The sequence below is a fragment of the Lissotriton helveticus genome, chromosome 1_2 (assembly GCF_964261635.1).
Source record: "Lissotriton helveticus chromosome 1_2, aLisHel1.1, whole genome shotgun sequence".
NCBI classification, from domain to species: Eukaryota; Metazoa; Chordata; class Amphibia; order Caudata; family Salamandridae; genus Lissotriton; species Lissotriton helveticus.
In genome coordinates, this window is record NC_136058.1 from 331,306,109 (window position 1) to 331,378,197 (window position 72,089).

At 47.0% G+C, this 72,089-nt stretch overlaps 1 protein-coding gene across 2 annotated transcripts; it reads right to left on the reverse strand.

The window, feature by feature from the left end:
* Positions 1 to 5,749: 5,749 nt before the first annotated feature.
* On the reverse strand, positions 5,750 to 39,818 carry LOC144803163 (uncharacterized). Of its 2 annotated transcripts, XM_078671849.1 has the most exons (3): positions 39,653 to 39,818; positions 14,109 to 14,168; positions 5,750 to 9,241 (listed from the first exon to the last, which is right to left on the reverse strand). In XM_078671849.1, exon 3 carries the CDS (start codon positions 8,045 to 8,047, stop codon positions 6,893 to 6,895), a length of 1,155 nt encoding a protein of 384 aa, XP_078527975.1. In that variant the 5' UTR covers positions 8,048 to 9,241; positions 14,109 to 14,168; positions 39,653 to 39,818; the 3' UTR covers positions 5,750 to 6,892. The 2 variants fall into 2 exon arrangements, with proteins under 2 accessions (XP_078527975.1, XP_078527976.1); XM_078671850.1 differs by lacking the exon at positions 39,653 to 39,818 and having other exon boundaries at positions 5,750 to 9,187; positions 14,109 to 14,126.
* Between the last annotated feature and the right edge of the window lie 32,271 nt (positions 39,819 to 72,089).

A 72,089-nucleotide genomic window follows, 5' to 3' on the forward strand; every position in this document is an offset into this window, starting at 1 on the left:
GTTTCCTGGGTCTGTGCAATCCCCCTTCTTGTAAATCGGGATGATCTCAGCACCCTTCCATGTATCTGGTATGGGTGAGCCTTTTGCTATGGCATTGGCAAGGGACTGAATGTAGATTGCCCACACTCCCCTATTATATAAGAACAGGTCAGCTGGTACACAGTCCAACCCGGGCGCTCTACCCTTTGGGACCGTGTTAAGCGCTCTTTCGACCTGCAACTTGGTAAAATGTAGGGGTATGATGTCTTTGGGGATATTAGGGAGATCAGGGCACAGCTCTAAATCCTGACTTGGGGGGGCGGACTAGGTCGTGAAGTGCGATACCCACAGCTCTGGTGGTACATGGTTAGATGGTTGTTCCCTAGGATACCCCTTCCCCCATTTAACCAAATCCCAAAATGCTACCATGTTCCTGTCTCTGCTAGCATGATACAGCTCCATCCAGTGCTGCTCATCCCATGCCCGTTTGGCATCATATTGCGCTTTCTTGTATGCCACCCTAGCATTTTTAATCCTGTCCCTATATTTGGTTCTTATAGCCCTAGCCAGTGCTTTGTAAGCATCCCTGCATGATTTCCCATACCATGTTTCCGCCCTGGAATTGAACCTATTCTTCAGGTTTTGTATGTTTGTTATAAAAAAAGCCTTTAAGCTTGTTAAAAAAATCATTGTGGATGGGAATAACTTTAGACGCCAAACCCTGCTCTGTGACACATTTTTGCAGGTCTGCTGTGGCGTCAATGGCCAACTCACTCATCGCAGCGAAGTTATCATCTTTAAGGAGGCAGTTCAACCATTTTACTCTCCTTGTGTCGTTGGTGAGGAAAGTATCAATGCCCACGGGGTAAGCTTCTGAGGGATAACTTCCTAACAGCTGAAAAGACAATACAAGCGGATTGTGATCACTTTCCACCCTCTCCAATACGACCATATCCTTAATAGAGAGCCAGTTTTCCTTATTGAAAAGGATGCAGTCTATGAGGCTACTACGCAATCCGTTGTTAAAAGTGGGAGCTCCCTGCTTATCGGATTCTGTTCTTCCATTCACAGCCCTTAACCCCTGTTCCAGGCATAGTAATTGTAGCTGCAATGCAGCCTCTGTCCCCTTCTTGATTGGGGGTAGGGACAATTGCGGAATGTCCCAAGAACAATCGTCCTCCAAGGTGAGGCCTATATCATTGCTATCAAGCGGTTCAAAGCAGCAATTGAAGTCACCTGTACTAAGATGTTCCCCTTTCCATTATAAAGATCGAGGTACGAATCTAGCAAGGCAATAGTGTCCAAGGCTTTACCCCGGGCTTCCCCCTTGCATAGATATTAAAAATGAAAAGGTCCTTAGCATCCGGAGTTTGCATTTTGATTATTAGGATGTCACCACTCTCGGAGTCCATCCGTTTAACTTGGTACCTGTCATCCTGTCTCACCCAGATGATTAAACCCCCCATCGGTCTACCCCGCAGACTGGGGGCAGCGGGCTTGAAGAAGTTTACATACCCTTGTCTATACTTTGATTCAACTGCCCATGTTTCCTGAAATATTATAACATCATTTGTTTCTATGAACTTAAGCCAGTCATGTGATATTAATTTCCTTTTTAACCCTGCGATATTCCATGAGACCAAAGACAATTGTACACAGCCACCCCTTAGATTACTGCATTGGTTGTGCCTGCTTGCACCAGGGGTTGCACTGGAAATAGCTTTGCCTAGCCCTGGACGTACTACAGCCTTTAAGACCTTGTTTATACTATTGTTCACTCCTATGTGATCGATAGTCGATGACATTGTGGCCCCTTGGCTCTGGTTATTCCTTATAGCTCTATTCTCACTAGGGCCCTGGGTTATACACACACCATTTATTTTACGGTCTATTTTAAGAGGCAGTCAATCATTTTCGTCCAGTGTGCTAGGCACCTCAAATCTATTGGCCATCGAGACTGGACAATTGGTGAATCCGGGCCAGTTCCAGGTTGGCCTCGCCCTTGCTACCCTGGGGTGTCCATCAGATCTTTAAAAGTACCCCAGTGGGAGAAGGCTGATTGCCTCAGTACTAATCCGAAGGGGGGCTGCCCGTTCTAGGATGCATCGAACCATTTTCGGGGACCTGAAGCTTAGGACTCCACAGTCCCCATCCGAACCTTTTTGTGAGTAGCCTACCCAAGCAACCCTTCTCACCATCTTAAACTAGTTAAAGAGATGGTTCCCGAGCCCTATCTTGGTGTTTAAGTAGTGGAGGGCCTTATTCTTGAGTGTGGACCAATGCTCCTCTTCTTGATGATGTAATTTCGGAACATTTGCTAAGATAATGGTGTATGGGGTTGCCTCGGGTGGAAGGTGTAAAGATGCTCCTACAAGCGATGCACTTCTCAAGCCCTGTAAATTCCCTACTGGGCCCTTTGGCCCTTCCCTGCCTTTTGGTTCGTGTAATATAGGCGGATTCAGGGAGGTTACCATAGAGGAGGATGGAGGGCAGGGCATATTGGAACATGGTGATCTAGATAGAGTTCTCATCTCACTAACGGCTGAGTCTTCGACTTGTCTGTTCCCAGGCTTGGCAGGCTTAGATATATGCTGCTCAATCTTGCTCAGTCTTTTGTCGATTTCTCCTAGTTATCATTATTACAGGGTTAATCAGCGCTGAAAGTTTTTCTTCCAGCTGTTTTATAGGGTCTGACTGGGCCTTTGGGGAGTTATGATGACCAGTCACCAATACGGATGGATTGTAGCTAACTTCGACCCTCTTGATGCTATCTAAATCAGTGGGTACTGCCGTAAGCCCTCCCGGCCCATAAGCTGCATTCCTGTTCCTTGCCTGCTTTGAGATCTGGTAGCTAGCTTTGGGGGAATTACGTGCTTTCCTTTTCTTAGGCTGATTGTTAGCTTTAGGGGCATGTGATCACCTTGGGTGCCTAGTGCGAGTATTTGGAGGGGAAAAAGGTGTTGAACTGGATGAATTGACCATTTGTGAAGATTGGGGGATACCCTGCTGTGAGCTAGGTGTAATACTTAGAGAACTTTGGGAGCTCATGGCTACAGCGACATTGGTCTCTGGCGCTGGAGCTTGCTTAGCAAGTGTATTAAGTGGGTCTAATCAGATCCTCCGTTCAGTGAGTTCAATCTTGTGTATTAACACGGATTCCACCCGCGTGAGGAAGGCATCTAGGGTCCCCGCCACTCCTGCCCCTGCCCCCCCCTTGCGTGCATTTTTACTCATGTGATCGGGTAAACTTGACCGAGATACAATTAAGGGGGTTAAGCGAGGTAACACAACTAAATAACACAACTTGGTCCTTCAACAAGGACTCTCCTTTCGACACAAAATAGAACAGGGAATACCCCCTCAAAACCAAAGTCAGAGTCAATTTGCACAGGCTTACTTCAATTCCAGGAAAGATGTTGGGAAGGGGTGGCCCAGCCACGCCTCTTCCTGCCGCGGACGGGAGCAGGAAGGGCCCGCCCTTGGCCCGCGTGCGTCCCGCGCTGCGGGCGGCGCGATAAGATTTTAAACGCCTCCGGGCGCTTTCACGTGACGCGGGTGACTTGCGCCACTCAAGTGTGCTGGGAATTGTTGTTCCTGGAGCCCGGGAGAGCCTGCAGTGCAGCCGTCGAAAGAAAGAGGATTTTGGTCAGCAGTGCGACTCCCAAAGGGCGGTGGCACGTAGGTCCAGTCCTGGGCAGTAAAGCGGAATAGCCAGCAAGGTTCAAATAATCAACATGCGTCCCGCGATGCGGGCGGCGCAATACGATTTTAAACGCCTCCGGGCGCTTTCACGTGACGCGGGTGACCTGCGCCACTCAAGGATGACGGGAATTGCAGCCCCTAAAGCCCGGGAGAGCCCGCAGAGCAGCCGTCGAAAGAGGGAGGACCCTGGTCAGCAGTGCAACTCACAAATGGCGGCGGCAGGTAAGTCCAGACCTGGGCAGTAAAGCGGAATAGCCAGCAAGGTTCAAATGACTACATTGTATCTGTACAATGAGGCTAAAATGTTTTAATCGTTTAAAATGTGTACAAGGAATAAGAGTACAGCAGAAGCCATTAACAGCAATGTTTCTTTAGCTCCTACATGGTGGTAAACACAACAAAATCATGTAAAAGAAGGAGAAGAGAAAATAGGGTTAAGGACATGGATGAAATGAATGAACCTAACAATCAATCAATCAAATTATTGTTAAGTGCAGCTACTCACCCGGAAGAGTCTCAAGGTGATGGGGGCAGTGGTGGGGTGGGGGGCGGAGGCACAGCTCCTTAGCACTCGTGGAGTATCAAACAATTGGTAGTGGTGTTCCCTAAAAGGGAGTAACCGCACAATCAAATATGTCTAAGTATAAGCAAAATTATTAGTCAAGGCACAAAATATCACAATTACTGTAAGTACAGTCGGAGTGCTAGGGAGACCACTTTCACCCACTACTCAGGGTGACTAGAGCAAGTCAAAATGACCTACCGGCACAGAAATTTGAAAGGGACAATACAGCACTATCCTGATTACAATATTGGGAATGACTTATTGGTCTCAAAATTCTTTCAAAAATACAGTTACTATATACATAATGTATCAAAACATTGTTCTTGGGACAAGATGATCAAAACGAAGACTTTATGCATGTGATTTTCTTTTTATTCGTGTATTCAAATTCAAAGGTCAATAGCAGCCAGCCATAAACGAATAAAAAGAAAATCACATGCACAAAGTCTTCGTTTTGATCATCTTGTCCCAAGAACAATGTTTTGATACGTTATGTAGATAGTAACTGTACTTTTGAAAGAATTTTGAGACCAATAAGTCATTCCCAATATTGTAATCTGGATAGTGCTGTATTGACCCTTTCAAATTTCACTCGCGGAGTATCAGCGAGAGCTAGGGGGTTCAGACATTTACTATGACCTATCAGTGTACGTGGAGTGCCGGATAATTATGGTGATTCGTGGAAGAGCCAGGTCTTGAGCTCCTTTAGGAACTTGGAGAGAAATGGTGTCTGGTGGAGGTGGAGAGGGAGGGTGTTCCATGTCTTGGTTGCGAGGAAGGAGAAGGAACGACCTCCCGTTCTGGTCTTATTGATGCGTGGTACCGTGGCAAGGGAAAGCTGGGCTGAGCGGAGGGATCTTTGGGGTGTGTGGAACAAGAGGCGGTGGTTGATGTAGGCGGGGCCGGTATTGTGGAGGGCTTTATGGGCATAGGTGAGAAGCTTGAAGGGGGATTCTCTTCTCGACGGGGAGCCAGTGTAGTGCCCGCAGGTGTTGGGTGATGTGGCAGTGTAATATCAAATAGTTGAGACAGGAGTCCCTTTATAATGTAGCAAGTACAGAAATATTACATCAAGTAATACGGTGCCGCTCCTCAGTCAAACAAAAGCTGGGACAAGCGCTCTGGTGTTATAGCAGGATCTTCCAATTTGCTCCAATAGCAGTCCATGTTCCTGCATCCACTTCAGATTTACCACTCCTGTCAAGTTGGATACCTTGGAAGCTATTTGCAACAGTAACTTACACCCATGAGTAATTTACACATACAAGATTACTCAAACACTTTTGAGTAACTTTGCTACTTTTGGGTATTCACCATTTACAGATGTAAAGTTATTTAAAAGTTGAGATTTGTATAACTCCACTCTTTGAAACTAGGTGCAGCCAAATGTACGAATGTAAGTTACTACCACCAAAAAGGAGCAGTAATAAGTCCAGCAACACACATGGCCAACCATTCATACTGCAACATCCTCTCATAGAATATAATGCAGACAAGGAAATAATATTATAGTCATTTATTTCACATTTTTAAAGATACATATAAATTCAATAGAATATTAAAACAGTACATGTGTTTACAATAATTATTTTATGGTAAAATATTTTAACAACCTTTAATTTAAAAACCATTGCAACAAATTTGTATCAATTTCAATTAATTCTGTACTTAACGTTTTGTAAGTTTGAGTTCATATACCTGTTCAATAAATCCAAATATTTTCCTTTTTTTTTTAATCTTATTTTTATTTATTTTTTATTTATGATAGTTCGTTGATCTCCACGACCAGTCCAGTTGCCAGTGACAGTCCTACTTCCAGCCCAGACCTGGAAAGCAGCAGATTTTCGCCATTATTGATAGCCTCGTGGAATGTGGCAGGCTGGACAAGAAAATGACTTAAAATATAACTCAACTAATTATTAAGTAATTAGACTAATTAAAGCATTCTCATCTCTCAGTGTGTGCTTTTCTCAGTAGACAGTAAGACCATCAATGGATTGATGTCACTGCTGCTGCTTCATGGGAAGGTTTTGCAATGCTGAAACCTCCTCCCCAGGGTTCGCATTGGGCACCTTTTATTCTCCCACATTGTCTCTCCCATGTAGAGACGTTACATTTACAACTGAAGTTTCTGTCACATTGAGAACACTAATATATTTTTTTATGGTTGAGGGTTCTCTTATGTTTAATCAAACTGAATCTCTGACTGACGTTTTTCTGGTATTTAGTACAATGGTAAGGTTTTTACCCACTGTGGATTTTCACATGATGAATGAGACCGGCTTTCAGACTAAAGCGTTTCTAGCTTTCAGAGCGCTCTTAAGGTTTTTGCTCAGTGTCAGTTCTCTTATGTCTAGTGAAAGTTATTTTACAACTAAAGCTTTTCTGGAATTCAGAGAACTGATAGGGTTTGAGCCCAGTATGGATTTTCTCATGTTGAATTAAACTGGATTTCAGAAAGAATAGTTGTTTCCATGGAGAGCACTGATAATCTCTTTCCCCAGTGTGAGCTCTCTCGTGTTTAATGAGGTTTAATTTCTGAATAAAGTTTTTTTTCGGCATTCAGAGCGCTGATATGGTTTATGTCCAGGATGGATGCTTTCATGTTTAATTAAACTGGATCTGACACTGAATCTTTTATAGCATTCATTGCATTGATGAGGTTTTTTCCCCCGTGTGAGTTCTCTCATGATAAGTGAGACTTGTTTTATCATAATAGCAGTTCTGGCATTCAGAACACTGATACGGTTTGAGCCCAGTATGGTTTTTCTTATGTCGATTAAAACATCTTTTGTCAGCGAAACCTTTTTGGCATTCAGAGCACTGATACGGTTTGAGCCCAGTATGATTTTTCTTATGTTGATTTAAACTTCTTTTGTCAGAGAAACCTTTTTGGAATTCAGAGCACTGATACGGTTTATGCCCAGTGTGGGTTCTTTCATGCACTGTAAGGTTAGATTTCTGCCTGAAGCTTTTCCAGCAATCAGAGCACCGATACGGTTTATGCCCAGTGTGGGTTCTTTCATGCAGAGTAAGGGTAGATTTCTGACTGAAGCTTTTACAGCATTCAGAGCACTCATAAGGTTTATGCCCAGTGTGAGTTCTCTCATGTTCAATGAGACGGTATTTTTGGTTAAAGCTTTTCTGGCATTCAGAACACTGATAAGGTTTTTGACAAGTGTGGATACTCGTGTGTCGCGTGAGATTGCCCTGACTCCTGAAGCTTTTCTGGCACTCAGAGCACTGATATGGTTTTTGTCCAGTGTGGATTCTCTTGTGTCGAGTGAAACTGCCCAAAAAACTGAAGCTTTTTTGGCACTCGGAGCACTGATATGGTTTTTCACCAGTGTGGATTCTCACATGTCGCATGAGAGAGGATTTGTGACTGAAACCTTTCTGGCATTCAGGGCACTGATGAGGGTGTTGTCCAGTATGAGTTCCCTCATGTCGAATGAGGCGGCATTTCTCACTGAAGCTTTTATGACATTCAGGGCACTGATAAGGTTTTTGTCCAGTGTGGATTCTCTTGTGCTGAGTGAGAAGGGTCTGAACACTGTAGCTTTTTTGACACTCGGAGCACTGATATGGTTTTTCTCCAGTGTGGATTCTCACATGATTAATGAGAGTGTGTTTGTAACTGAAACCTTTCTGGCACTCGGGGCACTGATAAGGTTTTTGTCCAGTGTGAATTATCTCGTATTTAGTGAGGTCGAATTGATAACTAAATCTGTTCTCACATTCATTGCTCTTATTCGAAATGTATGTATCTCCGTGTTGTATTTGTTCCTGCATACATGCCATCTTAGGACTGAATCTGATTCCAGAGTCTGTACTTGTTTATATTACACTCAGCTTTAACTTCTAAAATTAACTGAAGATGCTCTGACTAACATATTTATTGAACTAATTCTAGCTTTTATCTGGAGATCAATTTCCTACTTTTAAAGGCAGCCTATCTAACTTGTCTTATACACTTTGACCGTGAAGCCCCCTGTAATTATTAAGATGTATCTCATTGATTTATTTTATCCAAATTATGTCCAGGTGATTTTGTGACTCCAGTTTTTCACATTTGATTTTGGATTTTAAAAACCCTGATAAGGTCTTTGGGGTTTAGTGTTTGCCTGTTAAGTATATTTGTTCACAGAAATAATGACAGGTGAATAGGCATTACAGGGTGGTTTATTAATTATCAATAGCAAAGCACTGGCCCGTTTTAATTTTTTTGTGCCAGTAAATGCTTTTTTAGCTCAACGGCCAAGGCAGCTCCATGATCACTTTGGAGGTCCAGGACACCTTGAAACCATTCAGATCCTCCCAACAGACAGAGTTGGTGGGAAAAATCTTTTTATATGGGAAATGATAATACAGCGTATTTGTGGTAATGACATGTGAGAAAGAGCATTTTTTTTAAACCATGTTTTCTCTCCTCTGAATCACAGGAAATGGAGACAAAAGCTTGCTGTTTTAAACTGAGGTCATTAGTCTTCATGGCAGTTCTGTCACATCACATGTACTGCTCTGTTGGGAAGGAGTTTGGGTCTCCAAGGCATTTCTCATAAAACCATCAGCCAGGATTTGCAACTGTGTTTATTCTCAAGTGCACTGAGTGGGCATCAATTGTTGCCAATGTTCTTTGTTCTACCAATCTTGAAAAGTTTCCATTAAGTGAAAATATTATAGATGCAGTCTTTCAATTTGCACTTGCGTTTCATTTATATTTCGAAGGCTACTCATTATCAGTAATGGATTCTCGGTAAACATCCTTTACAGATTTTGACAACTTTCACATTAAGCAGTTTCTTCCGCTCCACGTTCCTCACCATTCATGCCACTTAGAATGTGTTTCTTCCCTAGAGCTCCCGAATGTTTTAACTTAATTGTTTCTGTTGATGTTTCACTAAATTAAAACCTTCTTTTTTCTGTTGATGTTTCAGTGACCTGTAGAAATAGAGTTAGAGTAGTGAATGAACATGAAGAAAACATACTTATGACCTTTTACTTTGCTGAAAGAAACATTTACAGAAACAAGATAGGTAATCGTTTTGAGTCGAATTTCTGATAGTGGTGAAACAGCTCTTGGACACTGTGTACATCAGTAGCTTGGGAACACTGGAACTCGAGATTGTGAGAGCAAAAGAAGTGAAAATTTAAGAAGGAAACCCAAGTTACACATATATTGTGACTCAGGTTCTCACTCAGCAGCCAAAACCATTAGTTTACACTTTTTGTGTCAATGGCTGGCATCAAAGTGATTTATTTGTTCATTAGGGACATCTAGGTTTGCCTGTTGGGTTACGTTGTGCGTACACATTACTTCTTCTACTAGACCCTCTGATATATTTGTTAAATGTTTATAGGGAACCTATCGGAGCTTGGTCTTATAAATTCCCTCTGGTCCTAATCAATTGTTTTTGCTTAATTTTAGAAAATAGACAGGAGATGGCAGTGTTGGACAATACATAATCCATTAAACCTATTATTACTTTGAGATAAAATCTCAGCAGTGTTTCTCGCATGAACTTTCCGTTCTGTTTCCAAATCAGTTTTGCATTTAATTAATCTTTATAACCTCGTGTTGGCAAAAAAACATAGCTCATAGCTGAAATAGATGGATTAGATGTTGCCGGCAACGAGATTGACACTTAATTTCTGCATTAGTGGAATGGGGGTCTGTGAGAAGTTGGCCTGATATGCAGTGCTCACTATTCTAGTGATCACTATGTATCAGTCCAAAACAACCCTTATTGATGATTGGTTGTAAGTCAACCTTATAGACCAGCTATCCTAGTAGCATGGATACGAGCAGTCTAAGGCTAAGACTCTAGAGGGCGTGTTAAGCCAGCTGTTTTACCATCACATTACCCCTTGAACACCCAGTGAAAGGACACCACACAAGTTGTTATGAAAATAAACAGTGTATTTATTTATAACAAGACTACCCTGGCTCTTTATGAGACAGGGAGCTAAGCACACAACAAAACTCTTATAAAAATACTTCAAGTCGCACAATTTACACAAATGCCCGAGGGGCACGAAAAACCATATACTACAAAAGTGGAATGCGAATTACTAGCAGGTAAGTAACGATTCTCAGAGGCTTTGGGATCACTAGGGCTGGACTACTGAACCTTTAGATTACTAGCAGGAGGCCTAGGGAACTCGGGTGCAGAGTGTGCACTCTCACGCGGGATGCGGGACAAAGTCTATGGAAACTAGAATTCACAAAGTTAGTGTTCTCGGGCGAACCCGACTAGGTAGGTCAAAGACGAAAGTGGATCTGGACCCTTGGATAGTGAGGCTATGCTGAGGCACCGAAATGCCGAAGTTACCTAGCCCAGGGGCTGCAGCTGCATAGGTCTGAAAAGACGTCGGGATTCTCCGTTGACGAACCAGGAGCCTGAAGGAAAGGAGTTGCTGGCAGGCGACCAGTGAAGATTGTTCGGGTGATCCAAGCCTGGATCGAAGATAGATGACACCTGAAAGCAGAGGGGACCAAGTTCGTGACTACTAGCCAGTAGTCAGGTGGCACCAGGAGGCCACCGGATGGTAGTCACCTCGACTAGGTGAGTGGGCGACGCTGGGCTCTGTAGTCTCACGGACCAGGAGGCGTTGTCGGCGACCAGGATGGAGGTACGAGCTGTCCCACGATGGATGATGCTCTCGACGTCGCTGGACCCAGGATTGGGGCAACAAGTCTTGGCAAATTCAAGCCCACGCGGTGGACCTAAAATGGCGTCTGGAGTGGACCAGGAGGGTCCGGGGTGCTCCTCTCTTGGAAGGGAGCAAGGGCCAGTCTGGAGCAACCAGACCAGCAACAGTGATGTCGTCGGGCGTCGTTAAGAAGGCCACAAGCCAGCGGGCTAGTAGCCAAACAACGCGGTGAGCAGCAAAAAGCAGAAGGGCCCCACGCAGATCGTGGAGATGCTGGGAGGCTGAACTTCGGTGCTGGGGCTGCTCAGGGTCGGGGCTTCTCGGACCCCAAAGCACTCACCAGAGGATCCCTCGGCGGTCGTGCTGGAAAGAAGTCGTGTAGTCTTGAAGATGGCCGGTCCCTCGAGGTCTCGTCGCACCCACGGTTCTCAGCTTAGCTGTAGAGGTGGGTAGAGGTCAGAGGTGCCAGGGAAGCTGGTTCTCGTCGAGCTGGGCAGTCAGATTCCGGAGGAAGGACTTGCAGCAGACCGCAGTGTTCTTAAGATGGTGCCTGCGGATGCAGGGTGACTACTCCTTAGTCACAAGGGAGAATCTTGAAGAAGAAATCTTGATGTCCTTTCGTAGAAAGTCGTGTCTTGATCCCAAAGATGATCTGATTTGGAAGGGGGCCAGTTCCTACCTTTATCCTGTAAAAAGGGGCTGGCACGCGACTAAGTCCTGCCCTATGGGTGGGACTAGGAGGAGGGTGGTTACACCCCTCTCCTTTGGCGGGCTTTCCCCAGGCCAGAGGCTGGAGTGCCCCTGGAACTGGTTTCAGCCGGCCTATGCACAGTGAGCACCGGGGTGCCACTTGCAGTCACCTTCCTCTAAAGCCCTGCCTACCTAGAATACACAAAATCCTGTCTGGGACGGTGCTGGCACCGCCCCTGGCAGGAAACCCTGTGTCCTTGCCTCCTGGGCTGGGAGGACTCCCAGCAGCAGGAGGGCAGACTTGTGTCTCGGTGGCAGCATCCATTTTGTGGAGCTAAGGCTCTGTCTAACTTTAACCGGGGTTACAGGTTACATACATGTCGTGTCCCTCTGGAAGGGTGGAATGCTAACCCCGTCGCCAGAATTGGCGAGGGGTTAGTATTCCAATTCGTATGACACCTTACTCGACATGTTTTGATAAAGCGATACCAGAGTTGGCACATAACCGCGAGGATTATAATGCACTTAAGAGTATATGGTATGTGATATCATGGAAACGGCTAAGGGATGGATCCCGAAAGCCGCAGACAGGCTCAGCTCATGCCAGAGCACTATCTCACACGATTCCAAGCACTCTGCCTTCAGGATTGTCAAGGCCTGCCATAGGAGTGACTGATAGGAGATCTGTGTGCCCATTTTAGGGTTAGATATAGGTATACTATATCTAAAGCAAGGGGTGATTACACCACCTTGCCCCAGCTGTCAAGCAGCCAGTTGTGTCAGTTTTGGATGGCCAGGCAGGGGTGGCATAATACATGCTTCAGCCCCTGGTAGGCCCTGGGTACACCTAGGCCCTGGGCACCTAAGGTACTCTGTACAGGGACTGATAAGGTGACTCAGTATCCAATTAGATATGTACCTAAGGTACATGGAATCCATTTTACAGAGAGAGCAGTAGGCCTGGGGTCCTGAATAGCAGGGCCCCAGGTCAACTAAGTCAGAAAACCAGCAAAACACCAGGCAAAAAAGTTGGGGGCAACCATAGTCAGGGATCTACCTTCCTTCAGGGTCCTTTTGCATTATAAAGAAGAAACCAGAAAGAAACAGGCAAAACATTATCTTGTGAACGTTTAACTGTCACTATGCAAAGTAACATTTTAAAACAAGTATGATGTAGCCGCTAAAATTTGTGAACATGTTAGGTTTACCAAGGGCTTTGAAGCCTTGTCTGATTGCTTGAGGTCTAAATGTTTGGACTGTGAGGCCTGCCATTGGCATAACATTCTCTATATGGATATGCAGAACATAAGATAATGCCTCAAATCAACTAATGCAATACATTTAATTACTGATATAAACACAGAAAGAACATGTAGAGGCCATTACACCTTCTAACAAGCATTTGCAATGCAATAGGTTTTGCATTTACGCAAGTAATTTACAAAGCCAATAGCTTAAACTTGCGTAATTTCGAGACCAATTGCATTGCAAACGGTTGTTTAAACTGGAGTTAATTAGCTCGACCCTGGCAAAAACTAGCTTTTGTAGGAAAACACGCTCAAAGCTGCTAGCAAGCAATCAAAGAAGAGGACTAAATAAAAGTTACGTATTGTTTTATTTTATTTAAGAAGCTGAAGAGATACAAAAAAAACAGACAGAGAGTTTGAGACACAGAGAGAGACTAGAGAAGGAATAAGAGAAAATGAAATAGGGGTAATGGTTCAGTTCAGTTCAAGAAACTTTATTCGATTGAATTTACAATCATAAAAGTACATTGTAGAAAAATATTTACAACGATTTATAAAAAAGTTTCCAGGAAAGCAGAATTGACTAAGTAGTACAATAAACATTAGATCAATCTTTAAAAAAGTCGACTATACAATGGTACCCTAAATAACAGTAAGAAAAGAGTTATATGCACAGAGACGGAAGAAAAAATTTACTATGCAGAAGCTGCTATCTGAGAACGAATTTTCATGCAAGTCTTTAAAAAGCAAGCCACTGATTTGGCAACAAAAGGGAAGTCTAAACGCTGTAGTACCAAGAGAGCAGGTCTGCATCTTCTCAGTCCTATTTGTCTTAGCAGTGGGACCAACCAACGTTTACGTGGGGTCTCGTAAAAAGTACAAAATAAAATTACATGCAATGTAGACTGAGAGGAACAATTGTCGCAAGGACATTTACTCAATTCGTGGGACCAGTCAGAGGGCTCAGGGAACGAGACAAGACGATAAAATGAGTCGAAACGAAATCTAGTTAAAACATACCTATCGTAGTTTGACAAATAAAAAGACAGATAGGGTTGAATGCCGTATGAGGATTGAATCATCACTAGGTGTGTGGTTGTCTGTTTGCCAATTTCAGAACACATGCGTAGGTCTCTTAGATGGGACACACATAGGTTCTTTAAAGACTTTCTGGGTATGGCCATTAGTGAGGCAGGATTGGTAAAAAACACTGATCTATTCAAATCATTCAAAAAGTTAAAAACATAAAAAAGGGTAATGGAAAACCTTACCGAACAGTTATTTTGTTTGTTCCACTGGGGATGGCAGCCGCACCACCTGGTCCATCCTACCTGAAAGCAAGTAAAGAGACGCTTCAACCACGAGCTTATTTGCATCAAACCTGAATCCCACTTGTTCCCATCTTCCAAACAACCTTCCTTAACTTACAAAGCAAAAGGAACTTTGTTCTCTGTTAACTATTAAAAAGCACCTTTGGCGTATGAAAATAGATTTTTTAAACCTTTTTATTGGACTGTTATATACGATGAAACCCACAACACACATCTTCCTCTAATTCATAACCTTGCGCTACAATGAACACACTATGAACCCTTGTTGAACAAGGTCTGAGTGAATATACAGCGCAACCACAGGCTGAACAAGGTCTGTGTGAACATACAGCGCACCCACAGCGCACCCACAGGCTGAACAAGGTTCGAATTAATACACAGCGCATCCAGAGGCTGAACAAGGTCTGTGTGAACAGACAGCGCACCCACAGGCTGACCAAGGTCCGAATGAACACACAGCGCATCCACAGGCAGAACAAGGTCTGTGTGAACATACAGCGCATCCACAGGCTGAACAAGGTCGGAATGAACACACAGCGCATCCACAGGCAGAACAAGGTCTGTGTGAACATACAGCGCACCCACAGCGCACCCACAGGCTGAACAGGGTCCGAATTAATACACAGCGCACCCACAGGCTGAACAAGGTCTGTGTGAACAGACAGAGTACCCACAGGCTGAACAAGGTCCGAATGAACACACAGCGCACCCACAGGCAGAACAAGGTCTGTGTGAACATACAGCGCACCCACAGGCTGAACAAGGTCCGAATGAACACACAGCGCATCCACAGGCAGAACAAGGTCTGTGTGAACATACAGCGCACTCACAGGCTGAACAAGGTCTGAGTGAATATACAGCGCACCCACAGGCTGAACAAGGTCTGAATGAACACACAGTGCATCCACAGGCTGAACAAGGTCTATGTGAACATACAGCGCACCCACAGGCTGAACAAGGTCCGAATGAACACACAGCGCATCCACAGGCAGAACAAGGTCTGTGCGAACATACAGCACACCAACAGGCTGAACAAGGTCCGAATGAACACACAGCGCATCCACAGGCAGAACAAGGTCTGTGCGAACATACAGCGCATCCACAGGCTGAACAAGGTCCGAATGAACACACAGCGCATCCACAGGCTGCACAAGGTCTCAAAAACCAGCCTGAGCACCTTCAGGATGAACCATGTCTGAGTCAACCAACAGTGGAGGTACGGGCTGAACAAGGTCTGAGTGAACATAGAGCACAGCTGCAGCTTAGATAGCAGACCCTAAAATCCCAGCCAACTTCTTCATAGCCCCATCTTTCCATTTAGAGCCTATGAAACATGCAAATTAACACAATCTGGGTGACAAAAAGCATGTTAAAGTCCTTGTACATAATTCAGTCAAACCTCCAAAAATCAATCAACCACTCTTAGTGCTACAGGAAACATGCTCTCTGAACAGCAGCGATTCAAGTTCAAGCTGATGTAGCGTGAAGCAAAGGCTGAGAAATGGCAGCAACAAGGCAGCAATGGAAATCCAATCTCAATTCTTAAGGTGAATCAGAAGTGGAAGGCAGGCAACCACCTCAAAGGACACTGAAGACAGGTTGAGGCAGCAGGGGACACGTCATCTACAACATGTCAGTCAAATGGCTGGGTGGTTATGTTGGAGTCAGCAAGTCAGATGAAGGATATTCAAATGGCAGGTCCCGTAAGCACTCCACTGCGAAAGGGAATTTTGCGGTCCGTTAGAAAGTGAAAAGGACGCAGATTAGATGACGATGTGCAATCAGTGACCAATGCTCCGGAAGGGCAAGGAGTGATGCAATGCCTTGTATGATTGGTGGTCACCCCTTCCATGGCTGCAACAGTGAATGGAGGGCAGCACGACTTCCGAGCACAGGGCCAGGCCGGTATAGGAGCGGACAGGGAATCTGAACAAGGACACACGGTCACGCCAATGTGGATGAATGTATGTATGTGTATGCTGTTATTACAGCACTAACCCAGCCAGAAGGCAATGGAGCACTGTACATGGTCAAAGACAAGCATAAAGTGAATGAGTGATAGGAGGGGTAATTAGTTTGTGGACGGTTAATGCACTTGTGATATAGGGTTCTTTAAAGAAGTGCATCTTGACCTCTTTCACAAATATGAGCAGCTTTGGGGCGGCGGTTCTGATGGATACAGGGATGTTGTTCAAATGCGTATTGGTCACCTCTCATCCTTTGGAGCCCCTGATGAAGGCGCAGATATGAACCTGCCGAAACCATTGGAGAGTAACTTATTTTTTTGAAGGAGTGAAGTTTGTTTGGAGGGTGATGTCATTGATGTGGCAACCGTGTGTTGGCGTTCCCCTCAGAAAAGGGGATGAGAGCCTGATGGTGTAGATTAGAGCACTCTAGGGCAGATAAGTGGGATTGGAGATCAGGGGGCTCCTGGCATACGGGCAGGTGAGGTCAGTTAATGTACCTGAGTGCATTGATTCTGTGCAGCTGCAGCATCAAGGGCATTGCACCCCATGGAGTGACTAACAGGAAGTGTTCAGTGATCCTCCAGCAGGGAAGGTCTTATTCTGTCTGTAGGTTCGCTTGACAGGTGAGCATGTAATAGCTGGCAGGATCTGGGGAACTGTGTGGTGGAGGTGGTGGGGATTGACGGGGAGGGGTGCATCGTTGAGGGGGTAGGACGCAACACTGGTTTCATATGGACTGAAGGAGGTGCAAAAAGAGTAACATTTCAAGGAAGTATTACAATACAGTAATTCATGCACAGTCCGTGTTTTTCCTTTTTTCGGCCAGGTATCGGGTATTAGGTACCAAGTGGTGTCAAAGAGATTATAATTTTCCCTACAAGGGTCATCTGCTTTACAAAGAATCTCAATGCGAGGAGTAACTCTAAAAAGCAGCGGGGCCTGTGGTCAGAGGAGAGAATGCAGAGCATTACTAACCTTATGCAGAATCACACAATTGTAGGGCCAACATACATGCAAAGGGGACACCTGAAATGAGTTCTACACCTTACTGAACCCAAAACAAAACCACCTTCGCAAACAGACCAAACATCCTGGGGGTGTGCGGGGGAGTGCGAGGTGACAAGGAAAGCCTCTAGCCATAAAACACAACACAAATATACAAGAAAGAGCTGGTAGTTATTCTGCCACTGGCGTTTGGTGTCTCGTAATGTGTACCAGTCTACTTTAGTTAGTAGTGTCATGGACTGGTTCTGGGGACAGTAGTCCCCTACCACAAGCCCCTACTGCTCCACGGCTAAAAAAAAAGTTCCCTATCTACTTCTGACCTTTTTCACTACACATAAGCATTGGTGGGGAGGCGCTTAAAATAGGCTGAATACAGCTAGCAAATGCTGTAAAAAAAAGTCAAAAAACGCCTCAAAAAGGGTGGGCAATTCATTGGTGTGTGCAGACACCACCGCTAGACGTTACATCTAATCCCGGCTTTACCACTTTACCAAAATATGCTGGAAATAAACACCAAATGTTAGATCTCTGCAGGGCCTCTATACAGGTCATTATCCTGGGATTGTGGTCCCTCAGCCTCTCCATCACATTCTCTGCCATCCCATGTGTGGTTTACTGCACTGGGAAACTACAACCAGGAGACTGTGTTTAACCCGGACCTACCAATTTGTCTGATAGTGCGCTTGAGGAATCACTGATTACATTTATGGCTCTACTCCTATTTATGTCCAAGATCGTGGGTATTTACAATCATCCAAGTATTGATAGTAAAACTGTGCTTTTAAAAATGGGCCTAGACTGTGGTGACGCGTCTTTAACTCAAGATTCCGTTCCTGTGGCTCCTGGAGTGTTGATGATGGATTGCCAGGAGTGTCCAGGCATCTGTGTTCCAGGTGCAGTTGGGTGAGTGGTGAATACACCTTATTCTTAACCTACTTAAGATACCACATAGACATTGGCTCTTGGGAGGGTGGGTACACAGTGTCCACTCTCATGGACTATTCCCTAGAATATAACATGGTCTAGTAATAACCTATGGAACAAGTAGTTCTGCGTTCATCGGATTGGTAACTTACCAAACTGTTTAGTACTAGGCGAATCCTACTTTTTCTGTGCCACTGTCTACTGATCGGACAATGTGTGCACCTCGATGGAGGCTGGATGGAAGAAATAAACAGCAAAGGCACATTCCCAACATATGCGCCCAGCATGGAATTAATTCACTCGTTCAGAGCTGTTTCACTGCAGGTCTCCCTACTACATATCAGCATCTCTAGAGGCAATGGTGTCCTTGAGGCTGCAATGTGCAGGATCCCTCCTGCCTCCCAGCATCAAACAAGCAGGACTTTAATAGCTGAGATGTTTGCTTCCTGCTGGGCTGTTGCAGTTGTACTCGTGTCGGAGAGCTGCACTAGATGAGTACAGGCAATGGGGCAGACCACTCTAAAGTGGGACAATCCTGAAGGTTCCTGGTGACACAGAGTAATTCTTTGTGAGACTACTGTAAGGGTGTTACCAGCACTTCTGGAATTAATTCTTTTAATATAGACCTATAAAACAGGTTTACACGAGGTACAGTATGATTGCTATTACTATTACTAAAAATGTAACATTTGATAGCACAGTAAACCTTTACACAATCAATCTTTTTGCAAAGTTTGTGACCGCTGATCTTATACTCTGTACAGCCATCCTATGTTATGTTAATGGGTTCTTGACTTATTTAAAGATGTTTTACCCTAATCTAAATTATGGCAACATTTATTTTGGTATCGAAATGTTTACTTTTATGGCTGACTTTTAGCTGAATTAAGTTTGGTGTTCCTGGGTTCGTGATAAAACGCAGTCACTCAGCCTTGAAGGGACATCTCGGCCTGAGACTGGCAAATAGGTCAAAAGTCAGCTGATCATAAAGCTTTAAATAAGTGTCAAGATTGGAGAAAGCCCGGCCGCCATATGACGTTGGAATACCCAGAGGACATAAAAGAAGTTGATTTTTAGATCTTAGATTTCTGTCAGGGTGGTGGAGAATGAGTCTGTCCAGTAGGTATTTTGGGCCTATGCCTGACAAAGATTTGTAGGTCAGGCAGAGCAATTTGAACAATGCTCTCTTTCTAATGGGGAGCCAACGAAGGGCTCTGAGCGTGGGGGCTGACGGAGTCCGTGGAGGCATTTGTTTTACCAATTCGGGCAGCAGTGTTTTGAACCACCTGCATTTTTGATAAAAAGGGATTCATTTGATTCTAGAATTAGGGCATTGCCATAATCTAGGTGAATGATGATTAACAAATGATGATTAATGCCTCGGTGAGAGTCAAGGAGCCTAAATGAAGCCACCTAAAGATTCTCTTAAGAGGCCGCAATATGCCAAAGCAAGTGCCGCAGGTGGAGGCAATCTGGTCTTTCATAGATAGCTTATCATCTAAGAGTATACCCAGGTTCCTGTCTGTTCCATTGGGCGATGAGGCAGAGCCAAGCTCAGCCGTCCATGAGTTGTCCGTTCAGTGAAACTCAGCTCTGCCAAACATGAACATTTCTGCTTTGTCCCTATTTAATTAGAGACATTTGACGGATGTCCTTATGGTGATTTTCCTCAGGCAGGCGACAAATTGCTGTTTGACGTTCTTAGTGTCCTGCCCAAATGAGATGACCAGGTGGGTGTTGTATGCATAAGAAAGTATTTCCAACCTGACTTGACTAACTGGGTCAGGTGGGATGCATAAATGTTAAAAAGCGTAGGGCTCAAAGAGGATCCCTCAGGGGCCTCCTCGTCCAGGAGATTGGTTTTGGAATGCTACGTGCCGATGGACACTGTTTGGACCCTATCTTTGAGGAAATCTTTGAACCATTCGAGGGCAGTGCCCTATATACATATCTGGTACATACGTTGAATCAATATGGAGTTTGAGAGGGTTTGAAATGCCACCGCCATGGCAAGCAGGACCAGCATGGTGGGATTTCCTGGGCGCACGATAACCTGATTGTATCTTCTACTGATAGTAAGGCAGTTTCGGTGCTTTGGGAAGGTCCGATGCCCGACTAGGAGGCATCTAGCAAACAAACGATTCTCCATGTAGGAGGAGAGCTGTCTGTTGACGTAGGACTCCAGAACTTTGCCCAACACAGGGAGAGAGATATGAGTCATTAGTTAGTTGGTTCCATGGGATCTCAATTGGATTTAATAGAATAGGTGTGACATGTGCTGCTTTCCATAATCATGGAATGGTGGCCAGGGTCAGAGACTGATTCCACAGGGATGTAATAGCAGGCGCAAGAAGAGTAGATAGGGTGGCAATTTAATGAGGAGGACAGAGATTGGCAGGGGACCCGGCTTTGACTTTAGCTAAGAGTTGAGAATCTGAGATTGGGACATTGGCTCGAACCTTGTAAATACCACATAAGTAATATTTAGTATGGCATATTTTATCCTGTTATAATTCTTTGATTAAACAATTGGCTTCCTTATTCAAAGTGCTGTCTCACACAGGTAGGGAACATCATAGCAGGGTAAATATACAAGTCACTATTCCCTAGTGCACCAACCAGGAATGAAGTTAGCAACCCTCCAGTTTGGCACAAAGACATCAGAAATTATAACATTGACCAACTGACCATTTCATACAGAATAGTTTCACTTGCATTTACTCTTCATTTCATGTGTTTACATTATATTAAAATTCCTCCCACTCGGACCTCATTGACACAACCTTCATCCTTTTCCGCTCAAAGTTCAGCTGCAGTATATTATGAATTTACAAACAAAGGCTAAAATAAATAAATGTAAATATCAGAGGCCATTTATTTTAGTTTAAGGCAAAAATATAGACGGGTTGGGCCCTGTTTGTTCACTCTATCCCCTACCTTGGCTAAGGCCCATGTACCATTGCCTTGAGAGATGGAGCTGTAAGTGAATATGGTATCCTGATTATATTTTGGCCTCAGCACACACAACATCTTGCGTGCACACTGCATGTGTAGGCTTAAAATTGACAAGGAGGCCAGAGCGTGGCTCTGGCCACAGAAGTGTGGCGGAGTCACAACTTCCTTTCAAAAAGTCTATGTGACCTTTTCAGCAGAAGATTGCTGAATGGTCTTTAACCACTTCCATGCTAATGACAAGGTCAGCTCGTCATGCAGTACACTGGAGCTGTGCTTATGACGAGCTGACCTTGTCATGAACAATGGGAAATGAAGGTCTTCAGCACCCAGCGGGAATTGCCTTAGCATCCAAGGTGTTAATTAGCTCCCTGGTATGGTTAAATATGGGGAATCTGGAGTGTCTGCAGAGACAAACGATAGTGAAATAGAGGTTTCTGGGAAGAGCTGGGGGGCATATTATCAACAACTAGCGATATTTATCGCTAAAGAAGCTTAGCGGCATTTTATTTATCGCCAAGCATTGCCGGATTTTATAGCAGGGATAACGTGTTATTAGCAACGTTTATCTCCAATGCGATAAAATATCCGGAGAAAGCGGCTAAATGCTTGAATATCGCTGGGAATCCAGCGATATTCGGGCATTATCACTAATAGGATCTTAACCTGAATATCCATCTCCCATTTGATATACAGGTTAAGAACTGGTCTGAGCAGGCATTAGTTTTCAGCGATATTCGCGCGTAGCGCCAAAAATTTTTATCGCTACGCCTGCGTTGCTAATAGGCGATAAGGGCGTTAGCGACTGCTTTCAGTTGCTAACTGGTTGGGTACGCCCACTTTGCATGCCATTAGTGATAAATATTGCTGACATGCAAAGCGGGCCCCAAATCGCACACCTTAAAGCTTGCTATCACCGCAAAAGCGGCGATAATTTCATTTCGCCTGCCTTGATAATATGCCCCTGGATTCTTTGTTAACTTATGTGTGGCCCGTCTAGGATTATTGTTTTGTTGCTGCAGTTATTTATATCACCATCCCCATGAGGTTCTCGCCTCTTAAAATCAGACACATGCAGCCTCAGCTCTGGGGATGAACACACTGTATTATTGTAAGAGGCTTCTAATCAGCTTCCTAAAGGTTATCTTTTTTTCTAGGAAAAAGGCATCAATTCTGCCTCTAGAATCCTATGAATCTTGCCTTCAGCCCATCACTCATGCATCACATCCCGCAGACATCAAGAAAGCGGTCTCTACACAGACTATTGCACATTACTCATCCTTACAAGGTTCAAAGCTACTCGTGACATGACCCCATGTTGTGTATCTGCCCTGATGGAACCGCACGCTCCTCTCTGAGAAGATAATCTCCACTCACGAGTTGTGCCCAGGCCTGTTTTTTCAGATGCTTAGATTGCTAGTTTGGAACAATCTCCCCACTCAGATAGGAGGTACCCAGTGATTACCAAATTAAGAAAGATCTCTTAACTGAACTCTGAAGTTCTGTCACCTGAACATCTCAACTCTCTAGCCACCTCCGGCGTGGCCACAGTGGCTATAAACTGTAAACCCGTCCCTTTATAGAGATGTGTTTTCTTCTTAGTTTTAGTATTTAAAGGTGTCACCCCAGTATGCTATGCCTAACCTGGAGATGCCCGGCCTAAGGGTCCATTGCTATTATAAAGAAAGGGGAACAGTTGGCATTTTAGCTCAGTGTCCCTGGTGATCTGAATGGTGTCTGAGTTGAGCCCATTTACACAAACTCCGGCTGTAGACTGGCTATGCAGCAGCGTCGTAAATGATCTCAAACTCCCTGACATACCAAGGGCACCGAAGTCTCTCGATTAAGAAAGGCTATTCCAGGGAGTCATCAGCCGCCTTCGTGTCTGGTTTTAGGTGATGCAGCACTGCAAACACTGTCTATAGATTAATAGCTGTGGATCTACGCAGGATCAATCCCGACTGTACTGGGGGGGACTATTCTCTAGTGGGAGGGATAGCCGAGTCGCATCACCTCAGGCAGAAATTTATTATCACAGTTAAGCAGAGACAGAGGGCTATGAGAGGTACACTTAGGCGGGTCTTTCCCAGGCTTTGGGTGCACTGATCTGATTGCTTCACATATAGACGGTAACAACACACCGCCATTGAATGCCACGGCATACACCTCCAGCAGATGAGGGGTTTGTATATGTTTTAAAGCTTTGTATAACTCTACATCAGACATTCAGATCCTGGTGCCCTTCCTCCTGCAAGAGCTACTGAACTGATGGAATGGGATTGGTGGAGCTCCCAACGACACTGGGCAGCACTCTTGTGCCCGTGAGGCTTTGGTCCCAAACACCACCATTTCAGTTATTTCACTGTTGAGCACAGGAGTTTGAGGTTGTCCAATATGCGACTTCCTGGGGGTAGCACCTGAAGTTACTGGCTATCTTACCTGTATTTTCTTCTAATGTAATGATTTGAGCAGAGATGATATTGAAAGACTCAATAAGGCAGGACAAGTGGGCCATGTAAAGATTGAAAAAATTGTGCCTCAAAATCAGCCCTGGAGAGGGGGCTCCTGTAGTGATCGTCTGCGGGGTTGATCTGAAGTTAGCTACTGCCACCGCTTGGGACAGATTTTCAAAAAGGATAAGAACCAAGCAAGAACTTACCCCCAATCTCTGTAGTAAAGTGGAGTGAGATATGATGTCACAGGCTGCTGACAGATCTCATAAAATCAGAGGCCTCACCTCCACAACCCCCATATATAATGTCTCTAATATCCTACTGGGCGTTAGCCGGCCCTGTCTCTGTAGCGAGACCATTTCGGAGCTCTGGTTGGTCTTAGTGCAGAAGTTAGACTCAAGGTAGTTGGTTAGCTGCTTCTTCACTGTGGCCTCCTTTAGTTTGGTGAACATCGGGTGCAGAGAGACAGGCCCATCCGTAGAGTTGAAACAAGAGTTAGAGCGGGGAATCCAACTCTCTAGACAACCCTCAAGCAAAAGAAGTACAGCACAGAAAGCGCGTTAATGGACAACATACTTTCCAGCGCATTAGTGAGCAGGATACTAGTTGAAGTGCTTCCTGCACATTACAAAATAAAGCTTAGAAAAGGGCTTCAAAAGTCAGCAATACAAGTATCAGAACAGGTGCGAGTACTTACGGGTGCAGGCGCATTGCTGCCAAGGTTTCAGATTGCTACGTGTGACATTTTCATAATTTCAGTGCAATTATGAGTGACATTTCAACGAATATGAGTGACACTTTTTCATGAGGAAAATCAAGCAATGAAGACGAGGCAAACATATAAATAACAGAAATTATAGCCATTTGAGAAACTGGTGCTAGGCACCGGAAACGGAAGGGCACTAACCAACATAACAGATAGAGAGCCCTGCCCGGAACAGGCCACTTGTTACTAGTAGGAAGTCTTATCTTCCACTCTGGCAGCGATACCAGAGTGTTTTTTGAAAACGTTAAATGAAAGTGTAGAGAAACACCACTAAGAGCAGGGCAGCTCTGCAGCCAGCCAGCCAGCACTTGACTGTATGGGTCTCATTTAACAATACACAACATTCTGAATGACATAATATTGCATATGTAAAACAAAATAGAAAATAAAAGATAACGTTCATTTTCTTCTAATTCTTCTATGTAGAAAGGTGGATGTGACGAAAACAATATTTCGTAATGAAAAAGGTCAAGGGTTCATACTGTAAAAAATGTATTTCCTATTGATTATTTAAATTGCACTTGTATTTTATTTTAAGGTGTGTGTTCTGTTATATTATATGCAGTTTAAAATTAACTCTGCCTGCACCTTACACTCAGATGCTTCGCACACCAATGCGGACCAGACATGATGGCCAGGACAGGCTGTCAGGCATAGCCCGGGGATAGCATCAAATGTGTCTTCTAAGTGGGAAGTGGGTTGTCACTAGTGCAAACGATTTTCGATGCAGGTGCCGAGCTGCTGCCTCTGCCCCACAGTCGCAGCTTGAGTACACTCAGCCCATCACGGTCAAACTGTCAGAGTGGAACTACAGGCTCTGAGGCCACAGGTTCAGCTGCTGAAACTTTACTTTGCTCATTATAAGAGACGCACTAAAAATAGTTGGAGAGGGATTGTAAATGTACCAGTGACACAGACACTTACTAATACTTTGTAGCAAGCAGCGCCATCTGCGGAAAGGGCCAGCTCGCCACAACGACTCACCACGCATGGGCTCCTGGCAGCGTCTGCAGTGCAGGACTCAATCACTCGCTCCGTCTAGTCTGTAGTGCAACACCACTCCAGCTGCAGTCTGGGTCCGGTCGCAGCAGGTCCTCACATCATTAGGCTACGCGGCCCACATCGCGGGGTGCGATGCAGTTAACTTCACTGTCTGCAGTCTGCTCACACAGCATGTGGCCCATTTATTGGTTAAACTCATCACTGAGTCAAGTTGTGACGTCAGTGGATGCTGCGGCGGGTGAGAATGTTGCTACATTGTTTTTGCAATGAACTGCCTAAGAAGACATGAGCTGAGCCCACCCCCAAGCCTGTTACAAGCAGCACAGAGCCAGCCAGCTTTCAATCAGTGGTGCTAAAAGCGCTCCGGCTTCACAGCTGAGGAGGCACTAGGTGATATTATGCGTGCATTTCAGTGCAGTGATGTGGATCACCACACTGACATGCGTGGTACTTGGTGGGACGGTAGGTAAAGGGGATTTGCAGTTACACTCACTTAACGCGTTTGGTAGGTTGAGGCGTGGCAACATGCGGTCTGAGCACAGTGGCTGAGAGGTGTCCTTCAATACAAACTGACTATTGCTATTACTATGGACTGACCATGATCTTTTATAATTCTGTATGCCCATTAATGCCTGTAAGAATCCTGGACTGAATAAAACCACTTTGGTTCAGCCCTGGCGTAAATTAACACCAGATACCTTCTCCGCCCATTTCAAACCACAGCAGATATGCCATACCGACACTGTGGAACAGGCTGCAATTATTTTAGAAGACTCAATCATATACGCATTGGACACGGTTGCCCATTTAGCCAGGGTTAAAATAAAAAGAAAAGCTTCGCCCTGGTTTACGACAACACTAAGAACTGATAAACAAATTTGTAGAACAGCTGAACGGCAGTGGAGGAAAACCAAAACTGGCGAAGATCGTAGGAACTATAGACACTTTCACCTTAATTACATAAAAAACATTAAACTGGCAAAAAAGCCATACTTAACTCAGCGGATAAACAATGCAGCGCACTCCAGCAAGGAACTATATACAATACTGAAAGAGTTTACATCCCCTCAGGTTGAGCAGTCTTCCATCCTTCCAATCCAAGAATGGATAGATTCAGTATCTTCCTTTTCTGATAATAAAATCAGAACCATTTATTAATCTTTCCCCCAATACGACACAGATTATCATCAGCAAATTAGTAGCATGTCCATGTCACCTCCACTGTCGGAAATAAAGGATGTGCCCCTGCTGTTGGAATTTGAACCCCCAACCGTCACTGAAGTGTTGGGAGGCCTAACTAAGATCAAATCAGGTTCCCCGGTTGACCCCCTTCCGCCCGCTCTTGTTCAAAAATGATGCCCAACTTGCAAGTACACTAACTGCAATCTTCAAGCCAAAGTTCCCCCTAGATGGAAACATGCCCAAGTCAAGACTATTCTCAAAAAACCTTTGGCTGACCCTGATCTACCAGTTAATTATCGTCCCATCTCTCTGTTACTTTACTTTGGGAAGGTGTTAGAACATCTAGTCAACAAACGCCTCACTGCCCATCTTGAGAACCATGGACTCCTGGATCCCTCACAATCGTGTTTCAGCGCAGCACATAGCATGGAAACTGGGGTTGTTGAGATCACTGATAACATCAGGCTTGCACTGGATAAAAGAGAAGCAGTTGTGTTGGTTCTCTTGGACTTGTCCGCAGCCTTTGATACCATCTCCCACAGTATCTTGAAACATCGACTATGGGAGTTGGGAATCAGAGGGAAGGCCCTGGATTGGTTTGAGAACTATTTAGCTGACCGATCTACCACCGTTCTCTTAGACTCGTGTAGTCGACAAGTCAGTGTAGGTGTCCCACAGGGCTCCATTCTTAGCCCCATGTTGTTTAATCTCTATTTAACACGTTTAGCTGGTATCATCAGATCATACAGTTTTGAAACCGTGTTGTATGCCGACGACACTAAACTGCTTGTCACCTTTGGACCTGACTACATCGACACACGATCCCGTTAAAACAACTTTATGGTCCAGGTAAACGATTGGATTGGTAGAAATAAATTACAACTTAATGGTAGCAAGAGTGAGATCATCCTGTTTGGCAGAGCAGAGGAATTCTGGACACAAGATTGGTGACCGATCTAATTGGGCCCATGTCCTTCCCCCAAGCTAGCAGTACACAGCCTTGGAATTACCATCGACAGTTCATTGTCCATGAAAACCCACGTGAACTAGGTACTCGATGCCTGCTATGGGATCATGCGTAATCTTCGCAAGCTACCCATTGTAGCCAGGAAACCTCTGGCGCACGGTCTTGTTATCAGCTAACTGGATTATGGGAATGCTTTGCTGGTGGCACTAAATGAGGATCTGCTTTCCAAGCTTCAGATTCTTCAGAACACTGCTGCCAGACTCATTCTCAATCTCCCTTCCAGATCCCCTTCCGCCCCTACCCTTAAAACACTTCATTGGCTTCCGATGTGGCAAAGAGGCCATTTCAAAATCCTATGTCTTACACACAGGACAATGTATGACACCGGCCCTGGATATCTAGCAAAAAAGACTTCAATGGTACACGCTTGGAAGATCTTTAAGGTCCGGTACCAAATCGTACCTTGTTCAGCCTCGCATTCGAACTTCTCGAAATGTTGGCTGATCATTCTCCTACAAGGCCGCAATGTTATGGAATAAGCAACACCTATCATCCATAGTTGACCATAGAAGCTTTCGTAGAGAACTAAAATCTTGCCTTTTTCCCTAGTAAGCCTGCTTTCACTGTTCTTGCTGCCGTCAATAGTGCTGTTGTGGTTGCCAGTGCCATGAGACCTTCTCGGTGATATGTGCGCTTAACAAGAACATCTGACATTGACAATACAGAGCGTTTGCTCTGAAGTCACAAGACAGGGAGCTTTACCTTTCTGCACAAAACATGAAACAAGGCTTCCTGGTGCGGGCATCTGAACGGAGACGAAGCAACATCGGGTTCACCAACCCGGTTCTAAATAGCAAAAGACCTGTAATTCCAACACGACCTTCTGTGTGCTGGCGTTCATCAGGAAAAGGCAAAGACTAGACTGCTCACTGTGCAGCGAGCCGACATGCTCCCTTCCAGCAAATGGCCGAAAGGAGACAAACGGCCATATTAGTAGGTCCCACACACAATTACACCACATTCACCCTTTCGCTACAAACCGGAGGAGGCTAAACAGGGCGATATTGGTTTTGAGACCCAGAACCATGATAGGGACTATGGGACTTTTCACTCTCCATTGCAGAACCAGGCAAGGACCAGGCTGCACAGCATCATTGTGACCACATATGGTTTAACAGTCAGATCTCACCTTATGATTACTTGGCACATTGTAGCCGTGCATGGTTCAAGACTAGATAAGTATCATGCATGCCAGCACCTGTCCACATGCATGATTTATCTAGTTCACAGGTACACAGTGTATCGATGAGCCTGAAGGAGCACAACATTCTCAAGGAATGCAAATAAAGAATATATTTCCCATGTTTAAATGCCTTTGATATTGTATGCTTTTTCTGTCTTACAGATACTCACCTCGAAGGGTCCGTAGGTAACACAAACCTACCACACTCCCAGCGCACTTTAGGATGTGTGCTGATATGTTCACTTTTAGTGGCTGTTCCACTTTTTAGCCACTTCATATTTTGGTCCTGAAGAAAGCCTCACAAATAATGTAGAAGGCTGAAACTAGTCGACTGATACGTTGAAGGGATATTGAGGCACAATTTTCAACCTCCAGTGTATCCCGCCCATGTTTTTAACTATGTCCTAAGACCCTTTATATTAAACCCACCACGAGGCCATTTCTTGGAGACATTTTTAACATTTAATCACATCTCACATAGCACTTCACTCCATTTAAAAAAAAAACTGCTACGCAGTAAACCAGGCGTTGTAGCACAGCTGTGCTGCATTCAGCAATCCAGCTGGGACCCCAATGATGAAGTATGCCACCAACTAGGAAGGTGGGCGAGGGGTCTTCTAAAACAACCACTGGTTGTCAGTGCTCCTGTGTAAAGTTGTATAGGTCACTAACAGTGATCATACCTCTCTACGGGTATGCCCATGTTGTTTATTGAATAGAAGTTACTGAACACTTCTCTCCCACAATGCACAGGTAGATACCAAATATTTTCGTATAGCGACCCAACCCTCTCCCCCCCACCCCGGAATATTCATGCTAATACTTACATTTAAGTGCATTCTGGGAGTTATAATCTTCGTTGCTTCATTGAAAATAGTGGTTTGTAAATATAAACTCCATAATTGAACAAGGTGTGTTCCTTTGTCATGAACCATCTGGGGCCCTATGGTGACTCCCAAAAAATTTTCAACAAGAATTTGCAATGCTATAGGTCTTGCATTTACGCGAGTTTAAGCTATTGGCATTGTAAATGACGATGCCTTTTATTTATGTTTTAAAAACAAAAATGAGGGCATTGTCATTTACAATGCCAATAGCTCAAACTCACGTAAATGCGAGAACTATTGCATTGCAAATGCTTGTTAATAATATGCACGTCTATTTCCGAGAACAAACCCTATGCATACAGTATTAACCCCTTCAGTGCTAATGACAAGGGTAACTCGTCATGGAGTTTCCATTGATTTCAATGGAAAGTCAATGGGAAGAGGGGGATGTACCTTAGCAGCCAAGTGGTTAAGTTACTTCCTGCAATTGTGCAGCGCTTAGAATTTCCATGTCATCGCACTTACACAGTCATATTCTGTGGTTGTTTTTTGAGTACGACGTAACACCAGTTGCCTACTCTTTTTATAATGCCTAATGAAACAGATGCATGATAAGTAAATGCTTACATGACAAAATGTCATATTGGTTTAGAGAAATGGAATGATGTTGAGCATGAGCCCGAATCAGTGTTCAGAGGAAACACTAAAAGAGATAACACGACAGGCCTCACCTCTGCAAACCCAGAACAGGCCTTACATCCTCTGCACTCCCCTGGACAGGCCTCACCTGCTCTGCAACCCCCCTGGCCAGGCCTCACCTCCTCTGCAACCCCCCTGGACAGGCCTAACCTCTTCTGCACCCCCCAGCAGTGGACAGGCCTCATCACCTCTGCATCCCCCTGAACAGGCCTGACCGCCCCTGCACCCCCCTGGACAGGCCTCACCTCCTCTGCATCTGCCAGCAGAGGACAGGCTTCACTCCCCTGCACCCCCCTGGACAGGCCTCACCTCCCCTGCACCCCCCTGGACAGGCCTCACCTCCCCTGCACCCCCTGGACAGGCCTCACATCCTCTACACCCCCCTGGACAGGCCTTACCTCCTCTACACCCCCATGGACAGGCCTCACATCCTCTGCATCCCCCTGAACAGGCCTGACCTCCCCTGCACCCCCCTGGACAGGCCTCACATTCTCTGCACTCCCCTGGACAGGCCTTGCCTCCTCTGCAACCCCCAGCAGAGGACAGGCCTCACCTCCTCTGCACCCGCCAACAGAGGACAGGCCTCACTCCTCTGCACCCCCCTGGACAGGCCTCACCTCCCCTGCACCCCCCTGGACAGGCCTCACCTCCTCTGCACCCCCCTGGACAGGCCTCACATACTCTGCAATCCCCTGGACAGGCCTCACATCCTCTGCACCCTCCTCTGAACAGGCCTCACCTCCTCGGCATCCCTCTGGACAGGCCTCAACTCCACTGCACCGCCTGGACAGGCCTCACCTCCTCTGCACCCCTGGACAGGCCTCACCTCCTCTGCACTCCCCTTGCCAGGACTCACCTCCTCTCTACACCACCTGGACAGGCCTGGGATCCTCTACACCCCCCTGGACAGGCCTTACCTCCTCTGCAACCTCTCTGGACAGGCCTCACATCCTCTGCACCCTCCTCTGAACAGGCCTCACCTCCTCGGCATCCCTCTGGACAGTACTCACCTCCTCGGCATCCCTCTGGACAGACCTCAACTCCACTGCACCCCCTGGACAGGCCTCTCCTCCTCTGCACCCCTGGACAGGCCTCACCTCCTCTGCACTCCCCTTGCCAGGACTCACCTCCTCTCTACACCACCTGGACAGACCGCACCCCCTGGACAGGCATCACATCCTCTGCCCCCCCTGGACAGGTCTTACCTCCTCTGGAACCCCCCTGAACAGGCCTCACATCCTCGGCACCCTCCTCTGAACAGGACTCACCTCCTCGGCATCCCTCTGGACAGGCCTCAACTCCACTGCACCCCCTGAACAGGCCTCACCTCCTCTGCACTCCCCTTGCCAGGACTTACCTCCTCTCTACACCACCTGGACAGGCCTGGGATCCTCTACACCCCCCTGGACAGGCATCACACCACTACACAACTCAAGGCATTGGAATGGGATTAGGCGTCGGAGGCAAGATGGCCGCTGGCAGGCTGTAGGGAGAGGACGTGTCCCTTCACCCTCCTGGCTTTGGGAGAAATGGAATAGAAATGAAGACCGTTACTTCAGGATCTGAACTCCCCTAATATACAAGGACATGCTGTATGGGTTTGGACAGAAGGACGCTAAAAACCTGATTACAGCTTCATGCTCTCCAGCAGAATACAAGCTATTTTTACCTGGGAGGAATTCGCTTATCTGGAGTGCTAGGGCGGCGCTAGAGTGGACGCTGGCTCGGTCAGCACAGCTGATAGTTGAGCTCACTGGCTGGGGTCGTCTTTACTATCGGAGGACACTCTCATCGTGTTATCGCTGGGATACAATGGCTCCGAAGCTACTGAGGAATCTAAGGGAAGAAAAGGAGAAGGCTGCTTGTAGCAACTCAGATGTTCCGGCAGCTAACCTAAGGGCAAAGAAAGTGACGCGGAACCAGGAGGAGCACGACAATCTCCGTCCTAACGATCAAGATAAGAATGCTGCTACGAATACTGGGACCATCAGCACGACTGAAAAGAAGAACAAAAAGGAGAACAGCAAGGAGAAGACGGCGTCTAGCAAAAAATGTACTACAGGGGCTAAAACGGTTGAGCAGGCAACTATGAGGCAGCCCACAGTTTACGAGGCATTCTTACCTGTTAATGCCCGCGTGATACCAGCAAACTCGGCGGCTCCCAGAGAGTGTGCACCGGACATGGCTCAACCCCAGCCCCCGACTCAAAACCCTCGATCCGTTGCAGCGTTGCAACAAAATCAGTCTAATGGCGAGGACCCAGCTGTAGCAGTGTTACCGGCAGGTTTGGAAGTAGCAGAAACATCAAACGAGCAGGGGGCGGGGCAAGTTACTCCAAAGCAGCCGGGGGAGGAATCGACATTACTGACGGGGGACGCTAGAAGGGAAGAGAGCATAATGCCGGAGGGGAAAGGGCAAGATGGATTGACAACATCAGTGACCCCTGTGAATCCAGTGACTCCAGGAACCCCATTGACCCCGGCAATATTATGTCTCGAGCTAGAACAAGAGCAGGGGATATTAAGTAAGGCTAATACTGCGGGTGAAGAGGGAGCAACAACCATGGACATGGACACGGAGTCAACAGCGGAAGTAAGAGCTGAAGTTCAGGATGTGGAGGGGGATTTGGATGTGGACAAAATTGATAATGACTTAGGTGTAAATGACGATGCCTTTTATTTATGTTTTAAAAACAAAAATGAGGGCATTGTCATTTACAATGCCAATAGCTCAAACTCACGTAAATGCGAGAACTATTGCATTGCAAATGCTTGTTAATAATATGCACGTCTATTTCCGAGAACAAACCCTATGCATACAGTATTAAGTTACTTCCTGCAATTGTACAGCGCTTAGAATTTCCATGTCATCGCACTTACACAGTCGTATTCTGTGGTTGTTTTTTGAGTACGACGTAACACCAGTTGCCTACTCTTTTTATAATGCCTAATGAAACAGATGCATGATAAGTAAATGCTTACATGACAAAATGTCATATTGGTTTAGAGAAATGGAATGATGTTGAGCATGAGCCCGAATCAGCGTTCAGAGGAAACACTAAAAGAGATAACACGACTGGCCTCACCTCTGCAAACCCAGAACAGGCCTTACATCCTCTGCACTCCCCTGGACAGGCCTCATCTCCTCTGCAACCCCCCTGGCCAGGCCTCACCTCCTCTGCAACCCCCCTGGACAGGCCTAACCTCTTCTGCACCCCCCAGCAGTGGACAGGCCTCATCACCTCTGCATCCCCCTGAACAGGCCTGACCGCCCCTGCACCCCCCTGGACAGGCCTCACCTCCTCTGCATCCGCCAGCAGAGGACAGGCTTCACTCCCCTGCACCCCCCTGGACAGGCTTCACCTCCCCTGCACCCCCCTGGACAGGCCTCACCTCCCCTGCACCCCCTGGACAGGCCTCACATCCTCTACACCCCCCTGGACAGGCCTTACCTCCTCTGCAACCCCCATGGACAGGCCTCACATCCTCTGCATCCCCCTGAACAGGCCTGACCTCCCCTGCACCCCCCCTGGACAGGCCTCACATTCTCTGCACTCCCCTGGACAGGCCTTGCCTCCTCTGCAACCCCCAGCAGAGGACAGGCCTCACCTCCTCTGCACCCGCCAACAGAGGACAGGCCTCACTCCTCTGCACCCCCCTGGACAGGCCTCAACTCCCCTGCACCCCCCTGGACAGGCCTCACCTCCTCTGCACCCCCCTGGACAGGCCTCACATACTCTGCACCCCCCTGGACAGGCCTCACATCCTCTGCACCCTCCTCTGAACAGGCCTCACCTCCTCGGCATCCCTCTGGACAGGCCTCAACTCCACTGCACCGCCTGGACAGGCCTCACCTCCTCTGCACCCCTGGACAGGCCTCACCTCCTCTGCACTCCCCTTGCCAGGACTCACCTCCTCTCTACACCACCTGGACAGGCCTGGGATCCTCTACACCCCCCTGGACAGGCCTTACCTCCTCTGCAACCCCTCTGGACAGGCCTCACATCCTCTGCACCCTCCTCTGAACAGGCCTCACCTCCTCGGCATCCCTCTGGACAGTACTCACCTCCTCGGCATCCCTCTGGACAGACCTCAACTCCACTGCACCCCCTGGACAGGCCTCACCTCCTCTGCACCCCTGGACAGGCCTCACCTCCTCTGCACTCCCCTTGCCAGGACTCACCTCCTCTCTACACCACCTGGACAGACCTCACCTCCTCTGCACCCCCTGGACAGGCATCACATCCTCTGCCCCCCCTGGAGAGGTCGTACCTCCTCTGGAACCCCCCTGAACAGGCCTCACATCCTCGGCACCCTCCTCTGAACAGGACTCACCTCCTCGGCATCCCTCTGGACAGGCCTCAACTCCACTGCACCCCCTGAACAGGCCTCACCTCCTCTGCACTCCCCTTGCCAGGACTTACCTCCTCTCTACACCACCTGGACAGGCCTGGGATCCTCTACACCCCCCTGGACAGGCATCACACCAGTACACAACTCAAGTGCATAGGACAGGACACACCTTCTCTGCACATCCCTGGACAGATCTCATCTCATCTGCACCCCCAGCACAGGGCAGATATCGTCGCTCTCTACCTGCTGTACGGGCCTCACCACATCTGGACTCGCCTTCTCTGCAGCACCATGGACCGGCCTCAACTCTCCCCCCCCCCCCCGGACAGGCCTCACATCCTCTGCACCCCCATGGACAGGCCTCACCTCTGCAACCCCCCTGGACAGCGGCTCCTCTGTACCCCAACTGGGCAGATCTCCCCTCATCTGCACCCTCTAGACAGTCCTTACCTCCTCTGCACCCCGTGAACAACCCTTACCTCCTCTGCACTCCCTGCACAGGACGTGCCCCACTCGGACAGGCCTCACCTACTCCACTACTCTGAACAGGCCACACCTCGTCTCCACCCCCTCTGGTCAGGACATGCCTCACCTCCTCTGCATCCCCGGGCAAGGCCTCACCTCCTCAGCACCCCACGGTCTACCTGCCCTGCACTCCCTGGACAGGCATCCACTCCTTTGTACCTCCCCCTGGACAGGAATACCTCCTCTGTGTCACACTGGAGAGGTATCATGCCCCCTCTGCACTCCCTAGACAGGCCTCATGCCTTCTCTGCACCCCGTGGACAGGTCTCATACCTGAAGCCACACCTCCTCCGCAGCCGCATGGACAAGCTTCACCTCGTACCAGCCTGGACAGGCCTCACCTCATATGCACCAATAAACACAGGACAGGTTTCACCTCCTCTGCATCGCTCTGGAGAGGACTCCTATCCTCTGTACCCCCCTGGACAGGCCTCATCTCCTCTGCACCCCCTGGATAGGTCTCTCCTCTTTTGTACCCCATCCAGACAGGCCTCACCTACTCCACCCCTCTGGACAGGCCTCCGCTGCTCTGCACCCACTGGACAGGCCTCACCTCCTCTGCACCCCCAGAAATGCCTCACCTCCTCTCCACACCCTTTGGTAAGGACAGGCCTCACCTCCTCAGCACCCCGTGGACAGGCCTCATCTGCTCTGCACCCCTTGGACAGGCCTCACCTCCTAAGTACCCCCCTGGACAGGCTTCACCTCTTCTGCACCCCCGAGCACAGGACAGGCCTCACCTCCTCTGTTCCACTGGACAGGCCTCACCTCCTGTGCCCCCCTCCCCCCCAGCAAAGGCTTCACCTCCTCTGCACCCCCACCACGGGACAGGCCTCACCTCCTTTGCACCTCATGTACAGGTCTCAACTCCTCTGTACTCACCTAGACAGGCCTCTCCTCTTGAGCACCGCTCTGGGGAGGCCTGTCAAAAACCCCTGACAGTCTTTCTGCCTCCTCAGCACTCCATGGACAGGCCTTACCTCCGTTACACCCCCATGGATGAGCCACACCTCCCTTCCACACCCTAGCCAGTCACTGCCCCCTCTGCATCCGCCTGGACAGGCCTCACCTCCCTTGAACCCACCTTGACAGGCTTCACCTCTTCTGCACCCCCCTGGACAGGCCTCATCTCCTCTGCATCCCCTTGACAGGCCTCACCTCCCTTGCACCCACCTGGAGAGACCTCACCTCCTCTGCACCTATCTGGACAGGCCTCACCTCCCTTGCACGCCCCTGGACAGGCCTTACCTCCTCTGCACCCCCCTGGACAGGCAGCACCTCCTCTGCACCCACCTGGACTGGCCTCACCACCTCTGCACCCACCTGGACAGGCCTCACCTCCACTGCACCCACCTGGACAGGCTTCACCTCCTCTGCACCCCTGGACAGGCCTCACCTCCTCTGCACCCCCTGGACAGGCCTCGCCTCCTCTGCACCCCCTGGACAGGCCTCCCCTCCCTTGCACCCCCCTGGACAGACCTCACCTCCTCTGCACTCCCTGGACAGGCCTCACTGCCCTTGCACCCCCCTGGACAGACCTCACCTCCTCTGCATGCCCCTGGACAGGCCTCACCTCCTCTGCACTCACCTGGACAGGCCTCACCTCCTCTGCATCCCCGAGACAGGCCTCACAACCCTTGCACCCACCTGGACAGGCCTCACCTCCTTTGCACCCCCCTGGACAGGCCTTACCATTACTTCAGCTAACCCTATTTTCATGCCTGAGATACTCAACGTAGCCCCGTCGCAGGACACTTCCCACTTATTGTGTTCCTTCCCACCTCTCTGCCCTAAAGAAGTGGAAACCCTATTAGATAAAACCAAATCAGGCTCCCCGTTGGATATTATACCTGCCAAAATTGTTGCTAAATTTGCTGAACAGCTTGCTCCTCCTATTTGTGCCATTCTTAACAAATCCCTCATCAATGGTTATCTCCCAGCCTCATGGAAAGATGTGCAAATCATTCCTTTACGCAAGAATCTCAAAGCCCCTATCACAGACCTTGGCAATTATCGTCCCATCTCGTTGCTCCCCTTACAGACCAAACTAATTGAGAAACATATTAATAGACACCTTTCAGAATATTTAGAATCTACACAACAGCTTGATGCTTCCCAATCAGGGTTCAGAGTTAAACATAGTACTGAATCTGCCCTCATTGAAGTCACGGACAATATTCGGATGGCTCTGGATAAAGATCAGGCAGCACTCCTTGTGCTGCTTGATCTTTCAGCAGCTTTGATACGGTCTCCCATCAGATCCTATTGGAGAGACTAGAGAGGATAGGTGTTAGAGGATTGGCATTACAATGGCTCACTAGCTTCCTGACAAACAGGACACAGCCCGTTACTATGGGCACATTTAAATCAACCACGACTAAAGTCACCAAAGGGGTTCCACAGGGCTCCTGCCTGAGCCCGACCCTTTTTAATATTTATGTTTCTCCTTTAGCCAGACTGATGAGTGATTTAGGCTTCACCCCTATCTCGTACGCAGACGATACTCAGCTCCTCCTGACCTTTGACAAAAACAACCCCAACATCCAACCTAGATTTTCGGATGGCATGAAAGCCATTGCTGCTTGGGTGCAGACCAACTTTCTGCAACTTAATGCAGGGAAGTCAGAGATAATGGTGTTCGAAGGAGCTGAAATATGCTGGACACCCACCTGGTGGCCTGATGAATTAGGCACCGCCCCCATCCCCAAGGAGGCGGTTAAAAATCTGGGGGTCAGAATTGATCGGAAACTGACTTTGGAGACACATGCAAACACCACGGCGGGGTTGTGCTATTACATTCTGGGTCTCCTACGTAGGATTTTTCCCCTTCTGCCCACCTCTACTAAGAAAACCCTGATGTAGGCCTTGGTACTCAGCAGGATAGATTACTGTAATGCCCTTTTGTTCTCAGCAAACACTTCGGCCATTAAGAGATTACAGGTTGTACAAAACACCGCTGCTCGCCTTACAGTTGATGCACCGGCTAGAACACCTTCAGCACCTCTCCTGAATCAGCTACATTGGCTCCCTATTATAAAAAGAATACAGTTTAAAATAGGATGTATCATCCACAAGGCCCTTAGAGGGATAGGACCTATGTATCTGACCTGTAAATTGACATCTTATTCTCCTATGCGTTCTCTTAGATCTAGGTCAGAGCTACTGATTACTGTTCCTAGGATAAAAAAAGCACGTAGTGGAGCCAAATCATTTTCCTATCTGGCCCCTATGTTTTGGAACCACCTGCCTTTACATTTACGTGCTTGTTCCAATCTGATCCTATTTAGAAAAATGTTAAAAACATATCTTTTTTAATTATTCATTGGTACTGCTATGATGTTTAGTCCCAAGCGCCGAGATACCCTCATGGGTGATTCAGCGCTATACAAACCAATAAACATAAACATACCTCCTCTGCACCCCCCTGGACAGGCATCACCTCCTCTGCACTCCCCTGGACAGGCCTCACCTCCTCTGCACCCACCTGGACAGGCCTCACCTCCTCTGCATCTCCGGGACAGGCCTCACACCCCTTGCACCCACCTGGACAGGCCTCACCTCCTCTGCACCCATCTGGACAGGCCTCACCACCCTTGCACCCCCCTGGACCGACCTCACCTCCTCTGCACCCATCTGGACAGGCCTCACCTCCCTTGCATCTCCCTGGACAGACCTCATGTCCTCTGCATGCCCCTGGACAGGCCTCACCTCCCTTGCACCCCACTGGACAGACCTCACCTCCCTTGCACCCACCTGGACGGGCCTCACCTCCTCTGCACCCCCTGGACAGGCCTCACCCCCCCCTTGCACCCACCTGGACAGGCCTCCTCACCTCCTCTGCACCCCCTGGACAGGCCTCACCTCTCTTGCACCCTTGGACAGGCCTCACCTCTCTTGCACCCCCTGGACAGGCCTCTCCTCCTCTGCCCCCCTGGACAGGCCTCACCTCCCTTGCACCCCCTGGACAGGCCTCACCTCTCTTGCACCCCCTGGACAGGCCTCTCCTTCTCTGCCCCACTGGACAGGCCTCACCTCACTTGCACCCCCTGGACAGGCCTCACCTCCTCTGCACCCCCTGGACAGGCCTCACCTCTCTTGCACCCTTGGACAGGCCTCACCTCTCTTGCACCCCCTGGACAGGCCTCTCCTCCTCTGCCCCCCTGGACAGGCCTCACCTCCCTTGCACCCCGTGGACAGGCCTCACCTCTCTTGCACCCCCTGGACAGGCCTCTCCTTCTCTGCCCCACTGGACAGGCCTCACCTCACTTGCACCCCCTGGACAGGCCTCACCTCCTCTGCACCCCCTGGACAGGCCTCACCTCTCTTGCACCCCCTGGACAGGCCTCACCTCTATTGCACCCTCTGGACAGGCCTCACCTCTTCTGGACAGGCCTCACCTCCTCTGCCCCTCCTCTGGACAGGCCTCTCCTCCTAGGCTCCCCAGGGCAGGCCTCACCTCTCTTGCACCCCTGGACAGGCCTCACCTCTCTTGCACCCCTGGACAGGCCTCACCTCTCTTGCTCCCCTGGACAGGCCTCACCTCTCTTGCTCCCCTGGACAGGCCTCACCTCCTCTGCACCCCCTGGACAGACCTCACCTCTCTTGCTCCCCTGGACAGGCCTCTCCTCCTCTGCCCCTCCTCTGGACAGGCCTCTCCTTGGTGCTGCAGTGACGTCTTACAGGAACCCTCGGTGACGCAGTTTCCTGGTCAGAGGAGCCCAGAGTTCATCACACTCCATCCAGCGCCTCTGACTCTTCTCTGAGCCTCGGGGCGCTACGCACAGGCTTGGAAGAGAGACACTGCTCCCCTGGACCTGCGCCGGATGCAGGACAGTGGCTCGGACCCTAGAGCGCTTCAATACCACACAGCAGATACGAGGCGCTACAAGCGAGAGACGTCTTAATCACTGCGAATAAGGAAATGACAGAAATGTCCTGCTCCACGTTGCATCTTTCAGTCCTGGTACCCGGTTCCGTTGATGCAGTCACTCCCATCAATGATCCCTCTCCAAAAAAGTGACCTTTAACCCAGAAAGTGACCTCTCTTGGAGGAAGCAGATCTCTCCGTGGAAGAGGTGTGGCGCCGCAGCCAGGGCGACTGACGCTGGAATCTGGGGACCACGGTTCGATCCCCGGCTCCGGCGGCAGGTTAGCCCAGCACCATGTGACTCTGGGCAATAGCTCGCTTAATCTTCCCGACGGCCCCCCAGCGCCTAGAGACCCTTACGGGTGATTGTGGACTTTACTTTTACTTTACTCCGGAATAGTTTTGACTTCTTTGGTGATCGAGTCTTTTGCAGCTGAGATTGTACCCCACTACTAATGTCTGCACCCCAAGGGGGTCTTATACTGTGTACGTCTCTTCTTCTTGTACATAATTAATGATGATAAATGTTTAATGCGAGGCACCCCGACTCCCCCAGGCCTCTTCACTCTTTGTAAACATCCTAAAATAATGTATTTATTTATTTATGCGTTTTTATATAGCGCGAACTTTACTCGAAGGTGTCAGAGCGCTTCACAAAAGGAACAGAACTAGTACATGAGAACATTACAAGTGAACAAATTACAAAAGCAAAAGTTACATTACATGGGGCAAAAGTGACAATCGTGAGCAAACAAAATACAAGAGGGAACAAACGGTGCATTACAGGAGGAAAAAGTGACATGTGTAGGTTACAAAAGAGTACAAAGTACAAGTAGAGGCATAATAGTGCAATAAATGGAGGACACTCAAACACAAGAGCAAACATTACTTAGGCAATGGTGGCACTTGTACAAGTATCGAAAGCAAACAAAAAGTAAGAGGTAGCAAACAGTGTGTTACAAGAGAAAAGTGACGTGTGCATGTTGCAAAAGAGCACCAAACACAGGTAAAGGGTAGTACTGCAATAAATGGCAGTCTCTCAAACCACAGGAACACACTGGGAAGGCACTTCCATAGTCATGGAGAATAGAAATTTTCTATATTAAAAGGTCTTCCTTCAGATAATAGAGAGGGCATGAATTAACTTTGGAAGTGTCTTTGAAGGAGGAGAACTTTGAGGTCCGTTTTAAAGGCCTGAGAGGAGGTGGTGGTCCGGAGCTGAGGCGGAAGTGAGTTCCAGATTCTCACTGCGTTGCCTGAAAAGGATTGGGCCATCGATCTTTCCTTCTTGAAAGTGGGATGTTCAAGCAGTAGATTTTCCGCATTTCGTGATGGTCTAGAGCATGGGTACTCACAAACTTTCTCTCGGGGGCCAAATTTACAGTGTGGTTTGAGTCCGAGGGCCGCACCGGTGGGGGCGGGGTCAGGGGGGGAGGGGGCGGGGCTAGAGCAACAAAAAAAAACGTGACCATGAGGTTGAACACAGGTCCCTGCAGCAGATGCCTTCGTCCACTGAGCTACAAGACCCGGCATACACACCACTCTCTCTCTCCCTCTCCCTCCCTCTATATCTCTCTCTCTGCCTCCCTCCCTCCATCCCTCTATCTCCCTCTCTCCCTCCCCGGTCTCCCTCTGTCTCACTCACTCTGACTGTATCACTCCCTCTCCCTCTCTCCTTCCCTCTACCTCCCTCTACCTCCCTCTCCCTCCCTCCCTCTCCCTTCCTCTCCCTTCCTCTCCCTTCCTCTCCCTTCCTCTCCCTCACCCTCACTCCCCTTCCCCCTATTCCCTCTCCCTCACCCCCCTTCCCTCACCCTACTTCCTCTCCTCTCTCCCTCCCTCACTCCCCTTCCCTCTCTCCCTCCCTCCCCTTCCCTCCCTCCCTCCCTCCCTCCCTCCCTCCCCTTCCCTCCCCTTCCCTCACTCCCTCCCCTTCCCTCACTCCCCTTCCCTCCCCTCACTCCCCCTTCCTCACCCCCTCCCCTCCCCCCTCCCCTCACTCCCTCCCCTCACTCCTTTCCCTCACTCCCTTCCCTCCCTCACTCCCCCTTCCCTCACTCCCTCCCCTTCCCTCACTCCCTTTCCCCTTCCCTCACTCCCCTTTCCTCATTCCCTTCCCTCACTCCCCTTCCCTCACTTTCCTTCCTTCACTCCCTCCCCTTCCCTCACTCCCTTCCCTCACCCCCCTCCCGTCCCTCCCCTTCCCCCCCTCCCATCATGGCCCCCCCCCCCAGTATCTCCCCTCCTCCCCTTTCCCTCACTCCCCTTCCCTCACCCCCTCCCTCACTCCTCCCTCACTCCACCCTAACTCCCTTCCCTCCCTCCCATCCCTCCGCTCCCCTCCCCCTTCCCTCCCTCCTTCCCCTCCTCCATCCCTTCCCTCACTCCCCTCCCTCCCCCTCCCCTCACTCCCCCCCTTCCCTCCCCTCACTCCCTCCCCTCACTCCCTCCCCTCACTCCCTTCCCTCACTCCCTTCCCTCCCTCCATCCCCTTCCCTCACTCCTTCCCCCCTCCCTCCCCTTCCCTCACTCCCTCCCCTTCCCTCCCTTCACCCCCTCCCCCCCTCCCCTCACTCCCTTCCCTCACTCCCTTCCCTCCCTCCATCCCCTTCCCTCACTCCTTCCCCCCTCCCTCCCCTTCCCTCACTCCCTCCCCTTCCCTCCCTCCCCTCACTCCCCTTCCTCACCCCCTCCCCCTCTCCCCTCACTCCCTTCCCTCACTCCCTCACTCCCTTCCCACACTCCCTTCCCTCACTCACTCCCCTTCCCTCACTCCCTCCCTCACTCCTTCCCTCACTCCCTCCCCTTCCCTCCCTCCCCTCACTCCCCTTCCTCACCCCCTCCTCCTCTCCCCTCACTCCCTTCCCTCACTCCCTCACTCCCTTCCCACACTCCCTTCCCTCACTCACTCCCCTTCCCTCACTCCCTCCCTCACTCCTTCCCTCACTCCCTCCCCTTCCCTCCCTCCCCTCACTCCCCTTCCTCACCCCCTCCCCCTCTCCCCTCACTCCCTTCCCTCACTCCCTCACTCCCTTCCCACACTCCCTTCCCTCACTCACTCCCCTTCCCTCACTCCCTCCCTCACTCCTTCCCTCACTCCCTCCCTCACTCCCTCCCCTTCCCTCACCCCTCCTCACTCCTCTATTTGGCATCCTTATTTTTCTAATGTGTCTTGAGGTGTAGGCCTTTGAGTTTGTGGCTGCACTGCATAGGACTGCATCAGTCCCATGTTCTGCTATGTATTATGGAGGAGAGAGCAATGCAGCTAGGACGCAGGCCTCTCTGTGGTTAGGATACCCTTCCCTCACTCCATCTCCCTCGGTCGCCCTCCTCCCTTTCTCTGTCTCCATTTCTCGGTCTCCCTTTCCCTCCCTCTCCCTCTGTCTCTGTCACGGGCTGAGACTGCTTCCCCAGCCAGCTTACACAACACGCACAGACACACAGCCCCCACCCGAGCATTTCACAGCACTTAACAGGTCTTTAAAAAGACCATTTGCATGTGCATTATCCTCCTATTAGCGGCCCTGCAGCTCCACTCTGGCCTCGCTCGATTGAATCGGCGGGCCCCCACAGAGCAGCAGAGTGTTTGCAGACACTCTTTGAAAACACGGGTAGGATGTCTCATGGTCTGCGGGCCGCCACGGAAGGCTTGCCGGGCCGCCACCGGCCCGCAGGCCGTACTATGAGTACCCGTGGTCTAGAGCCTCCAGAGAGTTTCAGTTTATTCAGCAGGTAGCGAGGAGAGGAGGAGTGCAAGGCTTTGTGGGTGATGCAGGCAGTCTTGTAGATAGATCTTGCCTCGATGGTTAGCCAGCGGAGGGTGGATAACATGGGTGTGATGTGGTCGCTTCTTTTGGCCCCATAAATGAAACGAGCTGCTGAATGGAGAACAGACTTAAGGGGGGACAGGTGGGATTTGGGGAGGCCAGTAAGAAGAGAATTGCAGTAGTCCAGTCTGGAGAGGACCAGCGATTGGACCAGGGTTTTGAGGTCATGCTCCGGGAAGAAGCGACGAATCCCCCAGAGAAGGCGCAGTTCGTATCGAGCAGACTTTGCAATTGAATTGATGTGGGAGAGTAGATTGAGTTTTGTGTCGAGTATGACACAAAGGGATTTTGCGCTGTCGACAATGATGGCTTATTGTTAGGTAGATTCATCTGATCCATCCATGATTGAACCGGGGGAGGAGAGAGCGAGGAGGAGAGGAGGAGGAATTCAGTTTTGGAGGGATACAGAATCAGTTGATGTGTTGACATCCAGTTTTGAATGGAGTCCAGAGTAGAGCTTAGGACGGAGAGATCGTGAGTGGAGGCTACCTTGAGGTAGATTTGAGTGTTGTCTGCGTAGAGATGATAGTGGACCCCGGATTTACTTAGGAGATTTCCCAGTGGTTCCAAATAGAGATTGAACAATGTGGGTGCAAGTATAGAGCCTTGAGGAACACCTTGACCTACCGCCAAAGGAGATGACAGACTGTCCGCTATTTTGATCATTTGGGATCTATCGGAGAGGAAGGAAGCAAACCATTTAAGCACAGTGCCCTCCATGCCCATTCTCTGTTGAAGAGTGTTGAGGAGGGTGTTGCGATTGACAGTGTCAAAGGCTACAGAAAGGTCAAGGAGAATTAGAAGACAAGACCCCCCCGAATCGAGTATCCGCAGCGCGTCATCAATTACTTTCAGCAAGATCCTTCCCTGGTGAGACTGCTGCTGCCCCTCCCTGGTGAACACTTGTCCCACGTTAGAAGGGGGGGGGGCCCTCTTCTTCTTGTGGGGGGTGAGGGGTGGATGTAGCCAGCAGGGCCGGACTGGCCTTTTATTCCACCGGGCATTTCCCAGCTCCTGGAGGGAACTGCAGCAGGGGTGGGAGGGGCTTTAAGAGAGAGAGGAAGAGAGGTAGAGAGGGAGGAGAACAAAGGGAGAGTGCAGCATCGAATTGGTAACGCGGGCATGCGGGCAATGCACAAGGGGCCGCTCTCCGAGTCCCTACTGTGGGCTGCTTTTTTGAGCAGTCTGGGGGTCGATTTGGGCGCTGTCTCTATTGTTCGAGCAGGCAGCGGCCCAGTGGGTGTCTGAGTGGCCTTTCTATAGGCAGATGGGCGCTCGTTACCTCCTGTTTTGCAAAGGCAGAGGTATCACTCCCTTTGTCTTGCTGGCCGGCCCATTAATGTGTGCACATACTGAGCTGGGGCAGGGGGGGCCTGAGTAGAAGTGGCCTCACTTGTTTCCAGGTGTATTTCAGCAGTGTAAACTAACGTGTAAATTTTTTTATCCCCCTCCCCCCGCTTTTTTTTTTAAGATTACGCAGAAGCAGTCATTTGAGGAAAAGCATTATGCAAATGTGGTCCGATTATTTTTTGCGTGCCTGGGCCGATTTTCAATCCCAATCCAACCCTGGGAGAGAGGATGGTCGGATGGACCTCTTACTAATGACAGCCATATCAGAAGTTCAAGAATGTTAGAGATGAACTTTCGAGTACTAAAGAAGGAAATGTCTGTGACGTTCTGGAGCTGTTATATGTTGATGTCTGAGACAGTAAGTCATTTAAGCGGCACACATAGGACATCACCCAACGAGCTCTCCGGGCGTCCACAGACATTTTTCCAGGGAGGGGGCTAACCTGGTGAATGAAGGGGCATGGCTAACGTTAATCAATAGGGGTGGGGCTAAAATAGCCGACAATCAGGATCGGGTAATGCTCAGGCCAAGCTAAGAAAAACAAGCATTGGCATAGCCAATAGGTCGGGCCTTTGGGACCTTTTAAGTATTTAGTTATGCAGCAGGTCCCAAAGGCGAGACCTATTGGCTATGCTAATGCTTGTTGTTATATCTGGGCATGTTGAGAGGCTAGGGGACTGGGTCTCGATGTTGGAATGGAAGCACAGCAATGACCTACTCACTTTGAATGCGAAGGTAATACAACCGGAGGCGTGAAATGAAAGGTTCACTACCAGGAATAACAGAAAGGTAGAAAGTTAGGCTGGTTAGAAAGGTAAGGAGGGGTAGAGGCAGGCATGGTGGTGAGGGGAGAAACAGATGCCTGCTAGGAGAGCGCTGTGATGGAGGCGAAATGGGAAGAGGCACTGAAATGTGGGTCGGGTAAAGACCGTAGTGAGGCAAACAAGGGTGAGCAGGGGTGAAGGGTAGACAAAGAAGTGAGGTGTAAAAGAAAAAGATTCAGGAATAGAAACAGGTAAATCAAAGATGTAGAGGGGAGAATAATGCAGTCATAGAATGTGAGAGGGCCAGGAAGAGAGAGTGTGAGGTGTGTCAGAGACAGGTAGAGACAGCTGAGGAAGTGGGAATAAAAAAGACTGAGGTAGTCAGGTGAGGTAGAGGGGTGCGTTCATATATAGGAAGTGCAGAGATGTGTCAGAGAGATGTTACTGAAGAGGAAAAGAAGTAGAGGTATTGAGAAAGGAGTAGGGTACTAAAAGAAGTAAGGGGGTGAACAGAGGTAGAACGAGTGGAAGGGGAGAGAACGCGTAGAAGATGAATGGCAGGGTAAAGTGAGCGATCAGGCAGTGAGTGTGAGGAGTGTGATACAGAGGGGTATGTGGCTGTGAGCGCAAGGTGTGGGGTACAGAGGCATATGTTGTGGCAGTGAGCGCAAGGTGTGGGGTACCGAGGGATATAAGGAAGTGAAACAGTGTCGGGACGTCCTGCCAGACATGATAGGGTGCATACTGGCAGATAGATATGTTATTGACACAAGACTGTGTACGTTTTAGTGGGATCTGAAATCCCCTTGCTCTCAGGCTACACAGTGTTAAAAGGAGGTCTTGGTGCCCAGACCTAGTTTGCCACTTTCCCTTAGGATGCAGCCTGCACTTTCACCTATGGCTGATTAAGGAAAGGACTAAACGAACCAGAATGCCATTGAGCACAAGTTTGAAGGGGGTGGGTGTATTTCCGCACCACCTCTAGCAGTGGTGATGTCAAGTGTCACTCAAGGCAGAGCCTCTTTGCGTTTCATGGCCTAAGGGAAAAAAACCTGATCATGCCACACACAACACTGCTCTGTGTCCGCTGGTCTCGGTAGCGCATACCCAACCTGCTGAGCTGCCTCTTTGGTTCAGGGTGGGATGTATGCTTTAGCAGCTCAAACTGGCCATTGTCATTCTGTATGTGATAATCCGCCCCAGACAGAATGAGAATGGGCGGGAGGGGCTACGAGGAGTTGTGCAAGGCGCCCCTTCGGGAGGATAGGCCTCTGGCAGGGAGCAGCTCTGCTCCCTGCAGGGCCCGGAATTACGGACAAAAGGCGTCCGTAAAAGCATGGGTGTCCGCAAGGAGGGGTGCTCTAAAGGGGGGCAAGCGCCCCTCCTTGCCCCCCTGCGGACGCCCATGTTTATCTCACAAAACAAATCAAAATCCATTAAACATGTCTGATCTTCCAAAAGAGGGGTTGTGGACTTATGACCGGAGCTGCTAACTTTGGAGCTACATATATTTGTATTGTTTGTACTTTTTCATTTAAAAAGGGGGAGATGTAGTGGTTTCTCAGTTACTGATGATGGACTTCTCTGGTCCCCTACAGACTCCAAAGAATAATGAGACAGTGACACAAGTGATTGGGTGTGTTTAATAATCATGCATGACGCAAACTGTTTAGTTCTGAGCTCCGTATGTTGCATGATCATTTATATGTCTCCAGGCTGGGGAGGGCGCAAGTGTCAAACATGTTGCACATGAGAGAGAGGATATCCAGAGCTGCACTGATGGGGAAGTGTCTTCCCAGTAATTGTTCAGAACTGGTATGTTGTGATGGTTTTGTCTAGGGTATACAACCCGAGAAACCAGCACTCTTGAGGTAATGTTGTGGTGGCCACAATCGTGCAGTGGCTTTCATGTGCTAGGTCTGCTCCTTTCTACCGCAGTGACCTGGAAGTAACTATTCTGGTTCTCATGGCCAGAGTGCTGCTCTCTATGTGGCATCAACCACTTATCTGGGTGTCAAGAACTCAACAAAAATCATATGGATATTTTTCACCTGAATTTTCATTCGCTTAGACAAAAAATGTGTAGCAGCCTACCTAAGAGGGATAGAACGTTATTAATATGACAATCCTCTTTAATTGTTTTGGGCACTACCTGTTTTTATAGTTAATTCCTTTTCTTTTTTTCAGAAGATCGAATCGCCCTGGTCACATTTTATCAGGCGCCATAAAAGAGCACGATTCACACTGACTCATCTACAGTGGCTTATTTTACAAAAGGAGGCTGAGCTCTGCGCTCTTTAACATGTTATTACTGGGAATCTTTTTCAGTGCGATTGGTCCAAGCTCCTATACCCTAATTTATGTCCCAATGTAGGATTCTTTGTTTCATTTTATTCTATAAAGACTAGATATAAATCGCTGTATGCATATATCCATATTTGGGATTTTTTGTCAAAGACGTTTCGCATCCCTAAGTTTACTATGTACACCCCACTCTGTCATAACCCCAGCTCGCCTTCCTTTTACCATGATTTTTGTGTGAAGCAATGGTCTCGTATCATCTGCAAAGTATTGTCAGTTACATAGTTAAGCCAATTTCCACAAACTGAGCTCAGTTTTCCTTGAATAATTCTGGGATTTGAATTACTTAGAAGTTTGGAAATGTCTCTTTCAGGAAGTCCAACAACGAAGGCTGTCTGTCTCATCTTTTTACGCTTCTAGGTGTATTTTCATCCACTGTTCGGAAGGACTTCCTCCGCTGTGTATATCAGCTTTTGGCTGTTCTATGGTCTGCCCACTAGGGAGGGTTATATGTCGTTACAACGCATGCTTTTACCACGCATGCCTTTACATCGCAGGTATTACAACGCAAGTCATTGCAACGACTTGCGTTGGGGGGCGCTGGATAGTGGAATAGTTTAATTTACTATTCCAACTCCAGTCCCCGTGGATAGTAGGGAAGGTTTTGGATAGTAAATTAAACTATTCCCTATCCTACAGCGCCCTCCAGCGCAAGTCGTTGTACCAGCTTGCGTTGTAATACCTGCGTTGTAAAGGTACTGCGTGGTAAAAGTTTCATTGTAAAGGATGTTCCCCCTAGGGAGGGTTCTGGTTGATTACGACAGGTGATCTCATTATCAGCGTATCAAACTGACACAAACATCGCAATATCTCAAGTTTAATCAATTCAGAACTACAGAAAACAGCTTTTCCAGGAAGTTTGTAAAGTTGTTCTTCTGGATATTCAACCAACTCCTGATGTTATTGTACTTGGGTATGTGCAGACTTCTCATCTACATAACACTGGTTAGCAATGGTGGCAATGGTCTTGCAAAGGTTTCCTATAGCTCGGAAGTGGTTGGGAGGGGAAACATCCTTTACAACGCAACTTTTACCACGCAGTGCCTTTACGACGCAACTTTTACAACGCAAACCATTACAACGCATTGCGCTAGGGGGCGCTCTATGACAGGGAATAGGTTTAATTTACTATCCAACACCTTCCCTACTATCCACGGGGACTGGAGTTGGAATAGTAAATTAAACTATTCACTATCCAGCGCCCTAAAGCACTATGCGTTGTAAAGGCATGCGTTGTAAAAACCGCGTTGTAAAGGCATGCGTGGTAAAAGCATGCGTTGTAATGTCATACATCCGGTTGGGAGAAACAAGCTGTTAGGGAGTGGTGTAACTCGTTTTCTAATATTTTGAGCCTTCAGCTGGGGTGTCTGGAGGTCTGTAAGCAACGGAACTGGCTCCGACAAACCTGAGAACCAATGTTGAACCTCAGGCAACCCCCTATGGGGATTGAACTAGTGGCGGCAGCGGGGCAAAATATGTTGATAATTGTAAATCTTTGGTGTATTGCGATCCGTATCATCTATTTTACGCTGATATTTATGTCACTTGAACTGTATTGTAGGTAATGTATGTAATGAATTATGCTGGACGATATGAAACTGTTAGTGTGAATACATTACCTAGTTGAATGGAAAAAAATAGTGGCATTTGCATTTCTTTCACTTCTTATGTCAAAGGCCCAAATATCGCGAGGTTTCTACCGTATCCAGGCACACCATAGAGGTATGGCAATGTTTCCCGCCAAAGACACCCCTACTTCAGACCTGACTAGAGTGTCTTGTGACATTGGAGCCCTGTTCCAGTCTAATTTAAGCCACACCAAGATACCACTCCATAGACTATGCAGAATATTCATCAAGGTTCTTGGAGTCTCCCGTCTTGTGTCCCCATCAATGTCACTGTACATTGCCCTAACAGGAAGCAGACAGATCACTTTAAGACAGTTGAGCGGCATTGGCGCTGGTTTGTATAAAGTTGGCAGCTGGCTTCTATTCTCCTCATGTCTGCTTCTTTTATCGGGACGTTTGCACAGTTTTAGCCTTTGCACTTAGCAATGTGATAAGTTGATGGTTTGCAGTTTGGACCGGATTACCATTTTTCAGTAGGGGGGGAAGGGGGGGTCATCGCATTTCCAAGATTCAGGAAGAATATTCCCCTAAGTGATCATGGGCTAGTTGATGTGTGGGGAAAGCTAAAGACCATGGACCCGGGCTACACGTTTTATTCTTTTCCTCATAAAAAGCTAGTTCGATTGGATTATGTTTTTTGCGCCCTCTTCCTTCTTAGTAGATGCTTCTGTCCAACTGTGTCCGAGGATCTCGTCTGATCATGCCCCCATTGTTTTAGAATTGAGCCTACCAGGCTGGAAGGCATAACCTCACTCTTATTCATTTGATCGGAAGCATTGTTTAAATGATGAGTTTAAAGAATATATGAGTTGCTGGATGAACAATTTTTTTGCTAATAATAGACAGTCGGCCCACATTACTATTATCTAGGACACGTTTAAGGCCTGTCATCGGGGGGAAGTATTCAGTTTTGGACTATATCATTATGATGCTCTGAGAGAGGCGGAGGGTGCATTAACCCTAGGGATTGCATAGCAAGTTAATAACATTTTTGATCTCGAAAATGCTGTCGCCAAATCCCGGGCAAAAATTCATGGTTTATGGAATTCGGAGAACGCTAAAAAGTACCTAATATATAAGAAGCAAAATCATGAATAAGGGGAGGCTATAGGCAGATGTTTGGCATTACGGCTGCGTATGAAAGAGTCCGCCCGCTGTGTCGCTTCGATGAAGCCTTAGAGTGGCCATGTGTGTCAGGACCCACAATAGATACTCTCCATCTTTCATCAGTTTTATACTGATTTATATACGCAGCAGGAGGTATAAAGTGCGATATAAGTGCACTCCTACAGGAGGGAATATCACATTTAGACCCTCTGGAAGCGGAACAACTTGACACCCCAATCACTATGACAGAATTAGAAAGTGCGGTAAATAGCCTGGCCTTAGGAAAAGTGGCAGGCCTGATAAGATTCCTGCGGAGGTCTATAAGCTGTGTTTTTCATCAAATAAAAGATGAGATGTTGAATGTCTTTCGGGCAGCACAGGAGGGTCACCCGCCCAAATCTTGGGCAGAAGCCACTATTGTTCTTTTTTGTAAAAAGGGCAAAGAACCGGATTTGGTGGGATCATATCGCACAATTTTGTTATTAAACTGCGACAGCAAGATCTACTCTAAAATTTTGGCAAACCGACTATCTAAGGTTATTAGCACATTAGTCTCCATAAATCAACATGGCTTTATTCCATCGTGAGGAACTGTGACTCATGTGAATAAAGTGGTGACTCTTTTTGACGTTGCGCACACTGAAAAGCGGGATTTGGGATTGATTTTATTGGACGCGGAGAAAGCGTTCGATCGGGTGGAATGGGATTATTTATGGCAACTGATGTTTCAAATTGGTTTTGGCAACAGATTTATGACTGCGCTGCAGGTATTATATAGAGCACCAACTGCTAAGATTTCGGCCATGGGTTTATTATCCAAAGCTGTTTGTATTACCCGTGGTACTAGGCAAGGTTGCCCCTGTTCTCCACTATTGTTTGCTTTATATATTAATCCTTTTGTTGAACAACTAGGTAACAAATCCCGGAATAAGCCTTTTCCTGTAAGAGATTACTTAATTTCAGTTTTTGCTTCTGCTGATGGTCTAGCCGTAACTACTGTTGACCCTCCTCTTGCACTGCAAGAGATTGAACGACTAGCGACAGAGTTTGGCCAAATATCTGGCTATAAACTTAACGTCACCAAAACAAAAAATTGTTTGTTCAGGAAGTTTTGTGTTTCAAGATGTCAGACTATTAAAAGAGGTGATCTATCGGGGTATTAAAATAAGGGCATCTATGTCTGAGGAGGTTGAAGCTAATTGGAACACGTTGTTACAAAGTGTAAGGGAATCACTAGAAAAATGGGAGCGTTTACACTTTACTTTAATTGGACGAAGCAACATTATAAAAATGAATATTCTTCCCAAGTCTTATATTTATTTAGCTCAATTCCTCTGGAAATGGCAGGTGCTCAGTTACAAAATCTCCAGTCTATATTTCGGCGAAGTTTATTTGGGCCCCTGGTAAATCTAGACGTGCAATGAGGTTTATGATGTTACCAGTTGAGAGAAGGGGGCTTGCTATACCCGATTTCTCTTTGTATTTCTATACTTGTTTCTTGGTAAAAATGTGGGTATTATTAACTGGAGAGGGAATTGTGAGATCTGCTGTGGCTCCTTCGATCTTTGACATTTTATTGGGTACGGTGGCTAGACAATGCTTCTTAAAGAAGTTGCTGGGAGATACTTTAAGCGTACACGGTTTAAAGCATTGGACGGTGCTTTCAAAGTATGGAAGAGAATAAGAAAACTAGACTCCTTAGAGAAATTATCACATTACACCCCTTTGAATTCTGTTAAGATTCTTCCTTCTATCTTTGGGGACAATATAGTACACGGGAGGAGGAATAAAGGAATTACTAAACTAGGTGATATTTGTTTCGCCGGGGGGTTTGCTCATGTCTTTTGAAGAGTTAGGTAAACAACATAATTTGTCTAAATCTCAGTTCTGTAAATTTTTTCAGATTCGGGATTTTTTACTATGGACAATGGTTACTTTTGTACCCAATTTACCTATAGAAAGTGTTAGACGACAGGAGAAAATTGGGGTGTTGTATCAGTTATTACTGTGGTCTATAACCCTGGGGAGCCAAAAATATCTATAGAGAAGGCTATAGGCAGATCCAGGGAAGTATTTTTGTCGGCCAATTTGAACGTGCAATTCTTTAAAACTATATTTCTTTTGTATTACACCCCTGCCCGAATGTCCAAATGGGGGAGTGAGTTTGATGCAAAATGTTTTCGTTGTGGGGGAAATAACACTGATAGTTTTCATGTTTTTTTTTTAGCTGTTGTAAATTATCCAGATTTATAGCTGACTAGCAGCCCGTCCCGACGTTGTCCGGGTATGAATTGCTGCCGGCCAGTAGTATATTGTTTTGTAGGATTTCGTTTTGATAGCATTTCTTATCTGTGACAGGCCTGTGAAACGCTCCGATTCACAGTGCACTGCTGATGCACTTAAGAGTGCGCGTTCAGTAGTGTGTGAACTCTAGTTTCCCTTCTTTATTTTTCCTTGCAATATTATATAGCGTAAACTCGACAACATGGCATGAGCACTCTATACATTACAGAAGAACACATTCATTTGTGGTAGGCACGGGGAGACAAAGCGATTTGCCTGGAATCACAGGATGTTGAGCTGATGCCAAGATTCGAACGTAGCTCCCCAGCTCTAAAGTTCGCAATTCTGGAACTTGTGGCGGGAGGTGTGTCTAAAAGTGTATGTCGGTGCTGGCCATAAATGAGAGGGACCTGTGCATTTTTCAAATCGGTGGTGAAAAAATATGAGTATGTTGCTGGAGATGTGGGCCGCCGTGCCATCAATGTACTCACCGGGGGAGGGTAAACACCCATTATTCCGCAACTTTCTTTCCGCATACCATCACTCCACATACTTTCATTACGACAGTACCATGACTTCGCAATGCCATTATAACGCATGGCATTACATTTTATATGCTTTACCACGCATATATTTACAATGAAATTTGTTGTAAATGCATGAATGGTAAAAGCATGTTTTTTTTTTTTAAATCTTTGGATAAGGTAAGTATGGGTATAGGGGTATATGTTTTGGGGTACTGAGGTATATGTTTTGGGGTGTTTGGGTATTTTAAGGGTTCAGATATAGTTTTGGGTTATGTGGTACAGGGGTAGTTTTAGGGATAGGTATGGGTTTTGGGGTACAGGGGTATTTTTAGGGTTCAGGGCTAGGTTTGGGTTTTGGGGTATAGGGGTATTTTTAGGGTTCAGGGGTAGGTTTGGGTTTTGGGGTACAGGGGTATTTTAAGGGTTCAGGGCTAGGTTTGGGTTTTGGGGTACAGGGGTATTTTTAGGGTTCAGGGCTAGGTTTGGGTTTTGGGGTACAGGGGTATTTTAGGGTTCAGGGGTAGGTTTGGGTTTTGGGGTACAGGGTTATTTTTATGTTTCAGGGCTAGGTTTGGGTTTTGGGGTACAGGGGTATTTTAGGGTTCAGGGGTAGGTTTGGGTTTTGGGGTACAGGGGTGTTTTTAGGGTTCAGGGCTAGGTTTGGGTTTTGGGGTACAGGGGTATTTTTAGGGTTCAGGGGTAGGTTTGGGTTTTGGGGTTCAGGGGTATTTTAAGGGTTCAGGGCTAGGTTTTGGGGTACAGGGGTATTTTTAGGGTTCAGGGCTAGGTTTGGGTTTTGGGGTACAGGGGTATTTTAGGGTTCAGGGGTAGGTTTGGGGTTTGGGGTACAGGGTTATTTTTATGTTTCAGGGCTAGGTTTGGGTTTTGGGGTACAGGGGTATTTTTAGGGTTCAGGGGTAGGTTTGGGTTTTGGGGTACAGGGGTATTTTAGGGTTCAGGGGTAGGTTTGGGTTTTGGGGTACAGGGGTGTTTTTAGGGTTCAGGGCTAGGTTTGGGTTTTGGGGTACAGGGGTATTTTTAGGGTTCAGGGGTAGGTTTGGGTTTTGGGGTACAGGGGTATTTATAGGGTTCAGGGCTAGGTTTGTGTTTTGGGGTACAGGGATATTTTTAGGGTTTAGGGATAGGTTTGGGTTTTGGGGTACAGGATATATTTATAGGGTTAAGATGGGTTAGTGTTTAAGGGTGTTGGGGTAGTTTAAGGAGTAAGGGTGGGTTATGATTATGGGGTGCAGGGGTATTTAAAGGGAGCAGGGTGGACACCCGGAGCTGGAATGTACAGAACCTGGGAAGAAAAAACAATGAAATATTTGGCACAACGCTCGCTTTTTTTTCCCGTAATCCCGCGCCCCGCACACGCCCACTCCCACAGCACACAATATGAGACATGGCATGAAGGGCGGAACGTACCAAACGCCCCCAGCGTTTGTCACGCCCCCAGCACACGCCCACAGCACAACGCAGACACGCCCACAAGGGACTACTTTGCTGGTACGGTTCTTTTACCTTTTAAATGTATATGGTGGGCGTCTGCATAGCCTATGTCCTTCTGCTACAACTGCCCTTTCCAACGCTGTGTTGGGTGTTGTGATTGGTGCTGTGGTTCCTGATATTACCCGCCTCAAAGGTTTGGGCTCTCTCTTTATTATATTAGTATAGATATAGCGACATTTTTGTGTATAATCATGAATGGCCCGATGAAAATAACTCCTGCTATCATGCTATTAGGGATGGGGCCTGATACTAGTCAATGGAATGTTTTTCATAAACATCGACATTTGATTTTTATCTCCTATGACTGTTGCTCGCCTCTGTATCGCTTCTGAATGGTTGCAAAGTGAACCCCTAGTATTTGAGGTATGGTGGGCCAAAATGTATAATCTATACAATTTAGAATGGAGTTTATTTTCTGTTAATGGGATAAAGAAACGTCAGATTGGTTTAAGTATCTGTGGGGCTTTCAGTGACTACTTCAACTCTTGAAAATGTTATGTCAAGAAGATGTATTTTTTTTTGTATGTTTTACTTTGCTTCTGTGGAGTTATAAATAAAAAATAAAAAAATAAAGAGGCCACACTGTCAGCCCAATAAGCAAACTGCGGCAGCACGTCCAGCGACCTATGAACATTTTCCCCACTGATGAAAGAGGAATCTAGAAACACGTGTCTGGGGATACATTTGAAAAGAATACTGGTACTGGCACTGGCCAACAAACTGTGAGAACTGTGTGTGAAGCGAGTAACACTGAACCACATCGACCATGATGCATGAGGTAATTCAGCTGTGACGTGTCAGCAGGGTGCTCCAAATCCCTTTGACAGCCCAATAAGCAGAGCCTGCATCATAAACAGGCGGTTGCTCTGCTCCTAGCCCCCCATCCAGCCACTAACCAATAGTTTCTTATCCAATTCAGTTGTAAAAACTTTCCTATGTTGTCATGTTATCTTTTAAGAGTAAACTCCACCTTTGAGTTACTTACCAAAAGAGCTGAGACACGCTGAACGCACTCCTCATTTGTAGCCTTATGTTCATAGGGTTCCCGTGGTCATTTGCAAACATCCAAAATTGTTTACGGTCTGCTTTTGCACAAATATCGTGAGATTGGCCCCACTGCCCCCTCTCAGTGCTCTCACACTGACCTGTTAATGTGATTTATGAGAGACATTGTCTCAAACTTGCCTTCCAGTGCGGGGTTCTTGTTTGCGGTCATAAGCAATCTTGTATTTAATGCCCACTTTTCCAATTAAAGGTCCCTTCTGCGCCACAGTCGTCCACAAGTGACTTTTGCCTTCATCTGCAGTGTTTAATCAGTACTTAAGATGCACTACTTTACCTAAGAGCTACAAATTAGACTAGCGCCAAGAGACCTTTGCATTCAGTTTGTTTTATATTAATGATTTTTCCTATCATTCTAATGCAGAATATAAAGAATAACAACATGCATTCTTATAAGTTGCTAGAGAGAGCAGAAGCCCATTTGTACTGTTCTTTTGCAGATCCATCTCCTTTCTGTCTCTCAAACTGTACATAGAATATGAAATATTATGTTTTTTTAACAACTTAATGCCAATGAAGACTTCTAGTTCTTGAGGAGTGGGAGCTTTAGATGTTACATTTCCAGTCTAAATTATTGGTGCGGTGGGATCATATTCTCCTGTGAAGCATGGGTGGGCAATACAAGGCACATTACACTTTGTAGGCTTGTGAATACCCACAAGATTGTATGTTTCTGAGCATGTCTGACCCTAGAAATGGTGCGAAATATACTCTAGTCAGGGGCTGGAGAAGTTATCTTTCAGGATTGGAAGGGGGACGGATACCCTAGATTCAATGGGCATAGAAAAGGGCTTTCTCCATGGGGAAAATAGAAAAAACATTTGCATTTCCAAAGCTTCTTTGTCCCCCTGGTGCTTAGATGTCTGCTATGTAGATTTCTGCATAGGAAGAACAGGAGCTCGCAGGTGATGTCGCATGACATTCCCAGTGGTAAGTCTGGAGACCAGCACAGCTTTCCAAAAGGGCTAGAGTGAACGTTTGTTAGCAACAAATAGTAACTCTACACCTGTTCATAAGCATAGTTTTAGGGGTGCAGATATTCGTCTATTGCAGAATTGGCACTGTATGCGAAGGCGCTGTTTCTTTTGATAAAGGAAAAGTGGTATCAAGGGGGTAAACTGACTAGCAGTGCAAAGAAATTATTGTACGTGCTGTGTGCAAAAAATAAGTGAATGAATTAATATTGGGTTGCAGGAATGGAAAAAGAATTTTAATAGAATCCTACCCACACCCAAAGTTAAAAACAGTGCAAAGTAGTATAACAAAAACTACTTAGATGTAATCGAGGTCGACATGTTTCTGCAGTATAATAGGGTCAAGGGATCCCTTTTTGCTTCTTCAGGACCTTAACAAAAAATGCTACTGCTGGTGTGCAAAATGTAAAATCATATCACCTGAAAACGCCCATGGAGATAATCCAGATGGTCATGGAATCATGTGAGACAAACAAACACATAAAGAAATACACAGTTAATGACGATAGCTTATGAGGAAAAGCGAATGTCTCGTGAGAAATTTATAATGCCAAATAGTATTGGTCAGTGGTTGCTCAATAATCAACTTAGTCATTCAAATCAATATGATGATATGAAAAGGATAACACTGTATCCACTCACCCATGATATGGGGAATGAACTCTCCACCTCACCCGGCTACAGCTCAGGTAGAAATGGAGCACCGCTCTATTGAAAAAAAAGAGAAGAAACAATATAGAAAGAGGAAGAGCTAAAGAGCTTTTAGTTAGACATGCCCTGTCACAGAAGGGACATTCGTTTCTATAAGATGAGCCAAGATATTCTGCAACATTCATAAGCGCCTACCCTGCGCTGCTTAAAAAATGAGAAAGTCACATTTGTCGGCTATTTTGTTATGTGAAATGCCAACATAAAATGTTTTAGCGATGCATTCACCTTCGTTATACTGATATTCTGAAGCACATGCTCTTAGCGGGTTGCTTCCACTTCCTTCGGGTGAAGGATCCCAAATGATGTAGGGCGGTACAGGATGGGTATCTGATGGGAACACAATTATTCACCACGAATACCTTGGATTCCTGGATTGTATCCCGATATGAATACACTGTTTTTTTAGATAGTTTTTAGTCATCCCTGACCCATTGCCACTAATAGTTGCTTCATTATATGTAGGGATCGTAGCAATGCCAGGTCAATAAAAATTTCCCTTAAAACACCCTCCCTATGGTTTAACGCTGTTTCTTTTGAGCCACAACTGAATGTTGTGATTTCAATTAAGGTTGCACAAGTGCTATTAGCACTTTTTCAGTTAAACCTATGTTCATAATATTTCGTCACATAATATCAATATGTTTTGTTTGAAACGTAAAAACTGATCAGTAGTACTCACTAATAGCTAACGATTCAGATTTTGTAACGACAAATGTCACATTTAGGATTGCCGGTAAAAAGTATATTAAATGTAAGCATCGTACAATTGCAATTATTCGCATGGGTTTCCAGCTCAAGAATTTGTTTTAGCGTTGCCTAAATTCTTGCCATTTTCACAACTGAAGTCACTATGTGGTAATCACATCAAGATCATTATACCACATATTACGTTATAGGCTATTTTCCTTCTTTATACTTCTTTTAGACCTGAGGAAGTCACGGGAAAACACTCCCGACAATGTGTCGAAACATGTGGTGGCTTTGTCAAAAGGCTAAGAATTGTATGTTTATGGCTATTAATGAATTAAACTGAACATGAAAACAATAAATAACAAAAGACAAAGGAATTCACCACTTATATTTGTGTATATTCAGGATTGATATTATTTGCATGTGCTGGGGGACTGTGCATATGTTGTTTTGTTGTCTTTGACCGCATACTTGGGAGGAGGGTGGTTCTCTCTACCTTTTCAGCCCCACTGTTCGCATTCTTTATGAACTACTAAAAACATACTATTTTGTGGACTTTCCCTTTGGTCGCCATTTCCCTCCATACTTACCGCCCAACCTTTTCAGTCTATCGGGTGCCACAAGTCCAGTACATACTCTCGATATCTACATCCCAAGTTTTTAGAAGTATACCCTTTTAAAATAAACTAGAGCTAAAGATGTCGCCAATGCTCAGGGGCATAGGATTGCATTGACTGCTTTTCTGTAAAAAATGCTCCAAGTGTGGAGTTGGAAATTGTATTAGAACCTAAGAAACTGTGTGTTTATAAAAACTGACTTACTTACCTTTTATCTAGGAAATCTCCCAGTGGGATATCTAGGCATATTACACTGAGTAGAAAAAGTAATCTGAAAAGTAATCTTAAAAGTAATCACAATGTAACTGAAAAGTAATTTCAACTGTTACTGAACAAATGATCTACCTATAACAAAACCTATTGTATTCAACAGCATTCAACTATATTCCAGTGCATCATGTTTGCAAAGTACTATTACACTTACCTGTACCAGGTCCTGTTTGGTTGTAGAAATAAAATACAACTAAATATTATGTTTTGTACAAAACAAATCAGTCAGAGTTCAGTCTTTGAGTGTATGATATTATTTCTTGCCTGAGTGTGTACGATAAATGCTTAACACTACTCTCTGATAAAGCCTTACTGCTCGCCCACACAACCACAAATAGAAAATTAGGTATTATCTATTTACACATCTGTAAGCCATTGGGGATCCACTCGACTCTGTGCACACTATACAGTAGTTTGGTATAGTATATAAAGAGCCAGCTTCCTACACCTGACAGCGCGTTAGTTCACAGTTAGCATCTTGCCATCTGACGCGGAACTTGTGGTATCCGTGTCTAATGACCCTCTAGCCTTAATTGTTAGACTATCAGGTGCCACAAGTCAAGTACATCCTCTCGATATCTACATCTCAAGGTTTTAAAAGTAGACACATTTAAAGTAAAGATGAGCTAAAGAGGATGCTAAGGGGCTTTTTGGGTTTCGCCTGCCGAAAGGCTGCGCTCTGCGCAGCTTTTCAGCGCAGGTGAAATCCTATTTTGACCATAAGGACTTCGGGAACGTCCCCCGGCTCTCATTGGCTAGCTCCATAAATGGAGGCTAGCCATTGGGTGCCGGATCTGTCCGTCAAGGCCGGACCAGATTCGGGGGCGTTCCCGAGATTTTTTCCCTGGGCGGAGTTACGTTTTTTCCCGTTCCCTCCCCTTTCCCGCCGTCCGTGTTCTCTCCCGCCCCCTCCCGCCGTCCGTGTCCTCTCCCGCCCCCCTCCCGCCATCCGTGTTCTCTCCCGCCCCCCTCCCGTCGTCCGTGTTCTCTCCCGCCCCCCTCCCGTCGTCCGTGTTCTCTCCTGCCCCCCTCCCGTCGTCCGTGTTCTCTCCCGCACAATTTTCGGTTCGCTGACTGTCCTCTGACGTCACCCTGTCTGCACGTGCCCCTTCATTAGCAGGCGGGGAGCCCCCGCTCTCGCGTGCAGCCTCTCTGCCCCCCTCCTGCGACGGCAGAGCTTCTGCAAACAGCTGCCCAGATCCGAGCAGGTTAGTGGGGACCAGTGATCCCTCCCCTCCCCCCGCCGACTACCACACAGATGCCTCGGATAGCGCCGCGTCCCCAGCACCTCCTGCCCCTCCACAGCCCTCAGCAGCTGGTCTTAAAGAGTATCCGGTTTAGGACCGTTCTCCCGGGGTTAGAATCCGTGCTGTGCTGTAGTAGTGTAACACTGCTATGCACTTGTGGTTGGATTTCCAGCCTGTGTTCCGCGATTCTTAGAAATTCACTCGGTCTCATTCTGTGTTTTGGAACGAGGTAACCCTGTCTCTGCCCTTTGGATTGTGCGATTAGCACATTCTGTTGTTCTTGTGATTTGTCCAAGTCACTTTTATGTTCTTGCACAGCAGTCGAAAGAACATGATGTACAGTAATAAGAGCCGAGGTGAAACGCGTTGTAGGAGCCGCTGATGTAAGGTTTGGGTCTGCCCTCTGCATCAGGAGCTGCCTGCTGACGTCAGCCGGTCAGACGCGCGCTTAGGGTGGAGGCAGCTATGATTGGGCAAGAGGGACGTAGGGCCCAGCTCTCTGAAAAGAACATAGACAATGGGGTGGGGGTGGGGGTGTTGTTCGGTGAGAAAGGTACTGGTAGGAAGAAAACACCCTATTCACTTCATGTTTGTGATTTCAAGATAGGGAATTTGTGACCAGCAACAAATTTCCGAGTCCAGCCTTCATTTTCTGTGACTTTAATATAGTCATATACGCAAAGTAATATATCGGAGCTGCTTACAATTTTGTTTCTACATAGAACGCCTCGGTTCTTTCCAGAGTATAAATTGAGTAATAGGTTTGGTTTGAAGAACCAGGCCTAATTGCGCTCTGTGTTGTCGTCAAGGCAAGGAGCCGGAGGAGCCGTCCACAGGAGATGACTGCACTTACACAGCCTGAGAGGATGGTCAAAGATCTGGACACCCTGTCAACGAAGTGGGCCTGCAAGGGGCTACCTTTAGAACAAAACGTAAAATCCGCGGTTTTTAGTTCATCCTCAACATTCCACATTATCCAGGGGTGCTTAGAAGCACAGTGTTTAGTGTTATGCTGTACAGCCCCCTCAAACAGTATGACTTTTGCCTTCTTCGAAATGACGATGGATGAATTAGAACTGTTTTAGTTTGTGTTCTGTTTAAAATAACTGAAAGACACTTTAGTAATCTATGATTTGACGGCGTGGTTGCTTCTCATCATGACAGAAGTTACGTGGGACCGGTGGATAGTTGGAAAAGAATAAGCATGTCTAGATTGCTAATCCAGTGTTTTTTTGAAGAGCAAAAATGCCATCATAATCGAAGGAGTTGCGGAGTACAGCAAGAGAGATGAGACAATAATTGATACTCACATCTGCAGATGCACTACCGACTTACATTTTATTTTTTATATCCAGCATTCAACTTCTGAGCATGTTCTTGATTCGATATCGTAGTTAGGAAATATTCTCGTAGTTGTGCCGATTGGCCGTATGCAAGCGCTTTCCGAAAGCCTGCATCATCGTAAAGTCCGCTCCAGGGGCGTAACAAAGGCCGCCAACCTGCATTTCTTGGGTATATGAGCAATTGAGGGGCCTCATCACAATTTGCATTACGCCACTGGGCAGCTCAGTGGACAAATGCACCCACTGCAGATATGGGCAAATTACCGGTTCCCATCCTGTCTATGCAGTCTTTCAGCTTTCCAAGGGCGTATGAATGAGTGCTAACGAGTAAGTACAATTAACAGGTATTATCCTAGCGCTTTTAGCCTGCTGTGACCATGACACATAGATCATCAACCTGTGTACACATACGGTGAGGGAGAGTAAAGTGTTCAAATCCCAGAATGCCTGATACAGCCACGCGCCCTTCCGAGGTTGGTAAAGTGAGTAAATATTCATTGGGCAATAGTAACATATGTTATTCCCAGTGCTTAGAAGCAGCGGGCGAGAGGTATGACGCGCTGTACTAAACAAGTTATTAATATTACTAATGTCCGTCTCCAAGGGAACCCACCGGCCACCGCGCCCCCCCCCCCCCCGCCCCCCCCCCTTCCATCCCTCGACGTTAATGGCTCAGCTGTCCAGCCATGTTCACGGCTCTCAGGGCCGGTTGACCCCGATGGCCTGTCTTCAGTGGTGTGCGGTACCCTGAAGTACAGCTCGAGCTGCTACGGGTGAAGTGAAGGCGAACCACCTGATATCTGCGGCCACCGAGCAGCGCTAAAATTGAGCTCAGTCCGGAGATATCCCTGCGCCGCTCGTTTTCCACTGCAAGCTTCGTACGGAGAGACAAGGTCATCAAGTGCATGTATTTTTGCTTCCGCGCCATTCTGTAGGTCTGGTATGCTGCAAGAGGATTACCACTGCCAGAAAACCAGTCCCCCTCATCCAAGTAAGTTTGCTTCTTAAGAGATTTGGTCTGTCAGCTAGTCATAAAGCTTATCCCTCCCACAACACTGGGAATCCGTAGTTTATTACACTCTGCGTATCTGCATATATGCTATGGCATTTTTGTACTTGGTTTAACGAAAGCTATTTAACCAAAACCACAGGGTGCAAGAGTTAAAATGTGTGCAAATGTGACATTTGCCCAGTAGTAATAACTATGTGGATGTGTGCACGTTTATTAGTGGAATTGTTGTACATTTTTGGCCATATTTATTTTCACTGCTGTGACATAAAATAAATGTGGCCCAATAACACTTTATTTAGAGTAACCTTATTAATAAATATGTATTTACACATTTGTTGCTACAGTGCTAAGGTCACATTCGTTGTTTTTTTTACCACAGTACATTCCTGGGAGAGAATAAAAGTGACACGTGGAAATGCTTGAATTACTCTAAATCACTAGCAGTGCATTCCATGCTATCGTTTTAGCTCATCACTATCATTTCAGAAAGAACCAATCACTTGGGCCTTGGTTTTGTTCCTCGTTCCCCCCCCCCCCCCATTTCTGTGTGTGTGTTTGTGCTCTGTGTGTGTGTGTGTGTGTGTGCAAATGCAATAGGTCTCGCATTTGTGAGAGATTAAGCTATTGGCATTGTAAATGACAATGCCATTTATTTATCTGTTTTCAAAACCATCACATAAATACAAAATTTGTCATTGACAATGCCAATAGCTCTAACTTTTACAAAGGCGAAACCGTTGCATTGTAAATGCTTGTTAGATAGGTAATGTATTTTGCACCCAACTAGTTTAGTCCGGTTAAATCTAGTGCCTTAAAATCCCTGTTTGGTTCTGAAAACATAAAATAAAAATCAGTGTTATACACCCTATCAAACCCCAGGAATTCACCATTGATTGAGAGAGACACTTCTCCCGGAGAGCAGATCCAGATGGTATGGCACCAGTTTTCACCTAAACTGAAGAAGAAGCGGTCAGCGAGACTCCTCCAAGACTCAGGCTGCACTGAATGGCACCAGAGCAATGTTTGTCCACGCACATGCACAATGGGGCACATTACGATGGCAGACAAGACGACGTCGGTCCCACTGCCCAAATACAATGTGGCCGCCAGGCTGGCGGGCTTAAAAGAGCTCAATAACACTGCAGCACACTGTGGAAAAGGGCTGCAGCACAAGCGTCAGTGTTCTTGAGCACTTTGTGCACATTCATGCACCTTGTGCCAGGAACCACGTGGTGTCTGGCAAACAATGCATGAATGTGCGTTGGGGCACTACATGTGCCCCCAGGGCCACATTACAGTGGGTTACGGAGTACAGGAGTCCTGCTTGGGGCCCTAAAAGTCAATTTCATGACGGTTAGACTGCCAAGAACAGGCAGTCGGGAAGGGACATTGTGATACTGACGGCGGTGCCTGAGCAGGCACAGCCTCCATTCAGGATCACTAATTAGACTGCCATCCCGTCAGGATCAGTGGATCCTGTCAGAGGCGACGGCCCGCCCACTGACAGTGAAGGGTCTGACCACCTGCATTGCAATGTGGTGGTGGCCCGAAGGGCTGCTTGTTGGTGGGGCAGTCTCCGAAGGCCAGTCGGTGGCAGTCCCACCGGCATCGCAATGTGCTATTAAGTCTGTGTCCTTGAAACAGCTGGCAAGCTTTTCCAGACAGACAACAAATCTTGTTGTCCCAAGTCTGTGCACCTTCTGATTTTTATCTTCTGTGATGTTACCATATATTATGGTGAGCACTAGATTTCAGAATTTCAAAATATTTATTTTAATTAAATACGTTAAAACGCATGTTACATTTCTGATGATTCTTGAGAGTGTAAATCACTATTAAAAAAATCATTTGGATAACCACTGTGTCCCTCAACCCATTAGGGATCTGTTAGTGACCCAGAGAGCACAAGTCCCATTTTTCAGGAATGCTCAGTGGGTTGTGCAGGGCTGCATTAACCCGGACTTCCTTACTCAGTGATGGTGCACTTAACTAAGTGCTTCAACCTGTGGGTAAGGAATCTAAACCCTGTAACCTGGCCCATAGTCCCCAGGATTTGCAACAAGCCCTTTAGTCCTGTATGGGTTGAGGATCATATTACGCATAACTTGTGACACCTCCACTCCTATTTGGTGGCAATACCCTTGTGTCACACTCTTCTCCTGTGCGGGGAAAGGATCTGACTAGACACAAATTGTGCCCCCTATGGTGGCAATCTCCCTGCTCTGCCCATTATTTCAGTAAGGGTTGAGGATCAGACTACACACAGCTTGTGAGCCCCGCTCTCCAAGGTTGATTTCTCTTCTTCTGCCCTTACTTCCTAGTTTGTGTATGGATAAGACTACACACATCATTGTTTTCCTTTTAGTGACTATACTATATATTTTTCCCTGTTCTCCTGTATGGGGTGAGGATCAGACTAGATACAACTTGTACTTCCACAGAAGGGGGCAATACCCATGTTGTGCCATTTACTCCTATATGAGGTGAGGGTCAGACTAGAAACGATGTGTGCCCCTCATAACCTGGCAAAACAACCGTTGTGACATTTACTCCTATACAGGATGAGGCTCAGACTAGACACACCATGTGCATCCCAATACTGGACAGGCTTCACAATAGAACTATCATGCCAGAAGTCACCCTGGCTTGCAGTGACAAACAGTGGAAACAGGCTACGGGCATGGTGCTGAGAAGTGGTCTTCAGCCTTGCCCTGTTATCATACCCTGGCACCGATGTGATAGGGAATAACTAAACACAGAGAGAAGGTATGCTGTGTGGTCCATCTTAAAAAACTCGATATACAGGCTTTATAGTTACTGCTTCTGCTAAGTTTGAGCACACAGCTTGGAAATAGTTTGCTGCAAATTAACATAAATGGAAAACTTACAAAGAACTACGGGCCATATTATCAAGGACCGGTGTTAAAATTATCGCAGTTTTATCGGCAGGAAACTGCCGATAAAACAGCGATAATGGGCTTGATAGTACGCCCTTGTTAATTCCCATAGAAGCCCATGTTCTTGTGTTAACATGGGCTTCTTTGGGAATTAACAAGGGCGTATTATCAAGTCCATTATCGCCGCTTTAGCGGCAGTTTCCTGCCGATAAAACAGCGATAATTTTAACACCGGTCCTTGATAATATGCCCCTACATAACTGCAGCATTGTGACTTGGAGGCCTATTATTTCTCAATATAGCCCTTGTTTGTGATTGTGTTACAGTGCTCACATTATCATTTGCATTGGAACCGATGGGAGCCTGGAATATCTGGTCACAGAAGCTCATTTACATACAAAGGGGGTGACAGCCTGTTCACAAAGCACAACACAACTTGTTTATGTAAAATGCTTGTACACAGCACAGGGAAAGTGCGAGAGTTGTATGACACGAGTGGGCAGTGTTAGTTGTTGAGACCTGAATGTCTGCAAAGTAGCATCTTTAGCTCTTTCAACTGTTTGAGAGAGGGTGGGAGTCTCACATTCTGGGGGCAAACCTACCAACAGCTCCCCTCATGGTTTTTACTTTTTGCATCTATATTTGGTGCAGATTCCACCTAAGATAGTAGGCTTTTCAGCTAGGTGGACTGCTTCCAGGAATCAGACTTCTTTTCTTTTCTCATACTTCAGTCAGCAAAGGTAAATGGGTTCTCCACTAAAATGTCCTTAGCTCACTTATGGTAATGTGGCTTGAGCAGTAAGGCCTCGCTCGAAGGTAAATCAAAACAGCAGAAGTCAAACATTTCATTACAGTGTAGTAAAAAAAAGACCAAGATTCAAAGCAACTTAAGATAAACAAGACTGTTTGATAATTAGCAATATTAAAGGCTGGTCTGTGATTTAATAATAATAATAAATAATAATAAAGGGGTTTGTAAAGCGCCTGGTGACGCCATCCCGGCGTGTCCCCGCGCTGTGGAAAAAGAGTCAGGGCCAGGAGATGGACTTACAGGGAAAACAGATGGGTTTTCAGAAGTTTTCTGAAGGTGGTCTCTGAATCCGCTAATCTGATGCTCATGGGGAGCAAGTTCCATTCTTTGGCGGCCATTACACGAAAGGAGCGGCCACCCATTCTGGCTTTCTTGACACGGGGAATTTTAAGCAAACCAGTTCCCCCAGAGCGGAGAGTTCTGTTAGGCTCATAGGGAATAGCCAGATCAGTCATGTAAGGGGGAGCTGTATGTGAGATGATCCTATAGCACATGAGAAGTGCTTTAAATAGGACTCTCTTTTTTATGGGAAGCCAATGCAAAGTGGCTAGGGCAGGTTTGGAGGCGGCTCTTTTTGGAAGTCTAAGGACTAGGCGCGCTGCAGTATTTTGGAGTACTTGGAGCCTCCGGATGTTTTTCTGCGTTGTTCCGAGCAGAAGCACATTGCCATAGTCCAACCTCGAGGTCACAAGAGCTTGGGTCATAGTGCGCCTGGCTTCAAGAGGGAGGAGGTCTAGGGTGCGATTTAGGGTCTTCATGACACCAAAGCATTTCCCTACCATTTTATGCACATGGCTGTCATAAGAAAGTCTGGGATCAACCCAGATCCCCAGATTCTTGGCTGCTTTGCAGGGGGTGGGTAGTGGCCCCAGACATGATGGCCACCACTCCTTGGTCCAGCTCGTGTCCCTGCCTCCAATTACCAGAACCTCCGTTTTTGAGCCATTGAGTTTCAGGCAATGCTGGGTCATCCATCCTGCCAATGCCTGCATGCAGGTTTTAAAGTTGTCTGCAGCACTGGAGGGGGCTTGGGACAGGGAGATGAGAAGTTGGGTATCGTCGGCATATGAAACTAGTTCAATGCCGAACGATTGGACCACTTCAGCCAGGGGGGCCATGTAAAGATTGAACAGGGTGGGGCTCAGGGCAGAGCCCTGAGGTACCCCCTGTTCTAAGGCTATGCTATCAGAGAGGTACATGCCTCTCTGAACCTGGAAGCAGCGGCTGGTGAGGAAAGCTTTCAGCCAGCCCAATGCTTCCTGGGTGACCCCGGCTTTGTTCAGACACTGCAGCAAGATGGAATGTGCCACAGTGTCGAACGCGGCACTAAGGTCCAGCATAATTAGTGCCATGGTCTGGCCCTCATCAGCGCCGGCCCGTAAGGTTTCGGTCGCTCTCAGAAGGGCGGTTTCAGTAGAATATCCCGACCTAAAACCTGATTGGGAGTTGTGGAAGGCATCATTAGACTCTAGATAAGCCATGAGTTGTCTGTTAGCTATTTTCTCGGCCACCTTCGCCAGATAAGGTAGCAGCGAGATGGGTCGTAGGTTCTCTAGGATGTCTTGACTGATGTTAGGTTTTTTCTTTATCGGAAGAACAATGGCTTTCTTCCACTCCACAGGGAGAGTGGCCGTAGAAAAGGAGAGTTGGAGAATGTGTCTAAAGTGTGGTTCTAAAACTTTAAGGCTGGCTGCTAGTATCTTCGGAGGGGCAGGATCCCGAGGAGAGCCAGATTTGATGCTTTTACAGATACTAGTTAAAATCGCGGTAGGAGGAACAGAGAAGCAGTTGAGGCCTGTTTTAGCATGGGTAATCTCCAAGTTCTCAATGAAGTCAGATCCAGAGGGCAACTCATTAGAGAAGTTTGCGTAAATGTTGGTGATTTTACTGGCAAAATATTTGGCAATGTTATTGCACGTTTCAACAGAGTCATTCTGAGCAGTGCTCTCATTAGATACCACAGAGATTTCTTTAAAAATTTTAAAGAGCTCCTTTGAGGAATTTAAGGATTATTAATTAGCAATAATAACTCTCCTAAAGAAAATAAAGGATACTGTTAGTCATGTATTCAACGCCACAAAAAAGAGTAAATGGAAAAAACAGCATACATAATATTATATATATATATATATATATATATATATATATATATATATATATATATATATATATATATATATATATATATATATATAAAAAATCCTGTTCGGAGACTTTTGAGTTGGATAGTTTAAGGGAGCATGACTCACTCGCTGCAGCAAAACCTACGAAGGAGATGCTACTATGCGAAGTTGCAGGCAGTGTTGGAAGGGATTCGCTGGGGTATCACATCCCTAATGATCGTGCCCGAGGAAAGCCGATTATCCAAGGTAGAAAAATATCATCAAAAACAACATCAAGTTGAAATAATGAACCCGTCAATGTTCCCATTTGGATTCCACGTTTATTTGATGCACCGCACTTTCAAATGAATGTAAGAACTATTCATTGAACTAAAGCAATGTCTTTTAAATACACGGACTTACCTATACGTGTGGTGTTGCATTGTGGTATTTGGAGGCACTTAACAGCCACGTGACTTTAAAACATTTAAAATGCCAGCACGGAAGCACTTTGCCAGGGAGAATACGCGGGTTCAGCGTGTTACTGTTAAGGGGGTGGCTACCCCTGCCGTGAGCCCGCCGACATCGAGGCTTGGGATCAGCCGAATTCCGTGTTGATATATATATATATATATATATATATATATATATATATATACATATGCGAGGGACACTGCTCAAAGTGCAGACCGTGACTTCACGGGAGTGTCGGTGCAATCTCGCCGACCCTTGACCCAGCTGCACGGCGCCCTGCAGGTTGGAACGGTATGCAGGGACTCGAGGGGCCAGGACATTATACAAGCGACCTCAGCAAGTTTGCCCAGCTCCACAACGCCAACAAACTATAAGTAATGACTTTGGTTTCCCACATCACGCCATTACAGACAAACAGCATTCTGGGTGTTGGAGTTCCACATTACCTGTAACCTGGCGGATGATCACATGGTTGGGGTGACGTTGTGGCAGCATACCGCTTTAAAAGGCACGGACATCTAATTTGGGCAATACGGACATGAGGCGTGGCAGCAAGAGATTTCTGAAGAAGGAGTAAATCCGAAATGCATCATACCCACGCTGTCCAGTTGCCATTAAACAGCCTCACCTGAAATTCCCTGTTTGTAGCTCCTTCCTTTCACTTCGCTGGAGGGCGGATATTTCGTGTCGGCCAGAAGACCCGCCAAGGAGCCCCGTTCTGTCAAGTGGCTGCCTGCCTTTCTGGTTTATGCGCAAGCAGAGTAATGGAGTCTGCTCAGGTATGGGCTATCAGGCAGCCCACCAGCTGAACGCCGGCATGTGAGGGACACTGCTCAAAGTGCAGACCGTGACTTCATGGGAGTGTCGGTGCAATCTCGCCGACCCTTGACCCAGCTGTACGGCGCCCTGCGGGTTGGAACGGTATGCAGGGACTCGAGGGGCCAGGACATTATACAAGCGACCTCAGCAAGTTTGCCCAGCTCCACAACGCCAACAAACTATAAGTAATTACTTTGGTTTCCCACATCATGCAATTCCAGACAAACGGCATTCTGGGTGTTGGAGTTCCACATTACCTGCAACCTGGCGGATGATCACATGGTTGGGGTGACATTGTGGCAGCTTACCGCTTTAAAAGGCACGGACATCTAATTTGGGCAATACGGACATGAGGCGCGGCAGCAAGAGGTGTCTGAAGAAGGAGTAAATCTTAAATGCATCATACCCACGCTGTCCAGTTGCCATTAAACAGCCTCACCTGAAATTCCCTGTTAGTAGCTCCTTCCTTTCACTTCGCTGGAGGGCGGATATTTCGTGTCGGCCAGAAGACACGCCAAGGAGCCCCGTTCTGTCAAGTGGCTGCCTGACTTTCTGGTTTCTGCGCAAGCAGAGTAATGGAGTCTGCTCAGGTATGGGCTATCAGGCAGCCCACCAGCTGAACGCCGGCATGTGAGGGACACTGCTCAAAGTGCAGACCGTGACTTCACGGGAGTGTCGGTGCAATCTCGCCGACCCTTGACCCAGCTGTACGGCGCCCTGCGGGTTGGAACGGTATGCAGGGACTCGAGGGGCCAGGACATTATACAAGCGACCTCAGCAAGTTTGCCCAGCTCCACAACGCCAACAAACTATAAGTAATTACTTTGGTTTCCCACATCACGCCATTCCAGACAAACATCATTCTGGGTGTTGGAGTTCCACATTACCTGCAACCTGGCGGATGATCACATGGTTGGGGTGACGTTGTGGCAGCATACCGCTTTAAAAGGCACGGACATCTAATTTGGGCAATACGGACATGAGGCGCGGCAGCAAGAGGTGTCTGAAGAAGGAGTAAATCCGAAATGCATCATACCCACGCTGTCCATTTGCCATTAAACAGCCTCACCTGAAATTCCCTGTTTGTAGCTCCTTCCTTTCACTTCGCTGGAGGGCGGATGCGGATATATATATATATATATATATATATATATATATATATATATATATATATATATATATATATTCACAGAAAAAACCATAGGTTATAGACCATATATAGTTAGGAATTAGCATTTACAAAACCTTGAAAATTCACTGAAAAAACCATAGGTTATAGACCATATATAGTTAGGAATTAGCATTTAGAAAACCTTATTTTACTCACACAAAACCATTGAAATTCCATATATAGTTAGTTGCACTAACTATATATCGCGCACCCGCAATCCACTGCTGATGATGTCACATATTACATCATTCATGACATGGTCAGTGACATCACTGATGACATCACTGATGACATCTCAAATGACATCACTGATGACATCACTGATGACATCTCAAATGACATCACTGATGACATCATGACACACCAATACCAGTTACTACATACGCACTCACTGATTCCTACGTCTACACACACATTCACTCATTCACCCATACAATCACTCATACATACAGTCACTCATTATTACAACACTATCATATGCACTCATACACCTATGCAGACAGTCACACACTGCCACTCATCCATGGAGTTACTCACACACCAAGTCAGTCCTGTAAAGAATCAATCACACTTCCATTTCTTCATCTATACAGTTAAACACAGAACACCATACTTCAGTGACATCACTGA

Coding starts and splice junctions, on each gene's coding strand:
- LOC144803163 (XM_078671849.1), bottom strand. CDS start 8,047: ATGGCATGTATGCAGGAACAAATACAACACGGAGATACATACATTTCG.